This window comes from Mesocricetus auratus, unplaced genomic scaffold, assembly GCF_017639785.1.
Source record: "Mesocricetus auratus isolate SY011 unplaced genomic scaffold, BCM_Maur_2.0 Super-Scaffold_100691, whole genome shotgun sequence".
Classification (NCBI taxonomy): domain Eukaryota; kingdom Metazoa; phylum Chordata; class Mammalia; order Rodentia; family Cricetidae; genus Mesocricetus; species Mesocricetus auratus.
The window spans coordinates 57542841-57605248 of record NW_024429267.1 but is presented as its reverse complement, the minus strand read 5'-3'; the positions used below and the strand labels follow the sequence as shown (position 1 = coordinate 57605248).

Sequence of the window (62408 nt, the reverse complement as noted above, 5' to 3'; positions counted from 1 at the left end):
TGCTGCAATGCTCATGACTAAGGTCTTCATAATTGTAGGTTCTGATGGCTTTCATTATGGACACATGCCTGTTTCTACCTGTCCTTACACAAGACGGACACATGCCCATGCTCACATGATCACGCACACATACACACACACACACACACAGGCACGCATGCACACACGCATGCACACATGCACACACGGAGACAAGTAAATTTCCGTCTTGATTTCCCCCATGATGTCTTCAACTTCCCACCCAGAATCTCTTCCTTCCCTGGAGGTCTAGTTCCCCTCACTCCTTTTTCCTGATCTTCCTGCAAATGCCTGGCCCCAATCCACGCGAGATGAGAGGGTCCTGGTGGAGAGTAGCAAGGCCACAGCTGAGCAAACAACTCACAGCACATATACTGCGCCCAGATGGGGACTGAGGGTCAATGGTGTCACCTGTCTTTATGGAAGGGAGCGTGTTATTATGTTAATTACAGTGTGCTGGCTTCACTGGGAGCCGAAAATAGACATATGTGGCTTCTAGGAACAGCCACCAACATTCCTTTGGCTTCTTTGGCTTTGTGATTTTTTTGAGCAGTCTTAGCTTTGATTTAAAATGCTAAAAGGCTATCAAAAGCTGTGCTGTGTCAAGCATCCTGGGGAGGGCAGTTTACTGGGTCACATTATGGTCGTCTTCATCATGTCCGTGGCTCTATGCTCAACCGTGAAGTGCCGTAGAAGAGGAAACAGAAGGGGCAGCCCCACTCCGTGGACCTAGTCCAGTTTTTTCCACGCTATAGCCCATTACAGATGGGTCCGGGAGACCTTTTCCCTGGAGGAGGTATTGGGAGAGGCTCAGGCTGACTCTGCAGCCAGGAGAGAGGTACTTAGTTCCCACCCTGAGCTCCTCTGTGCCACAGACTTGCTGAGCACAGCATGAACTCTGGAAGGCAAATGAGCTGGAGGTTCTGGATGAGGAGGACTGTGTGAGATCGAGTCTGGTCCACATCTGTCCATCCCGAGTTCTCAATGGTCCTGTGTTCTATCAACAGACAGTCAAGCCGTAGGCCAGGAAGGATGAACTTCTGTGTGCCTTCACTGCTCAGGCAGGGCATCTCAGGAGAGAGAGTTGAGGTGAAGCAGAAAGGGCAAGAAATGACCTTGTGATGGCTGCCATCGTCATGGGGGCCCCTGTGTGCTTATGCCTGGGGACACCGATGTCTTTGGTGACGTGGTGGTGTGGGAAGTGTGGTAATAGGGATCAGAGCTGGGATGGTGGAGCAGGACCCGCGTGTGTCTGCGGGTCTAAGGCAAAGGGACTGGAGTAGCCTCGTCCCTCCCCACGTGACCTAATGTGACACGAAGAGAAGGACATGACTAGGGACCACATGGCTGGTGGGTGTCAGGGGGCCAAGCAGAACTTTACCTCTGGTCATTACGGGGGACTCTGAGGATTTGGACACTTCAGGTCAAACAGCTGGGGCTGACATCTGTTCATTCTGATGATAAATCGCTCTTCCTCTGGGTGGAGAAGAGATTAGAGTGTGTCTGAAGGGAACATGAGCTGGTTTCATGAAGGAACTGCTCTCTAGAGCGAGAGGAGAAAGGAACAGCTCACGGGCCATGGCTGACCAGCTGGCTTCCCCTAAGCACTGCGGTGCCCTAAAAGATAGCATGGCCATGAAAACCACAGCTCCTACAACTCCAGAAGGTAAAAATCTTGAGAGTCATCTGAGGATGGAGGAATAGAGGTTGCAGATCTAAAGGGGGGCATATAAACAAACAAAATACCAACGGATACCGTGTTGGGTGAGCCCCCAACCTGGCTCAGCCAGTAAGGCACTTGCTGCCAAATCCAGTGACTTGAGTTCAGTCCCTGGCTCCTAAATGGTAAAAGGAGAGGACTGATTCCCTTAAATTGTCCTCTGACCTCCACACATCCGCACACAGAGAGACACTTGAAAAAACATACCATACATACATACATACATACATGCATACATACACACACACATACATGCAACTAAAGCAGCTGGCATTTGTTTTTCTGAGACAGTCTCACACTACCTCCGGTTGGCCTAGAACTTGCTGTGTATCCTCGGGTGGCCCCGAAATCAGGGTCCTTCTGTCTTGTCCTCCTGGGTGCTGGGACTGCAGGCGTGGTCCACTACCTCCGCTTGCCATCTGTGCTCTTACACACGGCAGATGGGGTGCAGCTGATGGTCGCTCCCAGAGCTGTTAGCATCTGCTGGTGATAAGCACATGCTTCCTAAGACCCCACGTGCTCTCTGCCCCTGACTCCTTCTCTACGTGTTTGTATCCGTGTCTTCATATCATTCCAGCAGAAATACCAACATATGCTCACCAAAAGATATTTCCAGATTTTTCACAGCATCCCTATTCATAGCAGCAAGAACTGGATGTTTTCCAAGAGCCCAACACCGATTGGATGGGGAACTGTGAGGCGCTGAGATCGTGAGATGCAATCAGCCGAGAGACTGGACCACCATCAAGACTGCTACTCAGACTGGACCACCATCAAGACTGCTACTCAGACTGGACCACCATCAAGACTGCTACTCAGACTGGACCACCATCAAGACTGCTACTCAGACTGGACCACCATCAAGACTGCTACTCAGACTGGACCACCATCAAGACCGCTACTCAGGTGAGCCTCCCTGGATGCCAGCAAAAGGAGCCAGATGCAAGAGAATGCAGGGTATATGGCTGGATTCATAAAGAGAAAATCAACCCAGAGACCAGCCAAGCTAACCATGTCTGGCAAAGCTCATACCATAGTCATCCTCAGGTGGAGACAAGGGCATGATTGAGCGTGATGGGAGATTCCGGGACACTATGGGTGCCAGTAAGAACACATGTTCAACTCAGTCTGTATCCACGACACCTGAAATTTTCTGTACGTAGGTGTGCTGCTTAGTTCGGGCTGTCAACTTGCTTGGATCTGTACTCAGTTAACAGACATGCCTCTCGGTAGGCCTGTGAGAGCATCTCCAGGAAGGATTAACCGGGGAAGGAAGGCTGCTCCATGGTGGGCAACACCTTCTGACTGAGAGCTCAGAGATAAGGAGTCAGAGGGAGAAGCAGGGCCTCTTTGCCTGCTCGCCTTAACCCTCTGCTGGCGAGTGCAGCTACGCTTTGCTGCCTCCGCGGCACTCCAGCTTCTTTGGCTTGCCACCACAGACCGAAGACTCTCTAGGAGTCCTCCAGTCTGCAGCACCAGATCAAAGTGGCTGAGACGTGCAGCGTTATGGCTGAGACACAAGAGTTACGGCTGACAGCGTGGTGACACTTCCCATAACGAGTTAGAAGGAAGTCTCCCGTTCCTCCAATCATGACTCATCTCCTCAGAGTAAACATTGAAGCAGGGCCTCAAGAATGCTGATTTGAGGTTTAGACAAGTGCATCAGTCATGGTTTCTGTTGCTTCGATGAAACACCATGACAAGTAGGGGAGGAGAGGGTTTATTTGGTTCACACTTCCACATCGCTGTTCATCACTGAGGGAAGTCAGGACAGGAACTCAAGCAGAGCAGGAACCTGGAGTCAGGAGCTGATGCAGAGGCCATGGAGGGGAGCTGCTCACTGGCTTGCTCCCCATGACTCGCTCAGCCTGCTTTCTTATAGAACCCAGGACCACCAGCCCAGGCATGGCCATACCCACCATGGGCTGGGCCCTCCCCCATCGAACACTAAACTAGAAAACGCCCTACAGCTGGATCTCAAGGAGGCATTTCCTCAACTCAGGCTCCTTCCTCCCTGATGACTCTAGCTTGCATCAAGCTGACACACAAAGCCAGCCCGGACAGCGAGCGACCCCCTTCCTGGAGTCTCGCCGTGTGCTTTCTCCGGCCTCGCCTTGACCTCACTGATGAGGCGGTCATCATCTGCCATCCTCCACGGAGGCCTGGTGGCTGAGCCCAGCTGCTCCGTGTCCTCCGTGTTTCTCTCCTTGAACAACCCCGAGTGCCTGCTTCTCCCTGGGGGCTACAGGGTGGAAAGCAGAGTATTTGTAAACATTGCTTTGGCCATGTTCCTCACGTGCCCAGGCCATCGTACGCTTCCTCCTCCCCTACCCCGCACCTCTCCTCCTGGCTCCTTTCCCCCCTTCCTCTCTTCCTTTCATCCCCTTCCTTCTCTAATTGCATACCCTGGGCTCTCAGAGATAGCCTCGGGATGTTCTCAGGCTCCCATGATGCTCTGCGATTCGTTCCAGTCTCTGTGACTTGTCCAAGAAGGCAGATCTGAGTTTGAAATGTGACAAAGCTTCCAGCAACGAGCTAAAATTATTTAGTTTCCTTTTACTTCAGTTTTCCCATCCCAATAAAAAAGGAAAAATGGTAATATCTATCTCACCAAAAAGGAACTTAGCAACTCTCCCAGCACACAATAGATGCGTGATGCTTACCTGCCTGCCAACACAATGAACCCTTTAAAAAACAAGACAACCTTTTCCACTTTATGTTATGAGTGTGCTGCCTGCATGTGTATGGGGCGTGTGCATGCCTGATGCCCGAGGAGACCAGAATTGGGAGTCGGTGCCAGAGGCAAGCTTCTCGGCATGACCTGATGGCAGAATCCAGACTCAATTTTATAGACTAATTAATCGGATGGGAAAGGGAAGGTTCCAGATAGGCCATGCTCACTGACAACTGCTTCTCATATTAAAGGTTTGTCCTAACTCCTGATTTCATGGAAGTCCATGTGTGGGCAGTGACAGCCCTGACGCTGTGTTCCGGAAATCCCCTTGTTCATCCCATCATTGTAGCCCAGGCTATCCTGGAACTTGTGATCCACCTGTCTCTTAGTGCTGGGATTAACAGGCGGGCTCCACCACACCGAGTTCAACAGGAAGTCCTCCTCCTCCTCCTCCCCTCCCTCCTCCTCCACCCCTCCCTCCTCCTCCTCCCCTCCCTCCTCCTCCTCCCCTCCCTCCTCCTCTTCCTTTCTTCCTCCTCCTGCAGTGCAGGGATGCATCAGCTCAGGTGATGGGAACTTCTCGTGGTGTGGATGCGAAGGAGGTAACCTTTTTCTTCCTTTCTTCACTTTGGAGACGGTCCTGCCTCTAATGGCAACTGTTGTCCCAACTCAGATACCCAAGATGTTCTCTGGAGGACAAAATGTGAAGGGACGGAGGGGGAAGGGAGGCAGGGAGGGGGAGGGGGAAGGAGAGGAGAGAGAGAGAGAGAGAGAGAGAGAGAGAGAGAGAGAGAGCTCACACAGGCACAACAACGGGATATTGGTCTCCTAGTGTTCAGAGAAAAGTTATTCGGACTTCTCCCTCACTCTTCCTGGGTGGAATAGTCTCCAGTTTAACTCTGAACAGAGGGAGCGTGGCCCCTTCTGGCCACCAGCTTCTAGAAGGGTCAGATTTTAATCTTTTTTGGCTACATGGAAAGCTATCTTTAGCTCCTATAAGACTCCCCAAGTGCACTGTCTTTTGAGGCGGGGTAGAAAGAGCCTAGATTTCCCATAGACACGAGTGAGCACTGGCTCTGTTCCCAAGGAGGAGAGGATAGAAAATGAGACAGGTTGTGAAAACGGCGCTGGAAAACAAGGGGGTTGAACTCGCAGGTAAGTCCACGTGAAGACGGTTGGAGAAATAGGAACATCAGCATTTAGGGCAGGGAGAGAGACCTACGGCAAAAGACAAATAACAGCAAGCTTAGTTTTGCACACTTTAATAGACTTTGTTTATAGGCCTAGAGCCAGGCAGTGGGATAGACCCAGAATGGCTCGCACGGCCGGATGCCACAGGCTGTCTGTCTCATTTGAAGGTGGTCTGGACAGCTGGCTGCTTGGGATTTACCAAGTGTCCTGCTCATTATGTGGCTCGATCCAGCCTCAAACCGGCGCTCCTCCCTCCTCTTCCTCCCGAGTGCAGGGCTTGGATGTGGACACATTCCATGACTAATGGAGTCATGGTTTTGATTACACAGCATCGCCAAGTGGACGCATTATTAACGGGGCTGTGACTCGCTGCTACACAGTTTGGTCCTCAACGCCCAGAACACCGCTGCCCTCCTGGAGGAGTCGCTGTGAATGGGGTGTTTGCACTCTGCCTCCTCTGCCCCAGTAGTCTCTGGACAAAGGGCAGCTGCAGCGTTCATAGTCGGGTATTGATCTCGTTTATGACTGAAACACTCAGCAAGGAAGGATCGGCTGCTTTGATGCCAGCTGATGGTTTCTTTATGCTTTATGACAGGTGTGGCCCAGGGACCTCTTCTCCAAGCCTGTGAGACTTATTGCTGTTGTTAACAACTCAATCATTTCTCGTTCCTGACACTTTTACCTATCCACCAACTCCTTCCGTTCTCTCCTATGACTGGTGTTCACCCTCCAGGGTGGCTACCAGGGCTGTGAGCCTCAGGCTGATGAATTTCCAGGGTTGACACTGCCTTCGTAGGATGTAGCTTACAGTGCTGGGATGGCCATCTCATTACTCTCTTTACAAAATAAATACCACGATCCCACGAATAAGCTGAAGCTTAAGGAACCCGCCCCGTGACAGACGCAGCCACCTCATCCCGGGCTGCCTCTTGTGTTTTTACTTGACCTCCTGCAAGGGAGCTCAGCAAAGGGGCAGGCAGAGGGGCTATGGAGTGGAACTGTTTCCAGGTGGGATCAGTGGAGACATTGGGACTTGTCTGTTGGGATGATGGTGACTCCCGATGCAAGGAGGGGTGACAAGGAAAGGGACAGTTTATCCAAAGTTTCCTCAAAGCAAAAGCTCTAGCCGCTGACAGAGGCCATCCACACACACCTCAGCCTCCATCCACACACACCTCAGCCTCCATCCACACACACCTCAGCCTCCATCCACACACACCTCAGCCTCCATCCACACACACCTCAGCCTCCATCCACACACACCTCAGCCTCCATCCACACACACCTCAGCCTCCATCCACACACACCTCAGCCTCCATCCACACACACCTCAGCCTCCATCCACACACACCTCAGCCTCCATCCACACACACCTCAGCCTCCATCCACACACACCTCAGCCTCCATCCACACACACCTCAGCCTCCATCCACACACACCTCAGCCTCCATCCACACACACCTCAGCCTGCCTCTTCTCTACACACCCTGAAGGGTGCTGGACACCACTTGGTATCTTCTTTTTCTAGTTTAGCCTGTTTTCCCTAGGAATGACAGATCTGTATCAGTGTCTGGAGACATGCTGGACCAGGAACCCTTAGAGAATGAGGTGGGCGGTCTGATCTGCTAGAGCAAGAATCCCCAGAGCCCGGACACTGTCCTCTGGGAAAGTCAACCCTACCAAATGCACACTTGGCCTCTCTTGAGGCCTGTGGAGAAGTCTGATACCACTCCGACTCACTAAAGATGGTGAGCATCCCAAGCTGGGTTTGGACGTACCAGTTGGCAGGGTCGTTCACGCTGGACGTAGAAGGAGAAGCCACAAGGTGCTCTCTGGCGGTCTTCAATGACTCTCTGTGATGAGCATGAGTGATACAGGCTTCCAGCTCACCTTGTCGACTCGGGGAGAACCAATCCACAGTCCTGGACCACTCTGCTCAAAAGTGGAATGCCAATGTTCCCAAAAGTGGTCCAGAGGTTCTCCACAACCCCTATCAAGATTCCAGCGGCATTCATCATCAACATAAAAAAGGAATCCTGAAATTCACGTGGAACTACAAAAGACCCAAGATGCCAAAAGAATCCTAAGGAAAGAGAATGCTGCCAGAGGCATTACTAAGTCTTGTCTCAGGTCAGACTGCAGAGAGAGCGTGAAAACACCAGTGTGGCATCAGCACTAAAATAGACATATAGACGGGTGGAATAGGACGGAGGACACAGGTATAAACTCATGGAGTGTGGCTGTCTGGTTGCTGACAAAGATGCCTGCGCTGGTTCGGTTTTGTCAATTTGACACAAACTAAAGTTATCTGAGAAGAGGGACCTCGGTTGAAGAGTTGCCTTCATCTGATTGGCCAGTGGTTGATGACTGATGGGGGAGGGCCCACCCCACTGTGGATGGTGCCATCCTGGGCTGGTGGTCCTGGGTTGTGTGAGAAATCAGGTCAAGCAAGCCACGAGGAGCAGCCAATAGGCAGCTCCTCTCAGTGGCCTCTGCATCGGTTCCTGCCTGCTTGGGTACCTGCCCTGGCTTCCTTTGATGATGGACAGTGACCTGTAAGCCAAATAAACCTTTTTCTCCCACAAGCTGGTTTTGGTCAGTGTTTCGCCACAGCAGCAACCAGGAAACTAGACAAATGTCGAGAGAAACCATGGGAAAAATGACGACCACTTCACCAAACGGCGTCGGAACGCTCGATGCCTACACGCAGCAGGGTGAAGGGGTAGCTTATCTCTGTCCTTGTACACAGGGCAAACACATCAGGATACAGGCAGTGGCAAGTAGTTTCTGAAAAGGAACCCAGTAGCTCATAAAATAGTAGCAAGCATTGATAAACAGGATCACATAAAAATTTAAAAGCTTGCTTATAGCCAAAGAAACAACTGAATGGGACAGATTACAAGATGGCAGAAAGTCTTTGCAAGCTTTATATCCAGTAGAAGAGTAATATCTAGAAGGTTATAAAGAACAAACAAAACCCTATGTACCAAAGCACCAAACAAACAACCCAATGGATAAATGAGATAATGCAGCAAACAGACAGTTCACAAAAGATGCAGTACAAACGGACAATCAATATATGGAAATACGTTTCAACATCCTTAGCAACGAGAGAAAGACAATTTAAAACAACATTAAGATTCCATCAGTACGGCTACCATAAAGAAAGCAACAGCAGAAGACGCAGTTTTGAAAAGGGAACCTCTTACACACGCTGGTAGGCTGAGGGGAACCGGGGAGGAGGGGACTCAGGGTAGCGGCTTGCTTTAGCTTGCCTTCCGTTGCTACGATGGACCACTCTGACCAAAGCTACCTGTGCGAAGAGAGGGCTGATTCAGCTTACGGTTCGCAGTCCACCATCGGGAGTAGCCAGGGCAGGAGCTGATAGAGAGGCATGCATTCGCCCAGAGAGATAAAAAAGTAACATAAAGGGGCTTTGAATATGGCCACCGCCTGTTCATATGTGTACACGCCACAGTGTATATGGAAAGGCCGGAGGACAACCTCAGGCGTCACTTCTGGGCCTCTGCCCCGAGAGGGGGGTCTCTTGTTCATTCACTGTGTACGGCAGGTCAGCTAGCTGACCTGTGAGCTTCCTGAGGCTCTCCTGCCTCTAGTCCCTTCCCCATCTCACAGAGGGAGCACTAGGGATTAAGACACAAACCTGGCTTAACATCCTTTCATCCGTTCTGGGGATCTGAAGGTAGTTCCTCACGTTTCCATGGTAGGCAATTTCCTATGGAGCCATCTCCCTAACCAAGCTTTCATGTGTTGGAGGCTCTAAGGGGCTGGTGAAGGAGGGGATGCGGTCTGTGTCCTCAAAGCATCTGTAGCAGTGACGCAAACAAGAAGCCGTGAGAGCTTCCTGAGTCACGGCTTGCACTGACCTCAAATTTACAAGCTCGGGCTCGCTGGAGGCTCCAGGGAACGCTCGCAGGTAGAGGCGTGCGAGCCCCGGGCTGTGGCTCACCTGCGTGGCAGTGTAGCCGACGGCCATGAAGCTGCCTGTGTCTGCTGTGGCTCTTAGTTATCAGCACAAGAAGCCGACGCCAGCTGACTGAAGCAGAGAAGGGCCCGGAGGGAAAGGATGTGGGGGCGCTGGAAGGATCAGGAAGGTGGGTAGCTGAGGCTGGAGACAGGCATCCGGGAGCAACGCCCTGAGTCACATGACAAAGGGGTCTGGAGAAACTTCCACTGCTTAGGTCACTGAACATCACCGCCACCATCTCTGTGACGTGAACTTGAATCTGAGAAGGGGAAGGGGGGGGCACGGGGATCCATTGAGTCTATGGCTGTGTAGTGATCCGTAGCCAGTCAGTGTGGCTCAGAGTAGGTGGGTCCAACTCCAGCCTGTGCCCGGGTTGAAAAGGCTCCTGGGAAGTCAGATCCTGCTGTTTGGGGGGTCTTCAATAGGAAAAGGCACCAAAACCAGTGAAGGTATATAAAATAAGGAACTTGGGTAGGAGGGGTGACTCGGTGGTTAAGGGCACCGGCTGCTCCTCCAAAGGGCATGGGTTCAGTTCCCAGCACCCACATGCTGGCTCACAACTGTCTGCAACTCCAGTTCCAGGGGATCTAGTGCCCTCTTCTGGCCTCCAAGAGCACCTGGTACATGTGTGGTTCACAGACACGCTTTCAGGCAATCACCCACACGCATAAAACAAAACAAAGGGAAAATTTTTATTATTTATTTTTAAGTTTAAATTTAGATTAGAAACAAGGTTGCTTCACAAGTCAGTTCCAGGTCCCTCTCCCTTTCCCTCCCCTCCTCCCGTGCCTTCCACAAAGGGAAATTTTAAATAAGTTGAAGACATAACTTATTTTTTAAAATGAAATAAGTAAAACACAGATCTTGGCAAATAGAAAGGACGTTCGGAGAGCGGGTGGCCAAAGAGCGTGATCAGCCCTCGCTACTGAAGCCTCAGCTGAGAAATGAGGAGCAGGGTGGGGGTGTTAGGGGGTGAGGGGGTGGGGGGTGGGGGGTCCTAAGGCAATGGCACACCATCTGCCAGGGTTTGAGCCCTTCCTGTCTATGATGAGACTGCAGAGCAGTGTGTCACTGAAACCTCTTGGCTAATATTCCAGCATCCTGCCTGTTCACAACGAGGTGACTGCGTTACAGACACACATGTGCCACAGCCCAGGGATGGCACGGCAGAGATCTGCGTTATCGGCAGAGCCTGACTTCTGAGACCGTGGTGACACTCTGATGATGAGGACATGGGGGTGGCTGACACTGAGAATCAGCCTGACGAGGCCTAGAGTCACCCGAAGACACATCTCTGGGCACGCTCGTGGGGGGTTCTGAGGGGCTAACTAAGGTGGGAAGACCCCCACCCTGCAGGCAAGTCGGCACCCTCCCATGAGCTGAGGTCCTGGAGGAGCAGAAGAATGAGACCCAGTTGAATGCTGTGTTCCTCCCTCTGCTTTCCTGACTGGGCACGCCACGTGACCAGCTGCCTCGAAATCCTACCGCCATGACTTCCAAATCCTACCGCCATGACTTCCCCAATGTGGTGGACTGGACCTCAAGTTTTAGCCCCAAATAAACCCTTCCTTCTTTAAGTTTTGTCACAGCAACAAGTAGAGGAACTGAGACACTGGGTATATTTTTAAAATTTAGGATATTGTAACCGGATCTCCCCGGGCCTCATCGTGTGCAGACAAATGAGATCACGTGGTTTGTCAACATGACCTCCTGAGAATTCCATTGCAAGGTATTTTTGGAAGTCTCTAAGAACAGCTCACACAGGCTTGTGAGTCAGAGCAAGGTACTGGAGGCCACCACACTGTCATCATGCTCTGACTACTGCAGGCCTCCTACAGGAGCTGATGGCCATAGTGGGAAGGAGGTCCATTGTGGGCAGTCCCCTGTAGCCACTCCTGACCAGACTAAAGATACCCCACCTCCTAGCTGAGTCATCTGTGGTGCATGGTCTCTGCGAGCCAGGCCTGAGACCTTCAAGGATGAACTGGCCCATCCCCCAGCTGTAGATTGCTCAGATCAGTCCGGCCTTGGATCCTACTGTGTGTGTGCCCTGTGACAGAGAAGTTTTGCTTATTTGACAACATGTGGTGAGAGAAGACTCCAGTGCATTGGGAAGCTATGGTCATGTCTTTCCCAGGCCTGCAAAGACCATCCATGTAGGGATGTTCCATCATGGAGGCCTGCGTGACCACACCCTGCTCTGTCAGATCCCCCAAGGGGATGTAGGAACCAAGGCTTAATGTTGGGGAAGTCCTGTGTATGTGTCAATAAAGCACTGTTGGCCAATAGGGAAGCAAGATAGGTGGGACTAGGAGTCCAGGACGACTCTGGGCAGGAGAAACACAGGGAGTCAAGATGTAGCTGTGATAGGGGTAAGAAGTTTGGAACTATTCTCCGGTAAGAGAAATACTTAGATTAACAATTATGGGGTAAATACTTAAGTCAGAGCTAGCCAGTAAGAAACAAGCAAGGCCAACAGCTTCATAATTAATATAGCCTCCTGTGTGTTCATTTGGGACTGATGTGGCTTTGGAACAGGCTGGCGGGAAGGCTTCCCTTTACAGCTTAACCCTGAATGAGGACTAAGCGAGCTCCACTTGTCTGCTGTGGGACAGAAGCAGACAGACCAAAGTCACTCGGGCTTTTGAGTCACCAGTGGACGAGCCGTCGCAGCATGTGGGAAAGTGTAAGTCCTACATACCCACCCAGGCAGAGTCAGGGGAGAGACGCTCTCTAAACTGCCCTCGGCTGAGCTGCCGACCAAATCCTCTCACAGGAAGCGGGCCAGAAAAATCTGAGAAAAGGCCACGAATGCGCCTTTCACAGGCACCTCCGAAGGCCAGCCCAGCCCGGTCCAGCCCAGTCCAGCCGGGTCCAGCCCAGTCCAGCCTGCTCTCTCAGCCTACCCATCTGCTCTCTCAGACCTGCTCCTGTGACGACTGGCCAGTCCTCTCACCCTCCCATGCCCTAAGATCTTCTGCCCTCAGATCTGTGCCTAAGGAGAGCAATTGACTTGTCTCCTTGGGAGCTGCCATGTGTCCTCCTTGCTGGCTGCCCCAGCTGATTCCCGGCTTCTAGCAGTTTGAGGCTTCACAAGGGCTATCATTCCTGTGACCTCACAGCCAGCCTTAGGCTCTTGGGGTTCTAGAAGCTGCGCTCAACCCATTTTCACTCTTACACAAAGGGAACCCGGTGAGGGCTCACCCGGGGTGAGGGCTGGGCTTCACTCTCATTCCAAATGCTGATACACTGATGGAGATACACCTCGGTAGGGTCATCATCCTCAGCCAAAATCTCAAGACTCAGCATCTCCGTGACGATGGATACAGATTGTCGGAGAAGAGTTGCCCCTGGGTGCACGCACGAGGGCGTTTGCAGGTCAGGTAAACTGAGACGGGAATCCTCACCTGCTAGCATCCTTTCTGTGACTATGATAAAAACACTCTCCTCTTAGGCAATTAAGGGGAGGAAAGGATTTTGGTTTACAGTTCCAGAGAGCACACAGAGAGGAAGCATGGCATCAGGAGCAGGAAGCAGCTTATCACATTTTTATCTGCACATAGGGATCAGAAAGTGGGAGGAGGCTGTAAAACCTCAAAGACCACACCCAGTGACATACTTTCTCCAGTGAGGCTGTCCTTTCCAAACAGCACCACCAGCAGGGGACCAAGTTTTCAAATACATGAGCATGTGGGGGGCATTTCTCACTCAAACCAACCTGAGGCTCCAGGGCCACATGTACCCCAAGATAGGTAGTTATGAGTGCAGCCCAACACAGAACTGTAAACTTACTGAAGACATTAAGATTTTTGTTTTTGTCTCATCTGCACTGTTTGAAGGGTGAGCTCTGAGGATGACAATGCCTGTCACAATATCATAAGGGTGGGCAGGACTGCAAGGTGACTGAGTTACCCATGTGCCTGGAGACTTAAGACCCAACCCAGGGAAGTCCTTTGGAAGCTTCAATGGCTGATTACCCTAGCTCAGCAGTTCTAGTTTGTTTTTTTATAGATTAGCTTTCATGTTTTAAATCCTGTGTGTTGCATGTATGTACATAGGAATGCAGGGATCTTAAAGGGCAAAAGATGACACCAGATTCCCTAGAACTGAGTTTCATGTGGTTGTAAACCACCTGTGGGTGCTGGGAATTGAACTCTGGTCCTCTGCAAGAGCAGCCAGAACTCTTGGGTATTTTGTATGCTTGTTTGTTTTACAAAACAGGGTTTCTCTGTAGCTTTGGAGCCTCTGTAGACCAGGCTGGCCTCAGGTTCACAGAGATCCGCCTGTCTCTGCCTCCTGAGTGCTGGGATTAAAGGCGTGTGCCACCACTACCTGCTGCAGCCAGAACTCTTAACCACAGGTCAATGGTTTTTAATTGAGGTGAACCCACCCCTCACATCAATGTTAACGGAAAAATTTCAGTTTCTGGGGTTAAGTTTCAATTTTAGAACATGTGTCCATATATATTCTAAATTTTATTTTATGTTTTAGAATATATAATTATTATATAATGTGTACTTGCACAATTAGTTTATATATAGGGATATAATGATGATGAGGATAGAGTCAAGGGTCTTACACATGCTACGCAAGGCTCTACCACTAACGCTGACCCTCAGGTCTCCAACAATGAACAAAATTTTAGTAAAGTGTGTCTCAAATAATATAATGGGCATGCTTTATAGTAAAAAAAAACCAATTATTAGTTATGTGAAATTCGAATAATTTATTTTGGTAAATCTGTCAATCATACCTCAAGAGATATTTGGTGCAGCACAGCTTGTGGGTGGGGGCTGCTACTGGGTTAGGGATAGAGCTGCTGCTTAATGTCCCACAATGCACCAGTGCACGTGATGGCTCCACAACAAAGAATTGTCTGACCTGAGTGGTCAGTGACTGCCGAGGTTGAAGGAGCTGCCCTGTGTTCTTGAGTTCTATCAGTTTGACAAGCTTGAAGCCCCAGTGTCTCCTGGGAAGTACTGAGGGGCCACATGGCTTCTCTGCTTCACACACAGACACACACACACAGACACACACAGAGATAGACAGACACAGATAGACAGACACTCACACATGCACATACATGCACACACGTGAATGAGCATACACGTGCACACACACACACCTGCACACATACACACAATGTATATTACTGACTTTTAATGCCCGAGGTCAGAATCAGCATCCACCTACTTAAGGAGCACCTAGCAAGCAAGGCATGCTGGGAGAACAAGGCAGGGGAAGACAGAGTCAGGGAGGTCTCTAGGAGCCTCCCCACACATTGATGGGGATACCGCACCCCTGAAGTTTGCCCTGGGCTTCGACAGGAGCCTCAGAATGTCTTTATTGTTTCACACACGCTGGTACTGACTGCTCCCGAGCATTTCCTGAAGGAAACAGCAGCAGCAGGGATTTTGTGTAAAGTTGGAATAAGGGACGCTTTATCCTCCCAGAAACACATCCTCTCTCACACCGCCTGTGCAGCTCAGGGCCACAGAGGGCTTTATGCTCCTCTCTCTGCACTTCGTACCAGGCAACAGGAGGCAACCACTCTGTAGCCCACAGGCAGCCTCGCCAGCTTGAAGAGGCCGAGAGAAAGAACTTTGAAGGAATAAATCAGGTGGTGTCGACTCTGCCTAGTTCTCTAGGGTATAAACTGTGAAACTTTTGAAAAGACCAGCGAGTGACCTCCCTCGTGTTACAGGAAGTGGGAATTAGTGCCAGTGAGGCTAGAGTACCAGCTGGGGGAAATTCAGGCATGCTAGAGAGGCCCTGAGTTTGTGATGAGCGACGACACGGCTGTATTTAATAATAAAGACTGTACACGTGAAAGTGTCTGTCCCTGAGAAACCATGTGAATAAGACTGGAAGTCTCGCCGGGCGTTGGTGGTGCACGCCTTTAATCCCAGCACTCAAGAGGCAGAAGCAGGTGGGTCTCTGTGAGTTTGAGGCCAGCCTGGTCTACAGAGCCAGTTCCAGGACAGGCTCCAAAACAATACAGAGAAACCTTGTCTTGAAAAACAAAAACAAAACAAAAACCCAAGACTGGAAGTCTCCTCCCTCTGCACGTCCGTGGGAACAGAGGGCTCCCAAGGTTCCCTGCTTTAGTACATTTGCCAAAGTGAGGTATTCTAACCACAATCCACTCAAACAAATATATCCTTCCACTCTGATGCCCCAATGTCACATTTTCCCCAAGGCTGGGTGCAGTTGGAGCACCCACAAACACTTGGGAGCTGGCCAAAATGGAGGTGGTTGGGTTGCTCCTTGAGATGGGTGAGGAAGGGCAGCATTTGCGATTACACTGGACTTTGCTAAGTCATGCTGAATGCCTCTGTGAAGTTTATTGCCACCAACACAGCTGGCTCATCTGGCACTGTGCCCATGAGACCACTGCTCATTGGCCATTCTGCCTTAGCTGTCTGCCTTACCTACCCTAGTAGTACCTTCTGGAACAGTCTTTCATATGGATCCAAACGTTGGCTTCTGTCCTAGGCTCAGATTCTCTGGCTGGGGATCAGGACCTGAGGCTGTCCCATGGTTGGGAATTCTGGTGGAAGGTGGTCCCATGGCTGGGAATCAGGGAATGAGGCTGTCCCATGGTTGGGTATGCCAACGTAAGGCGGTGGTATAGCTGGGAATCCTGATGGAAGGCAGTCCCAAGGTTGGGGATCCCTATTTGAGGTCATCTCATTATTTCTGGACCCAGGTTCAGTTCAGAAGAGTGTTTATGTCTTACACAGGGGCAGACCCTCTTTCTCTGGGTCTTGTGTAAGGAGAAAGGAAGCTTCCCACTAGCTGCTCACCTTAGGGAAGATTTTGAAAAGATGGATACTGTTTTGTTCCATCCTCCTAGCCTCTGGCTGTTAAGACATTTTCTCCAGGCATTTACCCCCTTGAAGCCCTCACAGGCTTGCACAAAGCTAAATCTCTGCCCAAGAACTTGGGACACTGGGCTTGGCTGGTTCTGCCTTGGGCTTCCTGTGGTCATGGGAAACACGTGGACCTCTTCACTAGCCCACGGAGCAGAACTCATGGCATCTACCTTGGGGGTGGGGGTCATTGTAAGCATAGGACATGGAAGTCATGCAAACACTCTGCTTGCCATAAGAGCTTGGTAAGAAAATGATAATATCAGACCTGGGGAGGAGGTTGTCTACTACATGAGGTGTCAGTCAAGGAGAGGTGACAGGGAGGTTGGCTGTGGCCAAAGACGCACACTCAGAGTGAAAGTTGGGCAAGAGGCTATGGCATGGCTTGTGGCAAAATGGACAGTGTGGTCCCTGCCCAAGACAGCAACGGCTTTTGGGTCTAAGCAGTGGATGCCAGGCAATAAGAGGGTTTGAGTGATGCCACTTCTTAAAGCTAAGCCAGAAGTCCAGATCCCCCTCTGACTCCAATCCTCCTGATTGTTAAATATTCTCAAATAATTAAAAGAAAATTAAAATCTCTATAGGTCAAACAAGAGGGTTGGCAAAGCCAACTCTGACATGACATCAGTTCATTATATTTGCTTTGAGTCTGGAGGGATGCAGCCTGTGTGTACCAAGTGCCAAGGCCACGTGGCTTCTGGCTTCCCTTATATCCATGTACCCATCCACCCACCCACCCACCCACCCACCCACCCACCCACCCACCCACCCATCCATCCATCCATCCATCCATCCATCCATCTATCCATCTATCTATCTATCTATCTATCTATTCATATCTATCCTATCCATTCATATCTATCCACTCATCCTTCCACCCATCCATCCATCCATCCATCCATCAATCCATCCATCTATCCTGGTCAATGTTACAAGACAGAGGCTTTGCATAGGCAGGGCAGATCTTCCCATGTGTAGACAGCTGACGGCATGCTGTAAAAAACCACCAAGGACAAGAGGACAGCAGGCAGAGACTGAGATCAAAGTGTCCCAGCCTCCCCCCCCTCCTCCACTCAGTCTCGTCTCCCAAGAGCCTGCAAGTCATAGCTTTAACTTGAATGTCTCAGTTACATTTCATAAATGTTGGCCCATGTGTAGCATCACGCTGGGCTAGGGGGATATAGTTTTGCTTGTCTACTGTGTGCATGGCACAGGGTTGGGGGCTTTCATTACTTTGTCTCAGGACACCATTGCTAATTACACCCCCCCGTAGAGTGGGGAAGGCTTGAGCAGTGAGACCACCTGCGCAGAGCCCCCTATTAGTTGATCCCGAGCTGGCTTTCTTATGCTGGCGAATGTGTCCCTGGACTTGCTGTTGTCTTCAGGTTCCCATTCTTTTCTAGGACACATCAAGGAAGTAGACAAGTGACCGCAAGTGTATGGAGCAGCCCATTGGCTGTGACAGACACCAAAGACAGTGCCTGCCGTGCAAGCTCACATGGCAGTGGGCACAGGTCTCCAGTCTGAATCAGCAAGCAGCATGCTTCGGGCCTGGAACATTCTCTCTGTGCACTGGGGGCTTCGTCCTCAGCCCATGGCGCTAGCGGTGTGTGTGGGGGTGATGGACACTTTAGGAGGCGAGGTCTGGTGGGAGAGCTTCTAGTGACTGTCAGTGCACCCTGGAAGATGGTAGGACTTAATTCCTTCTTCCTCTCTTCGATCCTGGGCATGTAAGCTGTTTGATTCTGCTGTGACAGGCCACGGCATCACAGGCCAAAGCAAAGAGACCAGTTCATTACAGACCAAAACCTCCAAAGCACCAAGACAAACCTCCCCTTGTTGTAAGTTCATTGACTCAGGTGTTTGTCATGGCAACAGGAAACATACTAACACAGCAGGTCGGCTGGGCTCCAGCCTGCATTCCTAAGAATTCCCCAGGGGGGCGAGCAGCCTGCCAGCTCCATCTGCCACTCGGTGTCACACTCTTGGAGGAGTGAAGCTGTATTATTCCCCAGAGACGAGCCCTTCTTGGCCTTTTGAGAAAACTCGGAGTGGTCAGCTAGAGGAGGGTGTGGCTGGTCAGGGGACACTGTCACTGTTCCTGGCAAAGCCATTCCTGCCTGGCCGCATCCTGTAAGACCTGAATGTGGTACTTGGGATGAGGGTGTGGGTGTGGGGTGGCCATTAGCATTTTGTGATGTATCTCAAAATAGCACTGGGTTGCAGACGTGTCTCTGCCAACTGAGCAATATGGTTCATTGCTAGAATTGTGCCCCCACCCCCACCCAGCATCATGGACCATCCCCAAACCAGGGATATGTTCTTTTGGGGATGCAGGAAACTAGATGGCACCGACGGCTGTGTTTACCTAGGCGTGGTACATACGTACTTACGTATGACTGAAGTTTCATTTGTGAGTCAGGCATATGAGACATGAGTCGCAGTCCTCCATACAATGGGTCAGAAAACAACATAGAAACGGACGCTACGCTCGCCCGTGCTTTCTCTAGATGTCTCAGTATCCTGTATTCACTCCCCCCTCCATCGTGCTGTGAGTCACTGTTCAGACCGGGCTTGGCCACGGGTGACCCAAAGCACGGATAAGGGGTGACTGTCTGTGCTAGGAGAAGGTGGGTGAGCACAGGAGCCACCCTACTCAGAGCCCCTTCACGGAAGGCGTGCCTCACCAGTGCTGCGGGTGTTGGCCGTGGAGTGCTGTCTCTGAAGAATTACCCTCAGCTGAGTGGGAGCTGGCTCTCCAGAGGGCTGTTTGGTGATGTTCCCCCACCCCCACCCCCACCCCAGGGATGGTCGGGAACAGTGCTTGTCCTTGGCCTCGAGGAGTCGTGTCTGTGCTGTAACCCGGCCTCCAGTCCATGGCCGTCTTCCTCGGCTGATCACTCAATGCTGCCCCGCTTCTCTGTTCCCTCCCTGCGGAGGGCGCTCCCCAAGGCAACGCCCGGGCTTGAATTCTCGGGGCAGGCGCTGCTGTGGGAACCTCACTTGAGGTGGGTCCTGCAGGTGACCTCTGAGCCCTCACTAGGACAGTATGGAGGGTAACCGTTGTTATCACATTTCCCAGAATAAACTTCGGGGCAGGGGGGAAGTCAACAGTTAGGCACAGACAGGCGACAAGCAGCTGGGGCAGGACTGGTGGCTGTGTGTATGTCCAGCGGGTCCTCTGTTCAGCCTCGGCCACTGCCCCTGTACTGGTTTACATACTGGTTACACAGTGCCAGGCACGTGCCTCTGGGTTTGCCTGGAAGTGAGGCCCCTGCATGAGCAAGAGACAGAGGGAGGCCACAGAGGTGGCTTCTCCGTGGCCCTGCTCACAGGTCACACGCACAGACAGAACTCTGGGCTCACAGACGTCCCAAGAAGGGGCGAGATGAGTGGGTCTGGATGCCTCACTCTGGACAGAGGCTGTTCTTTTTGCAAAGGCCTTTCATGCATATTAATTCCTCTCCCTTCTGGTTCTCTAGAAACATTTTCACAAGGGGGAATGGAGCCTGGGGTCCTAGTCTAGATTCTAAAGGACATTTGGGCAAAACAAGACTAAGAGAGGGTCCACAAATGTGTTCGTGAGCACATGGGTAGCCATGTTCAACCTCTTCTTCTGGTATCACCGTGTACGTGTGTGTGTGTTTGTGTGTATGTATGTGTGTGTGTTTATGTGTGTGTGTTTATGTGTGTTTGTGTGTGTAAGCATGTGCCTGGGTACATATGAAGGTTGGGGTTGGCATTGTATGTCTTCTTTAATTGGATTCCACCTTAGTTTTTGAGACAGGGTCTCTCATTGAACCTAGACTGGCTAGGCTGCCTAGCCCATGAGCTGCAGGTGTCCGCCTGTCTCTGCTTCTCCAAGACTGGGATTAACGATGGGAATCACCATGCCTGACTTTAACACGAGTTCTTGGGAACTGAACTTATATCCTAATGTTTACATGGCAAGCACCTTATCACCTAAGCCATCCTCCTGGCCCCTCGCTCTGCATGGTTTAAGGGGAGCCCTGGTCCCTTTGTGGGTCTGGGAGGTCTATGACTGACTTTGGGCAAGGGCGTGGGACTGAAGCCTCAACAGGAACAAGTCAGTGAGGGCAGCAGCGGGACCGCAGAGGGAGAGCAAAGCCTTGGCCTGCAAGTCCCCAACCGAAGCTGGAGGGGTTCCGGAGGGTGTGTGTGACTGTGGGGTGGGGTGCATGGTGGTGAGGGGTTCCGGAGGGTGTGTATGACCTGTGGGGTGGGGTGCATGGTGGTGAGGGGTTCAGGAGGGTGTGTGTGACCTGTGGGGTGGGTGGTGGTGAGTCACTCGCTCAGGAAGCCTGAGGACTTGCCTCAGCCTTCCAAAGGCAGGATGGGGGTGGGGCAATGGCTGGTCTCCCAGCTTTAGTTCTGTGTGTGATGTCCCGCCCTGGAGACCTCCCTCCCTGGCTCTGACAGTGTCTGTGGAACCCATCATTCTCAGAAGCCTGGCCTATGTCCCCTTATGTTGCTTGTGTTTATCTGACCAGCAACATCCTTCCCTGGGTGATGGCTTCCCCAGATGCTTACGACAAGACTGGCCCGCTAGCATCCTGTTTTTATATCCTAAGAAATTCTGGGGGATTTTTTTTAAGGATATGGAGACAGTTGGGGAAGTGGGAGAATGTTGGAACCTTTGGGATTACATTTTTAGATCCAGCCTCATGAGAAGATCTGGGCCTTAGCAGTGGGTCTTTTAGGAGAGTCACAGGGATGGTGCCAACTAGGCTGGATTTCAAGTAACCTAGGAGGCACAGGCCTGGGTTTGTGTTAGGAAGAGCATTTCCAGTAGGTATAATGACGACAGAGGGTCTACTCTGAGTCCGTGGGCTGAACAAAAGGAGGAAGCGAACCAAACACCAGCATCTGTCTCATCTGATGAGCATCTCACACCCTCCCGCCGTCACCCCCATGCTAGGCTGTGTCCCCTAACCCATGCTAGGCTGTGTCCCCTAATCCATGGCATCACCCCCATGCTAGACTGTGTCCCCTAACTCATGCTAGACTGTGTCCCCTAACCCATGCTAGACTGTGTCCCCTAACCCATGATAGACTGTGTCCCCTAATCCATGCTAGACTGTGTCCCCTAACCCATGACATCACCCCCATGCTAGGCTGTGTCCCCTAACCCATGCTAGGCTGTGTCCCCTAACCCATGCTAGGCTGTGTCCCCTAATCCATGACATCACCCCCATGCTAGGCTGTGTCCCCTAATCCATGCTAGGCTGTGTCCCCTAATCCATGATAGACTGTGTCCCCTAATCCATGACATCACCCCCATGCTAGACTGTGTCCCCTAACCCATGCTAGACTGTGTCCACTAACCCATGCTAGACTGTGTCCCCTAACCCATGATAGACTGTGTCCCCTAATCCATGCTAGAGTGTGTCCCCTAATCCATGCTAGGCTGTGTCCCCTAATCCATGATAGACTGTGTCCCCTAATCCATGATAGAGTGTGTCCCCTAATCCATGATAGAGTGTGTCCCCTAATCCATGCTAGGCTGTGTCCCCTAATCCATGCTAGACTGTGCCCCCTAATTCCTGCCATCACCCCCATGATAGGCTGTGTCCCCTAATCTATGCTAGGCTGTGCCCCCTAACCCATGCTAGACTGTGTCCCCTAACCCATGCTAGACTGTGTTCCCTAATCCATGATACACTGTGTCCCCTAATCCATGATACACTGTGTCACCTAATCCATGATAGACTGTGTCCCCTAATCCATGCTAGGCTGTGTCCCCTAATACATGATAGACTGTGTCCCCTAATCCATGATAGACTGTGTCCCCTAATCCATGACATCACCCCCATGCTAGACTGTGCCCCCTAATCCATGATAGACTGTGTCCCCTAACCCATGGTAGACTGTGCCCCTAATCATGATAGACTGTGTCCCCTAACCCATGCTAGACTGTGCCCCTAATCCATGATAGACTGTGTCCCCTAACCCATGCTAGACTGTGTCCCCTAATCCATGATACACTGTGTCCCCTAATCATGATACGCTGTGTCACCTAATCCATGCTAGACTGTGTCCCCTAATCCATGCTAGGCTGTGTCCCCTAAATCATGCTAGACTGTGTCCCCTAATCCATGCTAGGCTGTGTCCCCTAATCCCTGCCGTCACCCCCATGCTAGGCTGTGTCCCTTAACACACGAGCCCAAATGAACTTTCCTTGAGTTGCTTCTGTCAGGAGTTTCATCACAAGAACAGGACGAGAATCTGATGCAGCTGCTGTCCCCTCTCTCTAGCTTTTGGGGCTGTCCCTTAGGTGTGTCTCCAGGCATCCTGGCACCTCCCTCTGGGGAAGATGGAGGACAGAGAACAGGGCACCGCAGGTTGGACACGCCCACCCTTGGCAGAGAGGAGTAGGCTTGGGAGCGAAAGAGCACACACATGGAGATGCTCTGAGTCCAGACTTTGCCAAGAACACATGCTCAGGAAACGAAAGCGCCCCCAAATTAGTGCCCATGGCTCCTATTTTAAAGGCAGGAGCTGAAGCCAGACCTTAGCCAGTGGGAGGCCACACGAAGAACTGCTTCACAGGGGCCCTTGAGAGCAGAGCAAAGCAGAGCCTTCCTTTTCAAGCCAGCAGGACATCGTTGGGACAGAAACAAAGTCTAGAAGACCCTCCTGGTCACCAGACTCTCAGGATGTGTCCCTAGGACCAAGTCTGCCTCTGTCTCCAGGGACCTCGTTAGAAATGGACTTTTCTGGCTGGGCGTGTGGTTCAGCTGTAGAGTACTTAGCTAGTGTGCAATAAGCCCTGGGCTTGGGCCCCATACTACACGGAACCAGGCACAGTGAGGCACAGCTATAATCCCAGCAGTCAGGAGGTAGATGCAGGAGGGTCCAGAGTACAAAGTCATCCTTGGCTACTTGGTCATCTTGGGCCACAGGAAGCCTTGTCTTACAAAAAGAAAGAAACCGAAGCCTGTTCCTGGTCCCCACCTCCAGGGGAGCCATGCTGGGTGTCTACTCAAGTCTGAAGACCGCTATTTTATACCAACTCGGGACTAGATCCAGCCTCGAGCTGTGTTTTGATTGACTGGCACACTGCTAGGAGTAGTTTTGAACTGTTTTCCAAAATTTCGAAATCATTTTTTTTCCATGAAGAAAATCTACATCCCTGGCGTTTCTTGAGAGAAAATGGAAACAGGCCGCCCCAGGAGACCCACATTACTGCCTGCTTGATGCTAATGGTCTAAGGCTATGGGCTGTGGAAAGCAGATGGGCCTCCCTGGAGCAGGGTCTTGTTATCCCATCTAGCTGGTTCCCACCTTCCCACCTAGAGGTAGCTGGGCCACTGGGCAATAACGAATATAAGATCCAGTGCCACCTTAGACTCAGGGTCTTTCAACCTGCATTTTCAGACCGCTAGGATTCTTGCCTCCCTGGTTACCCTCTTCTCTCCTTGGCTTTTATCGCCCCTCCCACCGTACCCACACCCTCTTCCCCTCTTCACTGAGGTGGAGGAAATGGCCAAACCATGTGGCACCCAGAGCACAGCCCTGCCAATCACTTCCTTTGTTCAACTGGTGCATCCCTCAGCTGCCACCCAAGAGAGTCACTCATTGTCACCTTCAAGTGACCCTTGGGAAGCTTTGATATGTGCTTTGGGGGTCATCTGGGGTGGGGGTAGTCCCCGGCTTTGGATTTCTTGGACAGCTGGCATCTGTGAACTAGTCTCTCTGTTCCAGGCACTAGGTTGGCTGAGGACACAGGCAGGTGACAAGTGGGAGCCTCCCTGGTCTGTCTAGAGAGGACAGGCTAGGTCAGTAGACAAAGGTCGGTCTACACTTTCAACCCTTCCCTCGATCGTGGCAGACAATTGAACCACTGTTTTGTGTCCCCTTGTGAAAGGTAGATATCCCTGTCTAAGGATCACTGGGCCAGCTGGACAAGTGAGGTGTAGATCCTAGGGAAAGAATGCTCAAATCGGGAGGTGAGATGGGGTTAGTAGAACACGTGTGTGGAAAGGGATGGAGTAGTGAGGAAATAAATGTCTTTGCCCTAGATGTGAAAAGTCCAAGGCATCACCACCTGAAAATAACCTTTATCTCTGGCTTCTCTTCCCTGAAGTTGGGCACCACAGGGCTCTGATACGCATTCCTGGGGACTGTATTGACCAGGTTCTTCCAGAGAGACAGAACCAAGTAGCCATATCACTAGCTAGCTCTTCTCTCGTCACTTAGCTATCATTTATCTACCTACTTATTATCCACTATCTATCATCTCTCATCCTCTATCAATCAATAATTATCGGAGTATCTGTCAAAAGTCTGTCCAGCCATCTGTTTATTTAGCTATCACCCACCAGCCTATCTGTCATCTATTTATTCATGTATCATTGATCTATCCTCTATTTATCTACCTATCAATCGTAAGCTGATTCATCATCTACCTATATATATCATATCTATATCTGTCACATATCTATCAATGCAGCATCTGTCTACCGTCTATCTACCTACCTACCTGTTCATCTCTACAACCACCCATCAACCCATCTGTCATCGGCTGGGAGGGCTCACTGGGGGGCTCGCTCACATTATTGGGGTGTCTCAGAAATCCCATAGTGGGGTTCTGCAAGCTAGTATCCCAGCCTGGATGGGACGCCTCAAAACTCTATACTAATGCTGTAACCCTTGGTCTGAGGCCCAAAGCCTGAGGAACTGGAGGTGGTTACCGGTGCCATCACAGGAGCCCAAAGGCCCAAGAACCTGGAGTTCTGACACTCAAGGGGAAGAGATAAGATATCTTGAACTCTACACAGGAAGCAGAAAGAACGAACTGGAAATGGTGGATGTCTTAAACTCTCAGAGCCTATTACCTCCAGCGACACACTTCCTTTAATGAGGCCGCACCCCCCGCCCCCAGTCTCTGCAAATGGTGTCGCCAACCGGGCACCAAGTACTCCAAAGTCTGAGACTATGGACGACACCTCACTCAAACCACGATAAGGTCTCTGCAATACTGGAACTCAATAGGCTAGGCTGGCTAACCAGTGAGCCCTGTAGGCCCATGTGTGTCTCTGCCTCCATAAGGTTGGGATAACAAGTGTATAGCAACATACCTGGCTCTTTTGTGTGGGTCCTGAGGATCGGAGGGACATGCTCAGGCCTGCATAGCACACATTTTATGGATGGTGTCATCTCCCCAGCTGACCCTCCTAGCTTTCAGCTTTCTCATGCCGGGAATGCTATTACTTCCTACTGTGTTCCTATGGAACACTCCCTGGGTCTCTTCCCTCATTAGACAGAGTTCCACCAGAGTGATTGCCTGGAAAAATATGGAGGACACTGTTATCAGTAAAAATGACAACTATTCCATCCCACCACAACATCTTTCAGGCAGAGACTCAGGCTCTAAAAGATTAAACACCCTTGCTAGACAAAGTCTCTGTGCTGTTTGTAGAGATTTCTAGCACCATTATTTAGTTAGTTTTATCTATATGTGTTTTGGGGGTTGTAGACACACACTGATGTTATGCCCACAGAGGCCGGAAGAGGGCGTTGGATCTCCTGGAGCTGGAGTTGAAGGCAGTTGTGAGCCGCCAGCCGTGGCTGCTGGGAACAAAACTCTGTTGACCACTGAGTCTTTCTCTGCCTTCTTGGGGTGAAGTTTCTCACGGGGGACTTTGCATCCTAGGAAGCAGGAGTTGTGAGAGGCCTTGGCTTCCTGCTCCCTCCCAAGGTCCTTCTGTCGCTTGTTCGTTTCAAGCAAGGTCGAGGCTCAAAGGCTCTGCTGCGCCCAACAGACATTTTATTAATTTGTTCTTTGGGGGAAACAGCCATGCGTGTTGAGCAGGCCCAGAGTACTGCCCGGTCAGCAAATTCCGTCCCCGTAGAGACGACGAGTCCATGCCGCGCTCTTTCCTCAGTTTAACACACGGCGGCACGCTGAACCTCACAGTTCAGAATCAATAACGCCAAGGCAATTTCCTTAACATCCCATCAATAAGAGATTATGAAGGGGGAGGGTTTTCTTTAGAAGCTAATGCCTTACTAAAGTTCAAATGAGGCAATATATAGTAAAATAAATTCAGTCTCTATTTTCAATCCTTGGCGATTTTAGTGGGGACTAAGTGAAATGGAACTGTGTAGATCCCAGCCCGCTCAATCTATCTCCACTTCCTAAGAATCAAGGTCGTTTTACCTTCATGGGAAGGGAGGAAATATAAAATACTCACCCATACCTAACAGAAAAGCATTTTGCAGGGGTTTTTTTTCTTTAGAGCCAGGTAGATGACTGATATATTATGTAATTCATTTCATGGCCCTGGTCGAATGTGTTTTATAGATAGTGTTTAACCTTGCCAATTCTGCTCTGAGATACCCCCCCTCCGAGGATAAAAATCATGTATTTAACGTAAAGGGGGGTGGAGGGAGGCATCAGAGTGTGCCCTGTCCAGCAGACCGCCAGGTGGCTTGCATGGAATATCCATAAGAGTGAAGCCACTTGATTAGTAATCAGCTCACTGGGGCCACCAGGACGAAGGTGGTGACCACTCCGGTGTCTCTGGGTGAGTGGTAGAGAGCGTGTGGCTACAGACCATAGTGGACAAGACCCCACCTGGGCCTCTGTTCTGCCCTGGGTGTGTGTGAGATTGGGGTGATTTACTCATCCTACCTGTGAGCCTCCCACTCCAGATTCAGTTCCTTATTTGTGGCATGAGGAACTGTAGAAGTCCCTGTAGTTGACAGTACCGGGGAATCATGTCTCATTCACCTTCCTCTTTCTCCTTTCCAATAGAAGTGTGACTTCTTTAAGGATTTTTTCTTTTAAATGTGTGTGTGTGTGTGTATACTTTCTGTGCAAGTGCACACCTGCACACGTGCATGGGGAGGTCAGAGGACAATCCTACCTGCCACTCTCCGGGTACCATCCACCGTGTGTTTTTTGAGGCAAGGTCTCTCACTGGCCTGGAGCTGGACCACCAAGCTAAGCCCTCGAGCGTGAGGGATCTGCCTGTCTCGGCCTCCCTGGAGCTGGGATTACAAGTGCCTCCTGCCACGCCGGGCTTTTTCTGCGTGGGCTCTGGGGCTTCGCCTCGGCTGTCATGCTGGCAAGTCAAGTCCTTGCCTCCCCACGTTCAGGTTTCCTGAGCCGCTCCTTTCACCGAGGGTTTTGATCCATCCTGAGCAGTTCAGGGACGTCTCTGACCCTGTAATTGGGCCAGGGAAGGGCTGTGACCTGCTTGCTCCAGTGAGATTGGAGGAGGAGACACATCGCTCCAAATGCCTCTGGTCACCGTTCGCTGTCGCACGGGTTTGGTGCGCAGGGAATAGCAGGAACGACATCCGTGGAAACCAAAGGGTGTCTGGAGTTTTCAGACCTCGCTCACCACACCATGCCTGGTGCCAGCCGTGAAGGAATATGACGTATTAAAACATGATTTTGAGCTGGGATTTTCTGTTCGGGGTAGTCCAGCATTTGAACTAACACACTACCTAGAAGGACTGTCACCGCAGGGAGTAAGGAAAGACAGACTACATGTGGTTTGTCCCGTGGAAATTTCTGTTCTCGTTGGCAGTGTTATGACTGCCTGGGACCTGAGGTGTGGCTGAGGGCGCAGTTGAAGGACTACATTTTAAGTGTTCCAAGTTTGTAGTGAAAAGTAGAAATGGAAATGGCCGTGTGTGGCTGGTCACAGCTGTGACACAACACAGACCCATCAACGCTTCTGGCCCGGCACTGGGAACCCAGCGTCAGTCAAGGAACACTGCCTTTCTCCATACCCTTCCGTGCCGCCAGAGTTTCCTTTCTGCTGCTGTGATATAATATCCCAAAAGACAGTGTCAGGGAAGACAGGCTTGTTCTGCTTACAGTCCCAGGTCACGTCCGTCACTGCAGGGAAGTCAGGCAGGACCTCAAGGCAGCTGGTCCAGCCTGCAGTCACGAGCAGACAAGGAATGCTTGTCTGCCTGCTTGGGTCAGCTCCAGGACCAAACCCAGGGAATGGTGCTGCCCACAATGGCCAGGTCTCCCCACTCCAGTTAACGGAACCAAGACCATTGCCCTCAGACATGTCCACGGGCCAACCTGATCTACACGACGTGGGCTAACCTGATCTATACAACCTATCATCGAGACTTGCTCGGGGCGATTCTACATTCTATCAAGGTGTTGATTATAGTTACCGTGCACACTGCTCTGAAAACTCACTTGGCCACAACCTCCCAAAATGCTGACAATAAGGGCAAGCTAGAGTTAAAGGCGAGGGAGCCAAGAGCCAGAAAGAGATTTGAATGCCGGGATCTAACTGAATCGGTGTTTCTGAAACATGCTCGAACTTTGATATTAGTGACTCCATGAAGTCAGGACCCAAGTCTGTTCTTGCGTGTGTAACTGTGGGCAGGGCTGGATGAAACCAGGACCCAGGGTTTGTTGACAGACTAAAGAAAAGCCTGTTCTTGCTAGCGTGTAACTGTGGGCAGGGTTCGATGCCTCCAGTCAGGTAAGGGATGATTTAAGATTAAGCCAAGCAGGGGCAAGTGATGTAACAACCGGGTGGAGGGAGGGTGGAGACAGAGATTTCCCAGGATGCCCTCCTCCTGGTGGCTCTGATCTATGAGTGAGTCCAGCCCTAGGCAGCATGCCCTGTGCTGTGGCCACTATAGACCCCACCCAGGGAGGCACTGTCACCTCACAGAGTGGCCGTTAGGGATGACCCTGACGCCCTTCCTTGGGCGACTGGGGACAGCACTCATTCCCTGTGGCTCTCACTCTTTGCTGCCTGTCAAATCTCAACCCTTATCTTTGTTCTCTTTGAGTCTCCATGTCCTCTCCATAGTCACCTGGCTGCCACCTGGGAGTTATTTTGTTGACAGAAGGGAACTCCTGAGGCCCCCAGACCCAGGCCAGTGAAGCGCCAATGTTGCAAGGCCAGGGGGACTATTACCAAACCTCCCAGGCCTACCAAGATTAGAAGATGTTGTCCCCAAAGACAAGCTCAGTCCCAAACCTTGTAGTGTGAACACTGTACTTTTTGGCTTCCTCAGAAAGTGTTGAGTTCAGAATCATCTGCATCACTTGGCAAAATAGGAGCCAGTGAAGCGGCTCAGTGGATGAAGGGGCTTGCCACCAAGCCTGGAGAGAATTTGATCTAAGAGAGTCACAGGGTAGGACAGGACCGGTTTCTTCCAGCTGTTCTCCAGCTTCTAAAAGTGTTCCAAGGCACCTGTGCGTGTGCATGTGTGTGTGCGTGTGTGTGCACACACACATATGCGTACACACGCAAACACGCAAACATATGCACACATACATATGCACACATATGCACACATGCACTCTGCGCTGGAGAGTTTTATATCAACTTGACACAAGCTAAAGTCATCTGAGAGGAGGAAGTCTCAGGAAAATGGCTCTGTAAGATCGCACTCCAGGCAGGCCTGGAGGGAATTTTCTTAGTGATTAGTGAGGAGAGCCAAGTCCGTTGTAGCTGGTTCTGCCCTTAACAGGTGGTGCTGGTTCTGGGTTCTACAAAAAAGTAGGGAAGCAAGCCAGCAATCATCACTCCTCCATGGCTTCTGCATGAGCTCCTGCCTCCAGGTTCCTGCCCTGCTTGAGTCCCTGCCCTGAATTCCTTCAATAATGGACGTATAAGCCAAATAAAACTTTTCCTCCCCAACTTGTTTTTTCCGTCATGGTGTTTCATCATAGTAACACACACACACACACACACACGTGCGCGTGCACACACACACATACACACACACTCAAAAATACGATAGATATATAATGAAACACACACACCAAAAAGACGTCGGCAAAGTGTGACCTACCAAAGTAATCTATCCCTCTGTGTGCTTTGTATATGAAATTGAATTGAGCAGCAGTGAGCTGGATCAGTGGGTAAAGACGCTTGCCATCAAGCCAAGCCTACCATGTGAGCTTCATCTATAGTGGAAGGAGAGAACTGATCCTCGACAGATTCTCCTCTGACCTTCACATGGGCTCAAAGGCACGTGTGCCCATCCCCATAAATGAGTAACTAAATGTAATACAATTTCTAAGGAGATTTGCATTGAGCACCCGAGTGGCTCAGTACAACAGCAGCAGCAGCAGCAGCAGCGCCGTGGCCTTCAGACTGGCCTGGGTCCCCTCCCCCCCGTGACTCCTACCAAGAGTGCTTTGGTGGCTGGAGAATGAATGGATGTAAGCACCGTTTATCCGTGTGGCTGGTACACGGACAGGCGTGCGTGCAGCACATCAGGCTGGAGGACAACCCGCACGTGTTGACCTTCTCCTTCCACTATGTTCAAAGAAGCAAGCTCAGGTCATCCGACTTGCCGGCAAAGCACCCTTGCCCAACAACGAGCCATCTTGTCGACCCGAGTGAATGACTCCGAAACCTCTGTCCTCAACACCGCAGCCGTTCTCTCCCTGTGCAGCTCAGAGGTGTCTGCGGGAGCTGCAAGAATTCCCAGCTTCTGGGAGTCAGAAACAAGGAAAGTCTGAGAAACTGTCACAGTCGAGAGGAACCCGAGGAGACAAAACATATTCCGGGTGGGAACCCGGGACAGGAAACCGGAGCAAAGGAAATGCGAATTTTTATTAATTAGGAAAAGAAAAAGAAGTACAGAACCAAAACGCCCTTATCACCCAAGGTGCTCCATGGACATCTGCCACCCTCCCACCCCCCACTTCCTCAGCCAGTCACAAAACAGATGCCGACTGAGTTTGCTGTGATTGACGTCTGCCCTCAATCCTTTCGTTCCCTCTCACAGCTCATTTCTGGGATGGGTGTCCACGAAGATCTGGCTGGAGCATGCTGCTCATGGCACAAGTGTTGAGTGCTTGGTGTTGAGAACACATGATTCCCACCGAACCTTGTGCCACCAGAGCCCTGGCAGTGGTCATAGGCGGGTGTCTCATCCTGATAGGCTTAATGGAGGTGATGGCTCCCTCCTGTGAAGCCATTGTGTTTGGTGAGTGAGGATCATGCTCAGTACCTGGAAGAGGATGCCTACCCTGGGAGGCTAATGTAGTTTCAAAGGTGGCCATGCTGGGACCTCTGAGAACTTCTGTCTCTGACTTGTCTTCTAAGATGAGCTCTCACACGTCCTCACTCTCCCTGGCAGCCCCTGAACCCGCCGCCCTTTGCTGAGCCACCAAAGCCATAACTCAGACTTTTAGCTCCTTATACACGGACAGTTTATCTCTCTTGGCCTCAGGTGTCATTTTTTGTTGACATAGCACACCTCTGTGTGTGTGTGTGTGTGTGTGTGTGTGTGTGTGTGTGTGCGCGCGTGCGTACTACGGAAAGGTGTTCAGATCAATCAAGACGGCAGACCCCGACATCAACCTCCCAGGGCCAGTGCGAAACCGCAGAAGAGAAACTAGCCAGCAGCCCAAAGAGGGAGCATCTAGCCTCGTGCAGCTGTGCCTGGGGCTCCCCTTCTACCGAGCCTCCCCTTGAGTATTGGGGAGGGACGCTGAGGGAGGGGACGAAGAGGTTGGGAGTCAAGGAGAGGGAGAGGAAGGAAGAGACAGGGAGGAAGGAAGGGGGCAAGAGCGGGAAGGAGGAGCAGCAGACCCTGAGAACTTCAGAGGGAAAGCGGCCATAGCCACGACCAGTGCTGCTTTCTCCTGCACGACTGTAGATTTAGCATCACCCAGAAGCAGTCTGGGCGCACTCCTGTGGGTGGGGAGATTTACAAGTGCTGAGGGTTCTTTGCTGGGGAGTTATAGCGGCTCTGCCCTGTGTGGTCAGGGGACTAGTAGAGCAATTTAAAACACACCATAGACCTTTCTGGACACCTTCCTGAGGAATCAAGTTGCGGCTGTCAAGTCCAACGGAAGCAGGGGATGAGAGCAGACTGGCTGGCAGATTCTTCTTGAACACAACTCAAGCAGAGACTCTGGGATCGTCTTGGCATCAACTCAGTCATGGTCCAGGAGACCTGGATTTCTAGTAACAGGTGTGTGGTTTTAAAATTCTTAGTGATATAAGCAACACCCAATTGCATTCTCCTTATGAAGATGGAATAGAAGCAAAGAATTACAGTCCCATGCATGCCATTGCAGAGCCTTCCCTGCTTGGGAAATAGCTGTGTCCACCGGAGGGCTTTTCCAGAACTTCCAACACATTCCTACCGTGCATATAAGTGTGTGGGGGGAACAAGTGTTCCCTAGATTGGTGAGCTCATCACCTCCCCTTTTTCTCCTCCTCTGTCCCCCTCCCCCTTCCCTTCTTTACCTCTCCTCCACCCTGTACCTCACTTAAGTTTTTCTTTTCCTTTCTCTACCCTAAAAACTTCATGTTGGTGTCTGTTTTGTGATTTGCATAAAGGCATCATAGTGTCTGTGTTACCTGTGCCTTGCTATTTTCAGTCATCATTGAGTGTTGGTTTGCTCACCTCTGGGAAGAAGACAGAGACAGAGACACAGAGTCAGAGACAGAGGAGAGAGGCAGAGAGAGAGAGAGAGAGAGAGAGAGAGAGAGAGAGAGAGAGAGAGAGAGAGAGAGAGAGGTTAACTAAATGACATCCATGAGAGGAGGATTGTGTGAGAAAAGTATCACACAGATTGCCCACAGCCTGGTGGAGTCCAGAGTCAACCTGGCCTTATGTAGGAGTGCTTGCCTCCTTGGGAAGAAATCGCTAGATGTTCGTATGCCAGCCACCTTCAGCCTTTGACTGGGAACTCCCAGGAAGAACACAGCCACAAAGTGGGACAGAATAGTGATATCACAAAGCTCTAAAGCAAGGGACACCAGCTCCCTGCACTTCTGATGGCTGAGTGGCATGTGGCCATGGCTGGCTCCTGGGTCTCAGGATCCCTTTATGTGACATGCATGTTTTTCTTAGTGAAGTGCGCTCCTACTCGCAGAATGGAGTTGTTACGATGGATTGGCCGTTCTCTTCCCAGTGGGTGTGGCTACTGCTTCCCTCTTTGCTTTATGAGTAGTGTGGTCACCGTCAATCCCTTCCCGGAGGACATGCAGCTTGTTTCCCTCTTCCTGTCATGACGGAGTGTGACTCTCATCACACTTGTAGACCTCAGTTTCTTCCTTCCCTAGGACGCATATGATAAGGAATTCTGACTGCAAAGATTCTCATTATGAATTCACATGCACTAGGCAAACCACACTCAAGGGGCAATATGCCAATATGCATACACACACACACACACACCACAGCCGCAGAAGTATAAGAAGCTGACATCTCTTGCTTCGGGGCTTTTTGAAGTCACTACCTTGTTCTAGTTGCAACAGTACTTTTCCTGGGAGTCCCCTAGTCAAATATTGGAGGCGGTTGGCAAACGGATGTCTACCTATTTCTACCCAATGCAGCAGGCACTTCCAAAGGCCATGTTAGCTCTGAGCTTCCTATACCCTGGAGGTCTGGGTGGATGAGGGTTCTCTGTCCTTCAGGTCACAGCCTTCCTCTGCTGGGCCTCTCACTCTGTTCCGCCATGTTTCAGTTCTTGATATCCATGACTGCGTTCTCAGAAGACCCTGTTACCCTGGCATCACCTAGGCCTTTGTCTACCTGCCTTTTAACCAGCTAAAGAGGCAAATGTAGAGTTTATGCAGAGAGATTCCGGGGACAATCATACTTGGGCATCAGGACCCCTCACTAGCTCACATGTTTCAACATGTGGTCCCCTAGGAGGGCCAAGCTAGCCTAGGATTTCAAGTCCTCTTTCATTTTTCTCTATCCTCATGCACACGCCTTTAACAAATCACCAGTCCTTGTCTGGTCATCGGTCTTTGGACAGCATCTTCACAGGCACACAAGGCCCTATCTACAAGGCCTCTGATGCCCTAGGTAACCATCCCATTGGCCTGTGGTTACTTTCTCTTCCATGCTTTGGGTTACTTCAGGGAAGCACAGCCCTCCAGTCGATGCTTGACTGGTGAGGGACTCTGTTTCCTTGGAAACCCAGGCCGAAGAGGAAGACCAAGAAGCTAGGCAGGCCCATCTAAAGAGAGCTCTGCCTGGGGTGGGGGGCAGGGGGCTGTGTCTTCTTTTGAGGTAGAGTGGCACTGTCTTTGGGCCTCTGCCAGCAGGAGTTCTCGCAGCCCTCTCTTCCTTTGATGTGGTCATTGTCCCCCATCTCAAAATTAGATGCTCATTAGGAGTTCAGGGATGTGTCTTTCAAGCTTCTGATGAATAGCTTCCTTTATGAATTCAAATGAAGGCCAGCGTCCTGTCCTTGGCTCTCCCAAGGAGCATGGCAGAAAAGTGGCTTTTCCTGAAGGTTCTTTGCTTGCCTAGCTCTGCTTTGACAAGGTTCATGCCTTGAATGTATTTCCAATTGGGCCAGGCAGTGAGAGAAATGAGAGAGGTATACCTTTCGTTTGAGTACCAGAAGCCTCTTAAATACTCACAACCCCAAGTGGGAAGTCCTGCCCTGTGTCCCTGCAGCCCACAAGCGTGGGTGGGAAACCCTGCCCTGTGTCCCTGCAGCTGCCCACAAGCCTGGGTGGGAAGCCCTGCAGATACCTATCCTGGGTGGGAAACCCTGCAGATACCGGCCACATTTCCCATGTAGTTTGCTAGTTGCCTATGAACTTGACTAGGTGATGCTAGCAAAAGCCTCTGGGTATGAAACAGTCATGGAACCTCGGTGAGGTGGTGAATCTGTGCCCACTTGGCAACAGAGCCACAGCCTGAGTGAGAACATGAGGATGCAATTTGGACATGCAAGAAAACAGGTCACCCTTCCTGCTCATAGGCTGTATTTTTTTTAAATTAAAAAGAAAAGTCAGCACAAATCTCCTGCAGCCCCTCAGGAAGTGTGGGAGACAACAGTGATAAATCCAGGACAGGGTCCCTAGTGATTAAACAAAGCATGCCTAACCCTCTGGCCCCTTAGCTGTCCTGCACCAACTCTGGTCCCATCTCCACATTTGTAGAATGGTGGTGGAGGAATGGGGAGATGGCTCAGTCAGCAAAGTGCTTGCCATGAAAGCAAGAGGACCTGAGTTTGATCTCCGGAATACACTTAAAAAAAAAAAAGTCAAGTGTGGTGATTGCGCTTAAATCCTAGCACTGAGGAGGTAGACCAGATGGTCCCCCAAGGCTTGCTGTTCAACCAGCCTAGCCTCATTGGTGGGTTATGGACAGTGAAGATTCTGTCTCAAAACAAACAAGCAAAACAAAACAAAACAAAAAAGACCATGGATGTCACCTAAGGAACATTGTGCTGGCTAGATTCACATCAACTTGACACAAGCTAGCATGGTCAGAGAGGAGGTATCCTCAATTGCAAAAAATGCCTCATTCGACTTCAGGCAGGCCTGCAGGGCATTCTCTTAATTAGTCATTGATGGGGGAGGGCCTCTCCCATTGTGGGTGGGTGGATCCAATCCCGGGCTGGTGGTCCTGGGTTCTATAAGAAACCAGGTTAAGCACACCATAGGAAGCAAGCCAGTAAGCAGCTCCCTCCACGACTTCTGCATCAGCTCCTGCCTCCAGGTTCCTGCCTTGTTTGAGCTCCTGTCCCGACTCCCTTCGACCATGATGAGCAGAGATGTGGGAGCATAAATCAAATAGGCCCTTTCCTCCCTGAGTTGCTTTGGTCATGGTGATTTGTCACGGCATTAGTGACCCTCAGACAAACATCGTCCTATGGCCTTTGGATGCACACACATGAACACCACACACACACACACACACACACTCACACACACGTACACACACACATACACACTCACACAAATGGTGGGGACTGCTTCTCCCTTCTCCACCCGTATCTGGCCTCCTGGGTAATCCTCCAATACGTTTTGCTCCTGGTCTGCTCCGTCCCTGTGGCCCTCCACTCCTGGCTCCTGATGGATGCTGGCACCATCCCAGAGCCACTGTTGACTCTCTCTGCCTCCTGAGAAGCCTCTCATCCATCTAGGCTCCCTGATCTCTGATGTCCCCAATACACCCTGTATTCTGTTCTTCCTGGTTGAGGACCCCAACAACGAACCCTCATCGCAGTTTTACTTTTACCCCATCTTCAGGGGGTGGAAGTGGGGGTTTATGTCCCGACTGGTCCCACAACCACTTTGCCCCAAATAAACACAGTTACATATTAATTATTAAACTGCTGGCCAATGTCTAGGGCTTCTTATTGGCCAGCTCTGTCTTAATTATTAACCCATAACTATTAATCTATGTATTTTCACATGATCTTGGCTTACTGAAGAATGCCCGAACCTGTTACTCCTTTGGCGGCTACATGGCATCTGTTCCTGGTGGCCTCTCTCTCCTTCCTCTCAATCCAGCATTCTCCTTGTCTGGTAGGCCCGCCTATGCTTCCTGCCTGGCTATTGGCCAATCAGTGTTTTATTCATCAACCAATAAGAGAAACATAGATATAGAGGGACATCCCCATCAAGGGGGGCATTAATTCTCCCCCTGGACAGCATGCCCAACTCCACAGCCTGCAGCCTGAAGAGCCTGTCTGCTGTCTCCAGTCTTCTGCTGGCTTGTGAGGGTCTCACAGCAATCCTGCCTGTGCCCATAGGACATCAGCATGAGCATTGTGTTCAGTTCTTTCTACTTTTCCAGCACAGCTGACCCAGATATGCACGATCTCTCTACATCACAGAAGTCCCCAGCACGAGTTCCCCCACTGTTCCTCCCTTTACTGAAGGCCTTATGTGTACTGGCTCCTCCCCCTTCCTTCATCACCTGTCTCCCGTCTAGGAAAACCAGGCCTAACGCTAGACACCAGCTTTCCCAGGAAGTCGCCCCTGGGTCTCCTCCTCATGACCAGCCAAGGGTTAGGATCCCTCCTGCGTTACCGTACAACCCTGATCTGCCTCCACACTCCTGCACAGGGATGGCTCTGTCTCTTGCTAGGAGCTCCTTGAAGGTAGAAAGCATTTTCTTTTACATTTTATTTAGTGTGTGTGTGTGTGTGTGTGTGTGTGTGTGTGTGTGTATGTGTGTGTGTGTGTGTGTACATGTCACAGTACATGTGTGGAGGGCAGAGGACAATTCCAACCCAGGGTTCAAACTTAGAACATCAGGCTTGGTGGCAGGTGTCTGTGCGCTTTGGTATCCCTCATCGTTGGCAGGGGCCTGGCGCTCGCTGATGGAAGCACACTGTCTTTATACCGCTACCCCACCCACCTACGCCCTGAGTCCTTTTCCTCCCCGCTTCCCTGGGCCGATCGTTCATTCCTGTCTGTGCTCGGTCTTCCAACTCCGGCGGACACTTGTTCTGTCGTTATCAACCATCTAACGTCTCCACAGGTGCTGTTGGTCACACACTTGCTGTAGTACCAGCATTTTACCAGGCACTTTTAAGCCACACACCCTAGTTCAGTCCTCGCAGCCCTGCGAAGGTCGTGTTATGGCCTGAGTCTGATAACTATTTCAAGGAGAGGTGTCCAACCTTCCGATCTTCCCACATGACACTGTCGGGCCACCAGCATGCCGTGTTGAGTCATAGCTATCCCTGGGGTATTTGTGGCCCAAAGGCACAGGTGGGACATGCCCTTCCTGAAAGAATAGCACTTCCCAGACCCTGGGCCAGCTCCACCCAATGCCACTTACGTTTATTTCATCAGGTTTGCGACATCACTCCCTGCGCTCTCTGACCTCCGTCTCCTGCTTCCCTCCCTGGCATTCAGTCCTGACAACAGGAGCTCCAATGACATCATCAGTGACCTCAGTAGACTCCTACAAGGACTCTTCCTGGCTTATCTGCTCAGTGTCACAGCTGTCTCAGACACTAGTGGCCACTCCTCCCTGTGGCCACTTTCCAGGCATTGTGTTCCTGAGGCTTTGTTCTTAACTCTCTCCTCTCTTGATCCATGCCCTGTCCCCAAGAATCTCTGCTTTACCTTAACTTAAAGACCCCACTGGTGCCTCAGTTTCTCCCCACACTCAGGAGCTATATGGCCAGGGCCTCTTTGTTCACCTCAGTGGCTTCCACAGATGTCAGGTCATCCCTCAGGCTTTATTGTTCTATCCAGATCTGTCCCAACATCCCCTTCCCTCTTGAAATGGGCCAGGGACACTGTCACCTGCTCGGTGCCCCAAGTGAAAACATCTTCAGAAGTGTTGTTCTTCAACAGATGAGTGGATAAGGGAAATTCAGTACATTCACACAATGAAGTTTTATATTGCCATCAAGAGGAAAAACAAAATCATGACATTTGTACGCAAAGAGATACAAAATCATTGTGTTAGGTGACATAAGACAGACTTGGAAGGACAAACACCACCTGTTTTCTCTCACATGTGGAACCTAAATTAAAATTACATGTGTGCATTTTTAAAAAATTTACATTCACTGAATTCCTCTATGTATGCATTTTTTAAAGATCATATCATTTGTGTTTGTACACAACAGAGCACCTGTGGAGGTCAGAGGACCACTTGCAGGCGTCAGCGCTCTCCTTCGGCTTTGGGGATTCTGGTCAAATTCAGGCATGATGGCAATCACCTATCCCCACTGGGTCATATCACTAGCCTCTGTGTGTGTGTGTGTGTGTGTGTGTGTGTGTGTGTGTGTGTGTGTGTGTGTGTGTGTGTGTGTGATGTGCCTGTAGGCCACAGAACCAGCAAGGAGACCACGTGATGTGAGGGAGAGGTCTTGGAGGAGGTGGGACACAGCAAAGGTGACAAGACACACACAGGATGAAAGGGTTGTTGGGACTGAGTGTGGAGAGAGGGTGAGTGAGCTGGAGAGGGGAAAGGGTAGGGTGGGGAGGGAAGTAAGTGAGACCAAATCACAGCGCACATGCCCACAGAGGGGCCGTAGTGGGGCCGTGGCTGTGTACACGGACCTAAAAAGTTAATGTAAGGGACGGTTGTGACACATAATGAAAGATTGGCTTCTTCTTTTCTGCTTTCATTTCAATATATACACTCATTACCAAGACAGGTGGTCACCCAAACCTAATCTCCCTCCTGCTTGTCTTACTTCTTCTCCGCCACTTTCGGTGGGGTTTCCACAGTTGGTTAGGATGGTCCCTAACACACACACACACACACACACACACACACACACACACACACGTGCATGGGGGCGGGCAGGGGAGGGGGGCCTATCTGTACTCAAATCTCCAAGTCACAAGGCAACAGGGAGTGAACCCGGGAGTCCTGCTCACAGGTCACCTAACCAGAGAGAACTAGGCGCTAACAAAGGAGTGGACTGTCGGCGATGGATGTGAGTGTAACAGAGTGACAGCTGTGGCCCTGCCTGCAAAAACTCCGAACCTACCTCCTCCATTCCCCGAGGGACCTGTCATTCCAGCCGCTCCTCCTTTAGCCCTGTGCTAGGCAAAACAGCAAACAGGGTTTTGTTTTGCAGTCAGAGAGGAAGTTCACACTTTACCAGACAGCAGCCCTGAGTCTGGACACAGACATGCTTGCTCAACCCCGTGGAGTTTAAAGAGCCAAATGGGAACAATGACCGAGAAAACAGGGTGGCGGTGGAGTGAACCCAGGCCAAGGCACCAGTGCCTCCTGCTCTCAGGCAGAGCTGGAAAAGTAGCAATTTGCTCTGGCAAGGCCAGGGGACGGAATGTTAACACAGACAGCTGCCTGCTCCGTCCGTAACCGTCTGGCCCGGAAGGCGCCGTGACAGCGGTAAGGTCACAGAAGCTTGCATCTGGCGTGGGTCTTCAAAGGGCCGTCTTGTGGGAAATCTCTGCTCTCCGCTTGAAAATCTCATTTTATGTCTGTAGTTACGTTACATTACACAAGTGATACCTGGATACGTTGTTGGTGCAAAACGGTCAGGAGACAGACACGCGCCCCTTCTCTGCAGCAACTGAGCATCCTGGCAGCCCGGCCCCCTGCTTGTCAGCAGTCACCCAAGACAGTGCCTGTGCTGGCAGACTGACCTCTGACCTCTTCACACACGGTGTGGTCACGGGAGACAGAACGCTCCCCAACTCCCTCTTCCCGGTGACTACAGCGTTGGAGAGGCAGAGGACAAAGGCTACTCAGCGTCCTCATTTGCTTGTCTCCCAGATAGCTCGGTCTTCCTGAGTCGCCACAGCCTCCCACACTGCCCCACCCTCCCCTCTAACGCCTCTCCTGGCACTTCCTCATGGAGTCATCCTGTAGCTCCTGCTGTTTCTCCTCCTCTTTCCCTTCAAACCCGCACATCAGTTATGGCACCTTTCCTGATCACCACACTACTTTCATTTTAGTTCACCCTCATCTCCCCCCGGAAAACACTGGTAACCTACATAACGGTCTTACCGCATCATTCTTGCCTCTTTGGCAGTCAGGATAATTTGCACTCTGACTCACAGAAAGGTCCTGTCTGAAACCCAACACAGCGTTACTGATATGGACGGAGCCTCCCTGGGAACCTCCCTGCTGTCTCTTCTCCCTCTATAGGTTGTTCCTGTCCTTAATTTGTGATTGTTATCTTTACCCCTTATCTTGTACCTTTATACCACACACACGCACACACACACACACACACACACTTTTAAAGGGGGAAGAGGAAAAGTTAGCTGAGAACACCAGTGTCCATCACCCCCTGCTTTCTGACTGAGGTGCAGTGTGACCAGACACATCATATTCTCAGCACTATGATCCCTATCACAATGTACTGCACCCCCAAACTGTGAGCCAAAATAAACCATTGCATCCATACACCGCTTTTGTTGGGGATTTGATCAAGCGGATGCACAGGGGTGGTGTGACACACACACGCACACGCACGCATGTTGAACACGCAAATATGTCCTTTTGCTTTCTATGCATTACAGCTCTCTGTACAAACCGCATGGCCGGTTTGGCCTGACTTTGCATGACTTGGGGTTCCCAAGGTTAGACCATTGTCAAACCTCATCTCGTCATTTTGCCTGACGTTTTCTGTGTGACGCCTGTGGTTGTCCTGGGTGGCTGTGGTGTGCTCTTCCCACTGGCCCTGACACGGCTGCGTCTGCACCTGTAATTGTCATCGGTTGGACGGGGCCTCCGAGCCTCACTTGGGTTTGGCCTCATTCTGGCCTCCCTGGCCTTTTCCTTTGCTCCTCCCACGGCCTTCTCTCTCTGACATTATATGAACTTGTGTTCATGTTAGCGTAAATTACTACATTTTTAAATAACTGGGCAAGGCATAGGTAAATAAATACATAAACAGCACTTCCTAGAGAAAAGAGGGGAGAACGATGCCACATGGCCTGGTGGCAAACTTTTTTTTTGCATCTGGAATTTTCTGCAACAACTGGCCGGGTCACCTTGGAGTATCACAGAGGCTAATCTGATGTTTTAATAACATTTTAGGATTAACTGCATTATTCAAAACTGCTTTAAAGGATGGAGGGCCATAAAGCAGCTGCTCAAACACCGTATCTCACCGAGTCATCATAAAGACATCCCCACCCTCCATGCGCACGGGGTGACGGGAGGAACAGGGATGCAGAACGCTGCTCTTGGGATTCATATTTAGGTTGTAACATTTTTAAAGTCATCTCTCTGAAGCCATTAGCTACTTCAAAGGACTTGGCTTTGATCTTCAAGGAGTAAAAGGCACCACATTGTGCTGGACCAGAAGACAGCATCTCCATGAGATGACAGAGACTATAATAATAGGTTTTTGACAGGACAGCGGCCAATACTGGAGGGAGACTGGGATTCTTATCTCTGTGCTGCTTCAAGAAGAGGCTGGGCCAGAGGGCTCTCCTCAGGGACAGGAGGAACTCGCCCACAGCCATGTTTGGGCAAACATGGAATTTTGAGCTGAACCGGGTGCTTTGCAATTCCATCCAGCCTCTGTCCTTCAGCGAGGGATTCCTACTCTGTGTCTGTGAACCCTCTGCCTTAGGCTTCTCTTGGGTCATAGGCGCGTGTGCACAGCTCTTACATAGAGGCTCCAGCAGTGCTAAGGAACCAATATTACCAGGATTGCACACATGAACACACATGTACATACACCACATGTGAACAAGCACATGATAAATAAATACAATATGGGCTGGACGTAAGCCTAGGGTCCCTAGCGCCAGTGTAAAAAGCCAGGAGCAGCAGCTCGTGTCTGTCTGTGACCCAGTGCTGGGGTGGTGGAGTCAGGAGGCACCCAGGATACACCTGCTCTGCTAAATCTTTTGTAAGACTCTGTCTAAAAGAATGAAGTGGAGAGTGACGCAGGAAGACAAACCATGTTGACCTTGGCCACATGCACACACACACACACACACACACGCACGCACGCATACACACATACACTTGCGCACACACACATGCACACGCACACATGCACACACATACACTTGCACACACACATACACATATACACACATACACATGCACACACTTGCACACACACACACGCACATACACATACACACACATACACATACACACACATACACATGCATACACACACATGCACACACTGATAAATAAATAAATATTCAAAGACACCAGGGTAAAAAGTGTTTGGGAATTGGTGGGTGAGCATCTTGTCTTTCTTGTGCCAGAGTTGACACAAAGCTACAGTACGGTCGAACCTTTGGACATTGCTACAAAACTGTCATCTATGAGGCTCACCTATCATGTAAACAGACAGATAATGCTTCAGGTTCACCATTTTGTCATGGGCTGCTCTCATAGCCATCCTTGGCTGGCCACAGGCTGGACAGGGCTGAACGATTGGTTCTCCAGAAAGTCCCCGCAGAACTTAGTTCTAGAAGCCAAAAGGAGCTGCCTCTCCTTCTGTCTCACGTCCTTAACCCCACCCACTCTGAATCCTGGGCTTGCCTCCCAGCTAGAACCCTTGTCTAACTGTCTGCTTCCAGAAGGATCAACACCTGTGTAAACTCCTGTGAACATGCTTGCTTTTGTAACGGTTTGTCTTAGTCATTGTTGTATTACTGCAAAGAGACACTGTGACCAACTCAACTTTTTTTGTTTGTTTGTTTGTTTTTGAGACAGGCTTTCTCCATGTAGCCCTGGCTGTCCTGGAACTCACTCTGTAGATCAGGCTGACCCCAAACTCAGAAATCCGCCTAGCTCTGTCTCCCAAGTGCTAGGATTAAAGGCGTGGCCACCACCGCCAGACTTAAATCCTAGGTAGATGCTCTTTTGTTGTTGTTGTTGTTTTCAACTCAACTCATAAAATAAAGCATTTAATTGGGAGCTCACTTACAGTTTCAAAGGCTTAATCCATTATCATCTCCTCAGAGAGCATGGCAGCAGGCGGGAAGACAGGATACTGGAGGACTAGCTGAGAGCTACATCCTGATCTGCAGGCAGAGAGAGAGAGGGGTGGCCTGGAATGGGCTTTTGAAACCTCAGAGCCCACACCCAGTGACAGACACACATCCTCCAGCAAGGCCACGCCCACTCCGGCAAGGCCACACCTCCTAACCTTTATAATCCTTTCAAACAGTGTTACTCCCTCATGACTCCTCAGCATTCGAATACAAGAGACAATCTCACTCAAACCACCACATTGCTGTCACCTCCCCAGGGAAATTGGCCCCTGGCTACAGGAAGACCGTCCTCCGTTAATATCCGTAGATGGGAAGCTTGGTAAAATTAATCGGGTGTCTACTTATATAATATTTGATATGTGGAGGCTCTGGCATGGTAGCCAGTGGGCCCTTCTCTCTGGGGGCAAAGGCAGGACACTCAAGAAACTGCCATGAAATGTCATCAGTGTGGTCCCCTGTGGAGAAAGGAGCCAGTGTTGCTTGGAATGTCACCCAGGGGAAGGGCATGTGACTTCCCAAGGGCAACCTCCTTATCTCCCTTTATTCTACTTGGAATTCTTTTCTTTCCATTTTTTTAAAAGTCTATTTTTGCTGTCTGAGTTTGTTTTACATACATATATATATTTATGTATGTATATACATACATATATTCATGTGGTGTGATATATGCATGCCACATGCATGCCAAAAGAGGGCGTCAGATCCCTGGAACTGTTCCAGGTGGTTGTGAGTCACCATGTGTGTGCTGGGATCCAACCTGGAGTCCTCTGCAAGAACAGTGGTGGAGGTGCTGGTAACCTCTGAGTCATCTCTCCAGACAGAGTCTGTGTTGTCAATAAAGACAGCCACCGGCTAAGCAGGTTTGAGGACTCTGAGTGTCGCCACCCACTTAGGCTCTCGGCCTTTCTCTTGAATGAGTCAGTGGGAGGAACTGAGCACGACTGATCCGTTCTGGCATCTTAGATGTTAACTGGAGTGGCATTCACCAGAAAAGAGCAGAGCGGCCCGGCGTCTGAGGCACTAGACGCCCCACTGCTGCCAACACAGTCCATTTTAGCTTCCGTATTCACCATTGAGTATGTACCTTACCCTTCACAGATCTGAATTCTGGCTGTCCTGTTTGGAAGGCAATGCTGATACTCACGAGTTTGGATTCCATATCCTATCTTTCCTTCTTACACAAACAGCCAGTGACGGTCAGCTCTTACTATAACCCGTCTCCTTGTTCACCATGTTCCGAGGGAGCAGGGGCCACAGATTTTATCATCCTCTGTGTTCTCAGACACACAGACAGTGCTTGAGGGGGGCATGGGTTGAGTTTGTTGACTTCCCTCAAGGTTACCAGCCATGTGCAGAGGGGATCAGAGTCCTTGAAGGGAGGGAAGAACTTTCTGGGTCTGAGGAAGCCACAGTCTAAAGTGTGGCATGCAGATGTCCCTGCCCTTAGTAGTAGTTTATTCCTGTGGCATTTTGTGTGCGAAGAGAAGCCATGGAAAACAGGGGGATGCCCTCTTAGTTCACGACTGCATCTGCTCTACACATTGGACCCCGATGCTAGGAGTCTGAGCAGTTCTTGTGCTGGGAGGAGGAGGGCCACAGCCCATGGGCTCAGCACCCTCCTGCCCCCTCTCCAGCCTGGTTCAACACTGGGAATGCTGGGCGGACAGCGGCAGTCTGCTGGGCACAGAGTTGATGGGGGCGGCAACCATTTAGGTTGACCCCCCCATACCATCTCTTTGGGGAGGTTGGGCAGAGCCAGCCTGGGATGGGTCAGTCAGGAAGCAGGAATTGTTGCTCCAGGATCCGGGGAGGCTTGTCTTTCATTTGGATCAATGAGAAGATGGGCGTGGTTGACGGAGCTTGAAGGACGGGGCAGATGCCCAGGTGTGTGTTGGCCCTGCCATGTTCTCATCAAATGCTACCCTCGAGTTCCAGCGGCCCGGGTTTGGGGAGGGGGAACCTAGGGGCAGGCAGCTGCTTCTCTGAAACTAGATCTTGTGGGCACGGACACAGCTCAGCATGTCCTGAAGACAGCTGGCTGTAAATTCTAGGCTGTGAGTCCCTGGGGCAGACAGGTAAGAGTGTTCCTAGATGAAAGAGTCATAGGCAGATGAGACACGGGGTATAAATGCAGCTGGTGCCCTGTTCTCTACATATTTGTTCATCCGTTACCTTCACAAGCACCTACAGCCTCGTTCCTGGCCCAGCAGAGCTTCACCTGGCAAGCCTGCAGGCCCTGAGGCCCACCCAACCCTGCTAAAGCACAGTCCACCTTAAATGCAGAGCTGAAGCTCAGTCCACCTTAACTGCAGAGATGAAGCTCAGTCCACCTTAACTGCAGAGATGAAGCTCAGTCCACCTTAAATGCAGAGATGAAGCTCAGTCCACCTTAACTGCAGAGCTTTAGGGGCTCTCAAGCTCTCAGGGGCTCTCAGGCTCTCAAAGGGCTGATCAATAGGAGAGCTTCTACACCCTGGGTAGGGCTGCCCACAGGGATGCTGGGAGGGAGCACCTAGCAGGATCAGTCCCCACTGTGAGCTGATTGGTGGAGACCCGTGAACCTCCTACAGGCACCACCTCTTAGAAAGCCACACAGATGGTGTTCCTTTCAGGGTTGTCTCACATCTGCCAGGTCAGGACTCCTGTGACAACAGGCCATGCATTGAAAACACCGCCAGAAAGATTGGCGATCAGAGGAGTCACTTTCCTTGGAGTCATGAGGGGCAGTGAGGAGTCACCGTCCCTTCCCTGGTGGCCTCCCTGGACCTTGAAGGGGTGAAAACATCCTTTTTCTGAAGGGACTCTTCCAGAATCATCCTCTCCCCCAGGAACGCAAAATAGCAACTGCCCAAAAGTGGTGCCAACCAGGATGCGGGTACCACGGCGACCACGACGACCATGACAACCCTCCCAATATGGAGCTCTGAGAGCTCTGCCAGCCTCCCCACGCACCTGCCTCCTGGATGAAGAGACTGACACCTCGCTGCTGCTGGAGGAGGATTCTCAGCTGCCCAAGAAGCCCCAAGTTCTGCTTTCCCAGCCCTCTCTTTTCATGAATTCAGTCAAAAAGCTATTTCTGGAGTACCTCCCCGGTTTTGGCATGTGTATATGGTGTGCATGTGGGTTGTAGGTGTGTTTGCATGTGTGGCAGCCCGTGTATGTGCACATACGTGTTGGGGGGCAGAGGGTGATCACCTTGTTAGGAATAGAGCATGTGGGGGACATTGGCCGATTCCTTGGCAGGCGAGGGAGACCGAGGCGGAGGGACAAACACTCCAGACAGACAGAGCTTAAGAGAGAAGTTTTATTAGAAAGGGGAGGGAGGGGGAAGGAAAGAGAAAAGAGACGCAGAGACAGAGAGAGGACAGAAGAGAAGAGAGAGACAGGAAAAGTCCTGTCTGCCCCAGGGGAACCGCGGGAAAGAGTAAGTGGGTGGGGTCTGTCTTTTAAGGGGGTCCTTTGCACCTGGTGCTACCAGGAACCCTGGGCTGACCAGGGCACTGCCTGAGTGCATTCTGCCAGGTGACAGGGGCAGCCCAGCATAATGTCTGAATCCTTACACACTTTCCTCGCTGAGGTATCAGGGTGTCTTGCTGAACCCCAGAGATCCCCGACTCAGCTGGTCTAGCCACCCAGCTTGTCCCCAAGGACAACCTGTTCCTGCCTGCTCAGCTCCGGATTACAGCTGCTACACCACTTGGATTTCACATGACTCCTGGGATCTGAACTCATGGTTTCACAGCAAGCCCTTTATCCACTGAGCTATGTCCCAAGGCCCTGAGCATCTTCTTCATGTCTGAAAAGAAGGAGAGAGAGGAGTGAGGAAGATCTTCTCTTCTCTCTCTACCCAGTTGCTAGTTCCAACCTCCGGAAAGCACGGGTCGATAAAGAGAAAACACCCGTGGGAAGAGCTCCGAGGCCCCGCCCCCTGAGGCTTACCCTCAACTTCTTGGCTCCGTAAAGCCTACTGTCCTCCCAGTGACAAATGCTAATTTTCCCAGCATGCCTCTCTTGGGTCCGACCACTGCTAGCCCCTGAATCAGGCACCCTAATATTTCATTCCATGTCTGGGACGCACAGGACTGAGCCCATCACCCATCTAGAAAGTCTATGGGAGCCACACGGGATTTTTTTTTTTGATGGTGGCCCACGCATCTTGAAGCCGAGGGTCACGTGTAGTACCGCCTGGGGTGACCCTCCCTTCCCCCTGGGAATCCTGCTCACCCAGCTTGCTCCGCTCTGCAGAAGTACCCCCGTGAAGCCACCTCCTCAGTCTGAGGCATTGTTCAACAAAGGACCCAGGAAATGCTCGCTGTGCCTTTTGTCTCCCCAGAGGGACTTCAGACTGCAGTTGCTGTTTGAATAACCTTTGAATAACCTGTTTTGTTGACAGAGGACCTATCGCCACGAAGTGCACACCCTCAAGGACCAGCGCCCAAACAGAAATCGAGAGATTCTCGGACAGGAGGAGGCGCCACACTAGATGACGCCCTAGGTCAGGGATGCGCAGAGCCCTCGAGCAGTGCTGGTATCCTCGGATGCAAGAATCCTCCAAGCCGCACCGCACCGGTAGGTTTAGGCTGGGACACCACCCACCACCATGCCCTTCCTGCTGCCTGGCAGAACCCACTCACCGTGGGCAGATCAGAGGCTCACTCGTGGTTCCAACCCCTGTTCTCTTGGAAGCCTTCATTCAGAGTTCCTGGGAGCCTCGGGGCCCCGTCATCTCTAATCTGACAGGCTGCTCGTCCCCACTGCCCTGGCTGAGGGTTCTAGATGGAACATGTACCTCCTCTGATAAACTCCCACGGTAAAAGGAACTCGGGAGTGAAGGCTTGGGGGCGGGGCAGTGACAAGTTCAACCCAGAGTGTCTCTGGGATGGGAATGGTAGAGTGTTTGCCTAACGTGAAGTCACAGGCTCCATCCCCAGCATCCCAGAAACAGTAGCTGACACACACCTGAGATCCCAGTGCCGTGGAGGAGGTGGAGGCAGAGGCGGAGGCGGAAGGATCGATGTTAAAGATCATCCTCAGCTACATACAGAGTGTGAGTCTAGCCTGGAGTCCACCAGAAGGTTTTATTTACTTATTATGTCTACAGCATTGTCTGCATGTACGCCTGCAGGCCAGAGGAGGGCGCCAGATCTCATTATAGATGGTTGTGAGCCACCGTGTGGTTGCTGGGAATTGGACTCAGGACCTGTGGAAGAGCAGCCAGTGCTCTTAACCTCTGAGCCATCTCTCCAGCCCCAGAACCTGTCTCAAATAACAAAGAGGGTTAAAGAGAAAGGTCTGTCTGTCTGTCTCTCTCTCTCTCTCACACACACACACACAGAGCGAGCAAGAGAGAGCGCTTTGTGAAGGGAGGGAGGCTTGGGAGTGTGCCCCCCCCAGATTACATAATAAAAGTCCGCTGCAGGAGGAACTCTCCAGTAGTGTAGCTCCCAGGAACTTTTGAGAAACTGGGAGGGGCTTTTCCACTGCCTAAGTGTCCCCATCCCCCTGTGAGCTACCCTCACCCATGTTTCTGCAAGTGACTCTAGTAAACTCATTGCCCACCAGGCCGGGCTTAGAAGGGATGGCTTTGCTGGTCTAACTGCTGTGTCTGGGGTGAAAAGGCGCTTAGTGTGTCTCCCAGGAAAAGTCACACATGCTGTGTCACCAGAGAAGCAGCTGAAAGACAAACCTTGGAACCACCGGAACCCCTCATGGGTGCCTTCCTGGCTCCTTCACCTCACCCCAACAGGACATGAAGACAGCAGAGCTCTCTCTGGAAGTCTTGCCAGTCTGGTATATTGTGTTTCCCCTTTTCCTTTCTTAAAAAATGTGTTTTGCTTCTTATTTATTTGGGGGGAGAAGCATGTGATGTCACAGCTCACACATGGTGGTCAGAGGACAACTTACGAGGGCCAGCGCTTCTCTCCCACCGTGTGGGTCCTGGGGATTGAACTCAGGTCTCAGGGTCGGCAGCGAGCACCTTTAAGCACTGAGCTATCTTACCAGCCCTTCCCCCGTTCTCATTGGCTTCCATTAGCACTGACATCGCTGCTTCTAAACAGTTAGGGCTTTTTTTTTCTTAAGTTAAAAGACATTAAGCAGTAAAATCTGACACGTTAGAAAAATTCCATTCCTGAGATACTAATTGTTGAGTCTCCAAGAATCGTAGGTAGGTCAAGATGTAGCCTCAATCCAAACACAACACAAACGCTATCAGAGCCAAAGCCACTGGCTACCACTGGGGGAGAGGAAGTGGGTGGAAATTTCCAGGGATTCCCTTGGTGAATCCTGCAGCGGCATTGCCTGGAGGAGACTGACCCCAAGAATAGCAGGTGCAGCTGGCCCCAGGCTGGAAGGCACTGTGCACCTGTTCCTCACCCCAGGCCGGGAGGGGCTCTGCCGGACACTGTCCTCTCTCTCTTGTCTACTTTCTGGATCACCAGAAATGGGCGGCACATTCCCAATCTTCCCTCCCACCTTGTTCAAGCAAATTGCTGACCACCTTCACTGCCCCCCTTCCCTGATGATGGCCAAGGACGCTTTGGGCTCCTTTTCTGTGACTGTCACCCTTGCTGAATACTCTAAAAAAATCCAGAAAGAGAGCTGCTGCCGTGAGAGCCCACCAATTAAAGGCTGCCTAGTCGGGGCCTCTGAGGGCACTGTCACCAGAGACTCTCCGCAGAGAGGAAGATGGGACGGAGCAGCCCTCCAGGGGCGTCCCTCCCATCACGTCTGACACCCTGGGCATGATCGTTAATAAATGAAGAGGCAATGGCCGAGGTCAGTTACCAGTCAATACACTTAGCGCTGACATGTGGGGTGGGGCTCCGAATGTGAGTGCTGCTTAACAAGCTTTTCTGGAAAGTAGAAAGAGATTGGGTTAGGTCTGAACGTGGTGTTAGAAGTAAATGACATTGTATGTGTGTACCACACAGGCATATGTGCGTGTGCACACACACACGGGGTGGGGGAGGGGAGAAGTGGATAGAAAGAGAGAGGGGGGAGACACAGATACTGACAGAGGTAAAATGGGGGGGGAGGCAGAGAGAGAGAGAGAGACCTGAAGAGAATTAAGAAGTCAAAACTAACCACAAGCGAGCAAAGATGGTCGTCCTTTTCATGACAACAGCAATGCTTCTTCTGTGGGCTTAGAGATGTCACAAGACACCGTTCTGTCTTTTGCATGCAGGTGGGCCTGGCCAGTCTTGCTTTGACGAGAGTGTGGAATTATTTGCTGTACAAAATGAGCCCTGATGTTTGGACCTAGCGTTTCCGACTCTATCCTCGTGTGAAGCTTGTTCAGACCTTCATTCTGTGTTTCACTTTTCAAACGATAGTGGATAAATCACAGGAGATACCCAGTGCCTCACCAGCTGGCTATTGGGCGGGGAATGTCACCCAACTGCCTGCTAAAATAAATACTCTGAGCATATTTTGTCCAGATTGAGCTGTGCTGTTTGGTGATGTAGGTGGATTCAATTAATTTTCAGCTTATGAACTGGAGAAATAGCTCAGCAATTAGAGGGGGCTGCTCTTGCAGAGGATCTGAGTTCAGTTCCCAGCACCCATATCTAGCAGCTCACAACCACCTGTACATCCAACTCCTGAGGACCTGATGCCCTCTTCTGGTCACTCCAGGCTCTGCACATATACATGGCGTATAGGGACATACAAGTGTAAACATAAAATTAAAATAAATATTTAGGAATAAAATCTCAATTTACAATATTTGCAAAGAATGAAGTATGGGTTGTTTGGAATGTGGCCTGTTGTATAAGTCAAAGAGCATCTTCAATAGTAATAGATGATTGAAATTAAAAGCAGCATTTTAAATACCAAATACCAAATATAAAGTATTTTAGGTACCAATTAAACAGAAAAAATATCCGGAATATGTATCCTAAAGACTACACAACACTGATGAAATGAAGAATCCTAAGTAAATAGATACATGGTGTTCATAAACTGAGGTGACTGGATTTTAATTTACACAATAATTCTCTCCATATTGATCTGTGCATTCAGTGCAATTCCAGCTGACAAGATATATTTTAAATGTAAAGACACTAGAAAAGCCAAAATGATTTTGCAAAATAACAAGGTGGTCAACTTACCCACCAAATGCAATGCTATGCTAGATTCGCCCTGTCACTGCGACAAAACACTCTGACCAACACAGCTCACTGGAGGAAAGGGTTAATTTCAACTTCCAGGTCACAGTTCATCACTGAAGGAGGTCAGGGCAGGATCTCTAACAGGCGCTTGAAGCAGAGACCATGGAGGAGCACTGCGCACTGCCTCCCTCACAGACTTTAGCTTTCTTTTTCTTTCTTTCTGTTTTTCGAGACAGGGTTTCTCTGTATTGTTTGGAGCTTGTCCTGGAGCTCTCTCTGTAGACCAGGCTAGCCTCCAACTCAGAGATCTGCCTGCCTCTGCCTCCCGAGTGCTGGGACTAAAGGCGTGCGCCACCAACGCCCGGCCTCTAGCTTTCTTATAGAGCCGAGGACCACTGCCTAGGATCCAGTGCCGCCAGAGTGGGCGGGGCCCTTCTGCCTCAATTAACAATCAAAGCAATCACTCACACACATGTCCACAGGCCAGTCTGGTCTGGGCAGCCCCTCAACTGAGACTCCCTTCTTAGGTAACTTCATGGTACATCAAGTTGACAGCTGCAGCTAACCAGACAGATAGTGATGATGAACCCACTGTGTGTATGTGTGTGTGTGTGTGTGTGTGTGTGTGTGAGCATGAAGAAGATCAGTGGAACGGAAGAGGACATTCAGAAATACATCCAAATGTGGTCACCAACAGGTAGTCTTCTCAATAAAGGATGCTGCTCCTTCGGACATGATAAAGTCCATGATCCATGCCTCTCACCGTAGATGAAGGAATTCAGAATAGATCACTGATCTCAACTAAACTCACCTAAAACTTCTAGAAAAAAAAGCAGGACCGTTAACTGCACGTGAGTGGATCTATTCCTGGACATTTTGGGGGAGAGTGGGGCACGTGGTCCAGACAAATACTTCTTAAACCCAAACCCACCAAAGAAAACAATACAGGTCTGGGAAGATGGACCTTGTTTTGCTCTTATGGAGAACCTGAGTTCTCCTGGGGCACCTGCACACATGCACTTTCCTACACACAAATGTGTGTGTGTGTGTGTGTGTGTGTGTGTGCATGTAATTAAAACACAGAAACCTTGCATGTTGAATGGGTGACAAACGGATAAGGGACAGGACACGGCACATTGAACTGTAACAGGCAATGTTAACACCCACTGAGCAAGCACGCTGCTTGCATTTTGCCAACTTACGCAAACTACAGTGGCTTGAGGAGAGGGGACCTAGCTTGTGGAACCACCTCCATTAGGTTCTGCCTGTGGTATGTCTGGGAGGCATACGGTTGGGCTGACTATCCTCTGCGGTGTGAGCCAATCTAGTCAATTCTCCATACGTGTGTGTGTGTGTGTGTGTGTGTGTGTGCCTGCGCGCGCACGCGTGTGATTATTAAACATATTAAACGTAACATATGACACATATTTAAGCTCACACTATTGGTTCTGTTCTAGAGAACTTTCTCTAAGACAATACTTTCTCCCCCCCCCCCCCACTTGATTCTTCACTCCTGGGATTATATCTTAGACGAGGCAATTTTGCTTGCATCTGGGTCTTGGGGGATTTCTTCTGTGAGAGACGACAACTTGATTCTTCCTTGAGAAGGTGCTGGCTCTCAAGGATCTGGTGAGGGTCTCCATGTAAAAGCTTCCTCTTCTGTGGTCATCGATCATGGGGCCTTGGCAAGTTTAATGTCTGCTGCAGTGATAAAATACTCAGAATGAAAGTAACTTCAAGGCAATTGTTTCTTCTTGTAACTTCAGATCACAGTCCACCAGTGTGAGGACGTCAAGGCAGGAACTACGGCGAGCCAATGGCATCGCATCCACAGCCAAGAACATGAAATGAGTGCACGTGTGCTCACTTGCTTGTATGTGCCCAGCCCAGTTTCTCTACTTTTATAGAGTTCGAAACTCTCTGTCTAGGGAATGGTACCTCCCCCGGTGGGCTGAGTTTCCCCACACAAATTAACTTGAGATAGTCTCCTACAGACGCACTCAGAGGCCAACCAAATGTGGACAATCCCTCATCGAGACTGTCTTCCCAGGTGGCCCTCCACGGTGCTAAGATGATGAAGCTAACACTCGCAGGGCTGTAGAGGAGGGAAACAGCTGTCCAGGCGCATGAGCAACCAGAGTTTGGAGGGACAGCGTACAGGCAGGTCTGGCGGATGCCACCGGGCTCTTAATCACCGCTGTCGCAAGAATGCCTGCTCTGTTTACACTGGGGGTTAGTGTTCCTCACCATCCCTGCCCTGAATTAGACAAGGGCTGTGTGGGATTCCCAGAGGTAGACTCTCCCAGGCCCACAGTCCTTGTGCGGAGATTGAAATTTCACATTGGAATCCGCAGCTTGTGAGCAACTGCCGCATAAGTTGGATATTAATAATTTGTGCCCCTTCTACGACCACAAAAGAGGCCTGAGAAATTGCTGCTTAGGTTGTGAATTTTAGAACATGGCGGGTCAATTTATCTTCTAGAGTTACTTGGTCAAAGCAGCTGCTGTTTGCAACAGGGAAGATAAGACTTTTCATAACCCAGACAGAGCAGGCCCGGCTCCAAAGACACAACACGAGTTTGCAGCATCTGTGGGTCTGCTGATTTGGGATCTTACCTTCCCAGACGCTGCAGGATTGGTTTAATATGGGCTGTGGAGACCCTCCGTCAGCAGGGCGATGCAAGGTCAGCGTGGTCAAGAAGACACTGTGAACCTTTGCAGGGGCACTTACCATCTGCCGCGGCTTGGGGAGAGGCGGGTCAGAGGTTGTCTACTAGAAGTGGGCTGGTCCCAGCTGAATGGGATGTCACCAAGTCACCTGCCAGGCCAGCCCCACATTGCATTGAGATAGTTTTTCTAAGATATAGCCCATGGACCGAGTAATGGACACCATTAACCGTGTAGCTTGATACAGGAGACTGTGAGGACCCAGGGCAGCCGTCACGGGTGTGGGTAGGTGGCAGGCTCTTGTCGCATATGTTTGGTTTACCTGTGGGCTGCAGAAATGCCTTGTCCTGAAGAGCTGACTTGAAGGGGAAACTGTGTGGTCGCAGGAGATCACTTCTGTGACATCAGCCACACCTTACCCAGATGTGTGCCACCTGATAGCATCCTCAGAGTTTGGAATGGTTTCTGCAACGTGTAGAATGTGTTGCCAGAGTTTTGGTCACAGATCCACAGAATGATTCCCTGTGGAAAGCTGACACAAATCCGTGCCTGCGTGTCAGCCGCTGTGGCTTGAGCAGGCCCTTTCTCTCTCTCTCATCCACATGCTGGAAACAACCTCAGAATCAGCCAGGGTAGCAGATGGGGGTCTCTGAGAGGCTATTAGCTCTCCTGGACTCTACACACACGCACACGCACACGCATACACACACGTAGCTTCAGCTAACTTTCTCCACTCCTTACAGTCAGGGTGCACAGTGGGCTGGGTCTTCCCACATCCATTAACATTGTCAGGACACGCCCTCCCTCCCCAGGCCAACCTGATCTAGACAATCCCTCCTTGAGAGGCTCCTCGCAGGTGAGTCTAGATTATGTCAAATTGACACTCAGTTGTCACAAAGGTTCTCGGCAGTTGCAGTCCAGCTTCCAATGTTGTGAGACAAATAGACTTCTGTTGTTTTATAAGTTACCCAGTCTGTAGTGTTCTGTTATAGCTGCAGAATAATGGGCTAAGGCATCCTTCTAGTTAGTCCGAGAAAGGCCATTAAGTTCCCCGTAAAGCATGGTACCCAGCCTTCCCAATGCTGTGCCTTTAATACAGTCATGTTATTGTGACCCCCGACTGTGAAGTTATTTCGTTGCTACAGTCTGTCTCCTCAGCTGGTTCATACCTCCCAAAATGATGGTGGCCATGGATGACACAAGCACCCCAGATGTCTGGCAGAGGCCCCAGGGGTGAGTCCCCGTCCTGAGGACTGAGGAGGAGGAACGGGGACATCACAACAGATTTTGGTTACTCACAGCTGGGCTTCTCGGCTTTCCCACTTGACACCCTGTCACCTGAGAAACGTTTACATGGCCCCGAGCGTGTAGGTATATAAAATAGGAATGTCAAACACCTGCCAACAATGTCATAGACCCATTTCAAAAGAATTCTTTAGCACATGTGTAATACTACCACTTATTAAAGATGGAGGCCAATTTGCACACTAACAAAATGGATGGGCTTGTTTATTTTCACATAGGAATTAAGTCATGGCTGAATCTAGACTCTGCGGGATGTAGTGATTCTCAGTGTCCCTCAGAGCTGATCAATATTTTGATTTTATGACTGTCAAGGCCAAGAATGCTGGTTCACATAACCCCATACTACGAAGTGTTTGAAGCATGCTTAGGGTCATTTCAGAAACTGTTGGAAATTAAGTCATAATCTCAAGACAAAGTTCACTTAATGATTTTTTTTTTTTACAGAATCAAGTCAGCAAGCTCAAATCTGAACAGAAAATTTCAAAGTCAAACATTTCAACATGACCCAACCCAAAGGTAGAAGACCAAGTTGATACGTGCCGAGGAACAATGGCAGTAGATTAAGAGTCTTTGTCTTTGTGTAGTTAAACCGTGTGTCTCTGTAAGAGCAGAAAACTTTGTGTCATGAAAAAAGCACCTCTGTTCATGAGCCGACCGAGTCTGGAGAACGAACCCAGGTTTTTCCACAACTTTTGCTGGGGCTTCGTGATGTGAGCAGAATGCAAAAGACACTCGTGTTCGGAACCAAGGTCGCAGTGTGGTCATGCGACCAGCGGGCCAGCATGGCTGAGGGCACTCAGGGCTCACTATGCATCCGACTCAACTCTTGGTCCCTGCATATCCAGAAACCTTGTAGTGTGTTACATTTTTGTCAGTCCTGCATTTAGGCACCTGTGGGTTGTGACCGGCAGTCTCAGAAGCTTGGGTTTAGGAAACCAAGGTGACCAGCATGAGTAGCCGCCACAGCTATGGCATGAACAAGCTATTTGAATGTGAAGGATGAGTTAGTAGAGTATTAGGAACCGTGAAAGGTTGATTAATAGCATAGAAAGCTGAAACCATCGGGAGCACAAAGGATCAGTAGTGAAAAAATGGAATCAATGAGTGAAATCCAAACCCTCTGCTCCACAGGGAAAAGCTTCTGTTAATACGAGGAAGGGCGCACAGAACGGATTATGGGGATGCCTGCCCATAATCTCAGCACTTTTGAGGCTGAGGCAGGGGGATAGGTGATGGGGGATGTCCTTCTGCATGCTGTGAATATGTGTTTTTTCTTATTGGTTGATGAATAAAGCTGTTTCAGCCAATGGGCAGGCAGGATCTAACCAGGCAGGAGATCCAGACAGGGATAGATAAAGGGAAGTAGGCAGAGTCAGGGAGACGCCATGTAGCTGCCGAGGAAGCGAGGAAGCGAGAGACCGGGGAGTCACTGGTAAACAAAGACCACGTGGAGACACACAGATTAATAGAAATGCGTTTATATAACTTAGAGAGAACCAGCCAATAAGAAGCCTGAGCCATCGGCTAAGCAGTTTATAATTAACATAAACCTCTGTGTGTTTATTTGGAACTAAATGGCTGTGGGACCAGGTGGGACAGAAACTTCTACTATAAGACTTTGAGGCTTGTTTGGGCCACTTAGACACTATTTCAAAAAACAAGCACACCTATTAAGAACAACAACAACAGCAACAACAACAACAAGAAACACTCAGAAATATCCTGTCAAATTCATATTTTTAAGAACAACTCTGAGCAAGAGGCAGGTAGATCTCATGTGAGTTTAAGGCAGTCTCATCTACAGAGCAAGTTTCAGGACAGCCATAGCTGCTCTACTCAAATAAATAATGAACAAATGTGTCTTCTCCTTTCTCACTGCCACTGTGTGCTGTGCCTGGCTCTGTCTCTCACCATGTCTTCCCATGAGACTTTTCAAAATCAAGAAATCCCTGGCCAGGAGACAACAACAATAGATTAGGATGGAAACCGCTAATAAGTTCAGGTGAACTCCAAGACACAACACTGGAGGAGACCCTAGCCGGATCTGAAAGGGTTTACACACACTGTAATCCATCCCTCCCACACAGGAAGCTGAAGGCACCTAGGCCTCTGCAGATTCGGCCACATTTGCACCGAGTGTCTGGCTTGATGTTACTGCTCTACGTGGGTGGATTGGTTGGTTCCATAATAAAACACGTAGGTGGTTTGAAAAACAAAAGAGAGAAGGAGTACAGGGAAAGGTAATAGGTGAAGCTCAGGGTTTGGTTCACTGGGCAAATAATTGTAGTTAACTGTGTGAGGAATGATACAAGCATAAGCAACATGGGAGAAAGATTCATGATGATGAATCTTGTTCTGTTGTGCAATTATGTGTCTTGTTATAAAGTTGTTTATTTTGAATAAATTCTTACATTAAGTAACTACTCCAATATTTTTGTTTGGAGACACACACACACACGTTGTGTGTGCACATGTGTACATGTACCTATGGAGGGCAGAAGAGGGCATCCCTGGAGCTGGAGTTACAAGTGGTTGTGAACCACCTGACCTGGGTTCTGGGAACCAAACTCGAATCCTCTGCAAAAGTGGACAGCACTCCTACCCACCGAGCCGTGTCTCCAGCTCCTGAACTTGAATTTAAAGCCAAGGTTATGCTTAGAATAAAGCTGAGAAGTGAGAGAGCATTGTGGGAAAGTCATGTGCTCCAGAGTGACGGGTAGGAAATACCAAAAGCCCTTGCTGCCCGTATGTGAACAGTTCTGCTTCTGTGAGGGTGGGAAACTTTGCGTGTGAATGCGTGAACCCCGTAGTTCACAACATGCAGTAGTCTCGACTCCGGGGTGACGCAGGCAGCGTTGTTGGTGTGTGGTGTGAAGGCGTGCACGGCCCAGACTGCTCATGTCATGGGTTCAACACTGCATTGGTCTGAGGTGGTGCCACGCAGGTCAGCACTGCCAGGCACGCCACAGATTCACAGTCGGTCGCGTACTCTGAAGCCCTTCATGGTGGCTAGGCTTTGTGACCTGCCACATCGTCACATAAACTTGCAGTTTTAGAAGCTTTGTTTCAGATTGGGGGGTCAGCAAACCTACAAAGAGCCAGATATCAAATATCTTGGCTTGTGGGCCATGTATGCAGTCTGTTGTAGCAAGAAGGCAGCCATAGAGTATGTGTAAACAATGACTGTGTCTCGATAAAACTTTATTTAAACACGTGGTGGCCTGGATTTGGCTTGTGAGCCAGCTGTAGTTTTCATTCGATGTATTAGCCGTAGCATACTGTGTCAGAGATTCTAAAGGGCCTCACTTCCCAGGTTCCTACAGGGAACCTCCCATTACCCTACAAGTTTCAAAATATCTCCTCTCATTTTAACTCAACTCCTGTAAGTTCTTTGGAGGTCTGTGCTTAGGTTTGGAGCTGCACTTATGCAGCCGGGTCTCAGCTGGCTCTCACAGGCAGTGTTAGGTGCAGACCGGACCCGTGTCTCCGAAGCTTGTGCCCATAGGCGGCACACAGCTCTCACAGGACCTTCTGCTAATGGCAGTCTTCTGGTACAGCGCTGGTGGCAATGTGGGCCGGCCCGCCTGACCACATTTCAGACATTCCCCAGGGAGCGAAGCCGGGCAGTAACACAAACAGCAGCTCGCTGAACACATTTCCTGCACACACAACATCGGCTTCGCATTGTGGGTGGGAAAGGAAGGGACAGACAATCAGAGGAAGACGGAGAGGCTTGAGGCTGGGAGGAATTCCACAGTAGAATAGCCTAATTATAGAGTCCCCTCTCCAGGCCTGAGAATCCAGGGAGGCAGGAAGTTAGAGATGCCAGACCCTGCACACGCACACACACACACACACACACACACACACCAGTAAGGTTCCCTTCTGTGACCCCACCGAGGCTCTGGTAACCAGTTAGACCTCCATGATGCTGGTATGAAGAACCCCATTCCTTAGTGGTGCCAGAGACTCTGAGAACTAGCTGGATTGCACTAGGTCACCCAGCCTGGGGGAAATGACAGACCACTGTCCAACTGCCTACTGCAGACCCCTGGGTTCCCATCTGACTACTCCACTCCGCCCCACGCCCTCCCAGTCGTTTTAGAAGGTAACGACCCTGAGACCTGGGTTGAGATGAGCCACGGCACCACCAGGCAGCTGCTGTGGGCAGTGAAGAGGACTAAGGCTATAGCAGCTTCTTCCTGGGGACACTTGGCGCCCTCGTGCTCTCAAGGAAACGCAGCAGACGTTTCCACTTTTGTTCCTGTGGGGGCACGCAGGAGCGCGTGCAGTCACAGACGTGTGCGAGCCAAGCGTTAGAAGACGCTGAGTAAGGGTGCTGGAGACAGAAGGGAGACAGAGCCAGGGAGTCACAGCCGTCACTGTTTGCTTTGGTTCTTTTACCCCAATCCTGGAAGAAAACAGCTGCCTTCCTTTCCCTCCTCCACTCTGCCTGCACCCTCCACCAGGCTGGCCCTGCTCCGGGAAGGACGCGGCTGCACTCCAGTCCTCCTTGAGTGTAAGAATAGCGGCACCCACTCAGGCACAAGTGCCTGGGCTTCACAGTTTGTCTGCCCTTCTGGCCCGAGCGCCGGGGGCAGAGACCTCCCGCGAGTTTGTCTCTCCAGTTTTTCTCTGGCCAGCCTCTGTCCAGGGCTGTCTAGCAGGCCTGACTCACAGGAAGCCACAGCCAAGTCACCGGGTGGTCTGAGTCACTGACCCTTGGAGCATCTCCAGCAGTAATAAGTAACTAGGGACACCTAAGTACCTAGGGGGTTTTGCAGTAGATTTGAGTTAAGAATTTTGGTGAGAGGTTGTTCTGGGGATTTCCCCATGTGCGTCAGGTGACTTACATTTGGCAACTGTGACCCAAGCAAATTGCTTTATCTCCTGGCAACTGCCTTCTCTCTCCACTTCCCCTCCTCCCCCCTTTGTTTCTACAAATACTTGCTGGCTCCCAGGCAGGACCTTAGAACCTGTGAGTAAACCCAACACATAAACTCCGTCCCATCATATGTGAAGTTACCAGCTCACATAGGAAGGTCAACAGATAAAAACAGGCAGGGCAGGTTTGTGGGGCATTAGTAGCCCACGGTGGGAGTGTCTTGTTGGACTGTGAGCCAGGTGAAACCCACAGAAAAGATGTTCCAAGCAAGGTGAGGTGCTACCTTCCTTCGTAATCAACTGCAATGCCTGTGTGTGTGTGTGTGTGTGTGTGTGTGTGTGTGTGTGTATATGTGTGTGTGTGTGTATCTAATGGCTTTGGAAATCTTTGGACCCACAGGAAACAACTGTCACCAAGCCAAGCTATACAAAGGATTTAGTAACAGAGAAAACCAGGAAGGGGGGGTAGGATGGAGGCAGGGGCGGGGAGGGTGGGAGCAGGGGTGAGGGGGGCACTGGGCTGGCAGGGGGACTTGCTCAGCTTGTGAGATGGGACTCTAGTTTAACTCAAGGGAAGCTTCTGTGTATTGCTCTTCTCCTAGTTAATAAGGGTTATTTTGTTTTCCAAGAACACAGGGCTAAGAGGGTCAACAGCCAAGAAAAGACTGGAATAATGGACGCAGCTGTGTGCGACTCTGAAACGGCTGTGAACACTTTTTAACGCTCATGAAAGCACATTGCAATCAGAAAGCAGTGGGATTTTATAGTTCGAAAATCAAAAGTTAACAGACAAGACGTTCGTGTCTTTATTCTCAAGATAATCTGCTATGTTAGTGCTGGAGTGATTTAGGAAAAACAAAAAACAAAACATACTTGGGAAGAGACTTTTTATCCAGGTGGTAACTTTCAGAATTCTTAAATTTGTAGAAAAAAAAATATTCAAAAATGGAAAAAAGTTTGTGTATTTGGCAAGATGTGGTTAACACCCACCCGGATATGAGAGACACTCCTAGTTTCTTTTTCTTAAATTTTGGGACTGGAGAGATGGCTCAGCAGTTAGGAGCACTGGCTGCTCTTACAGAGGACCCAGGTTCAGTTCCCAGAACCCACACCAGGTGGCTCACAACTGCCTGTAACTGGGATCTAGGGTATCTGACTCCCTCTTGTGGCCTTTATAGGTAACACACACACACACATACACCTACACACACCTTTAGAAATGATCAGTTCAGAGTATCAGTCAAATTCTAGTTAATAAGTGTAATCAATTGGCTGTGTAGTTGAGAACATGGAGTTTATCTTCAGGGATACAATGATTTTTTTAAGAGGAGACTCTCATACCACTTCAGTTACAAATGAGCCCCATACCCTTGTTAGGACGTGAGCCATAGCTCTGTAGACATTAAAACAGCTTAAATAGAAAACAGTGAAAATATCAAACGCTGTCAAAGACTTGATGGTTTGGGTAAATAAGTCTCATACATTGTCTGTGGAACTATAAATAGGTACTGTCCCTCTGGACAACGATTTGGCACCGTCATCAAAAACTAAGCATGCACTTGCCTAGTCCCCCTTTTCAGCCCCAAATAAGCACACAGAGACATACTGATTATTAAACTGTTGGCCGGTGGCTAGGGCTTCTTACTGGCTAGCTCTGTCTTAACTATTAACTAATTTCTCTTACCATGTATTGCCATGAGGCTGCGGCTTACCCGTAACCCAGCATGCCATTCCTTCCGCAGCATACGTCTCCCTGCTGCCTCTCTCTGCCTCCTCACCCCTTCCTCTCGTAGCCCTGCCTACCCTTCCTGCCTG

General features: G+C 50.4%; 2 long non-coding RNA genes across 3 annotated transcripts; one reads left to right on the top strand and one right to left on the bottom strand.

Annotated features, from left to right (window-relative positions):
* Positions 1 to 31025: 31025 nt before the first annotated feature.
* LOC110343163 lies at positions 31026 to 43654 on the bottom strand. The gene is made up of 2 exons (XR_005874877.1): positions 43560 to 43654; positions 31026 to 33509 (listed from the first exon to the last, which is right to left on the bottom strand). It is a non-coding gene; the product is annotated as an uncharacterized LOC110343163 (long non-coding RNA).
* Positions 39777 to 51055, top strand: LOC121137580. Of its 2 annotated transcripts, XR_005874876.1 has the most exons (5): positions 39777 to 40036; positions 48020 to 48195; positions 48313 to 48436; positions 48545 to 50403; positions 50813 to 51055. It is a non-coding gene; the product is annotated as an uncharacterized LOC121137580 (long non-coding RNA). The 2 variants fall into 2 exon arrangements; XR_005874875.1 differs by having other exon boundaries at positions 48313 to 50403.
* The last annotated feature ends 11353 nt before the right edge of the window (positions 51056 to 62408 follow it).